This window comes from Malania oleifera, chromosome 2, assembly GCF_029873635.1.
Source record: "Malania oleifera isolate guangnan ecotype guangnan chromosome 2, ASM2987363v1, whole genome shotgun sequence".
Taxonomy (NCBI): Eukaryota; Viridiplantae; Streptophyta; class Magnoliopsida; order Santalales; family Ximeniaceae; genus Malania; species Malania oleifera.
The window spans coordinates 14,836,543-14,908,631 of record NC_080418.1 but is presented as its reverse complement, the minus strand read 5'-3'; the positions used below and the strand labels follow the sequence as shown (position 1 = coordinate 14,908,631).

Sequence of the window (72,089 nt, the reverse complement as noted above, 5' to 3'; positions counted from 1 at the left end):
CGCAATGTCCTCATTGTGAACCCATATTTTCAAACCCAAGTGATGTGAATCTCATCAAACTTTCGGCTGAGTAATCGCTCTGATTCCATTTTGTGACGCTCCAACCTGGGTCTGCCAGGGCGCACTACATCTCTCCTTCGCCACCTGGACCAGACAACAAGGGAACGGGCCTTTATTGGACTAATGACTAGTCTCAAAGACCAACACGTGTCCTTTTCAGTATGTTTTGTCCTCACTCGTACACTTCTTAAGAAAACTTCCCAGAAGGTCACCCATCCCAAGATTACTCCAAGCCAAGCACTCTTAACCGTGAAGTTCTTATGGGTAGGCTCTCGAAAAGAAAGGTTGTTGACCTTATAGGTCATACTCGGTTTTGATTATGACAAATATCCTGGTATTTAATGTCTATCAAGTTTGTATGTAGGTTCATATTAGCAAGATCGTATGATGGCACATGTTATCTTGAAGCAAAAGAAAATCCAGAAGATTCACTTGTTGTAATTTTTATATTGTGTTCATCTCGGGTCTATAATAGTAGAATAGGAAAGGTCCATAATAATTATTGCATATCATGCATGTAAGAATTAATAAGCTCAAAGGCATTAGAATGACCCTAGGTCCCTACACATCACTTGGAAATTGAGAGACCTTAGACAAGACTTCAATCAATTTTCGGTCGATCGACGCCAGATTCTTTAGGCTAAGCTTAAATGCCTAAAACCTTAGAAAAGACCCTAGGTCCTTGCACTTACATGTAAGATAGTCCTCAAAATCACATATTATCATAGGATTTAATTGAAGTAAAAGTAGACTTATAAAGTAAAATCAGTGAGGCTTCGGGCGACCGAACCATTGTGTTCAAAACACTTCGGGCGACCAAATCATTGACCAGTTAGCAAATTGACTTGGTTTCGGGCGACCAAACCAAAATGAATGTACTATCCTCGGTCAACTGAACCATGATTCTGACTTTTCCCACCAACTCAGCAGACCGAATCTCACATTCAAAAATACCTCGGGCTATCGAACTCAGAACCAGGCAACCGAACCGCGAATAGAATGGATATCGCCTTACGTTAGCAAACCAAACCCTGTTTTAGGCAACCAAACTTTAAAATGTAACTTTTTTCATTGTTTCTATTTGGGCAACCGAACTGTGGATCAGGCACTCGAAACTCTCAAGTTGTTTTAATTTTTACCACGGTTAAGAAAGTTAAATGGGGTTAATTTTCTTAAACAGCTTTAAAACAATTTTAATAAATACCCCTATGTCCCCAATTGTAGAGATACAGGAAATAAAATAATAAAAGAAATGAGAAAAATGTATTTTTGGCTAAGGAAGGAGAAAAGCAGTGACGATTTTCTGAAGGAGGCAGAAAATCGGCGACGGTTATCAAATTTACCGCAAAACGGTAACAGGTGAAATAGTAAGTTGGGCCGGTTAAATAGAAAATCGGCAACGGTTTTCTGAGAGCTGGAGAAAATTGTCAACTTTTTTCTGTGCAGAGAGCTTTATAAGGAAGATCCCGCGGGTGATTTTGTTAAACAAAATAAAAACTCACTCTCTCCCCTTCCCAAGCCCACAAACCCCTCTTCCTTGTCTCTTCGATTCCGGCCTCATTTTTTTTTGGATTGACAATCAGGAACCCCCACGGGGTTCCTGGGAAGATTCTTTGCAACATAAGCGAAGTAGATTTCCAGTTTGGAGTTTTGAGGCATTATTCCAAAATCATGGTAAGTAAGAGATTTAAAGATATTATAGGTTGTTTGGAGTATTTGAAATGTAGGTAGTATTATACAAAAATTATTATGGGAAATGAGCTGACTGATTTAGTAAAAATGTGATTTTTAGGCTTTTGAGTTGGGAACGCCAAGGAGCGTCAACATTTGGGTGTTAGTGGACCTCTCAGTAAGTCTGGTATGGGGAATAAATTATAGAAGTCTTTTTATGGAAATTATGGGTTGAGAAATATATTAAAATGGTGTATGGTATTTTTCCTGAAATTTATTATGATACAAATATCATATGAAAACTTGTGTGGCATATGATTTATATTGAAATGTGTACATGGAAATGTGATTACTAAATTGATGAAATGAATTGTGAAAGTTGAAATGAGATTATTGAAAATATAAATGGAGATATGTGATGATATTTGACCTAACTAGGTTGGCCAACCGCAGTTAGGTCCAGCCTTCGAGCCGCACAACCTTGACCATGGGGAAAAGCATGGCATAGAGAATATCCTAAGGGTAGCCATGAGTACAGAAACGGATGTATCAGTTATGGTGATGCTCAAGAGCTTGATATGGAAATGGAAATGATAATGGAAATGGAATGAAAATGGACATAAAATGGGAATGGAAACGAGAAAGAAAATGGGAAATGAAATAGCGTGAGTTAATAAATAATTAAAGCGAAGTAAAACACACAACATGAGGGATTACTAAGTAAGGTGAGTGCTCTAATAAGTATTAGTTGTAGCTGAACCTGAGTTAATCAAACTAGGCAGCAAACGATATCAGGGCAGAGGGAAGTTGCTTGTATGGGCGGGTAAGTTTCCCTACTCTCAATAACTTCATCGGTTAACTTGGGATACAAATAAATGATTTTGGGAATGGAAGAAAAAACTTATGAAAGCTTGTGTTGTATATCAATATGATTATAATTATGGAAATGTTATATTTTCTCAAAAGATACTATCACTAATATGTTTATATGCTATAATATAATGAATCTCATATTGTCACACACTGTAGATAATTTATTCCATCTTACTGAGATGTGTCTCACCCAATCATTTAAATATTTCAAAAAATAGAGATAGACCTGATGATCGAGCTCCGAGATAGAAGGGAGCAGTTACCCTGTGTAGTCAGGGTGAGTATTTTGAGTTAGGGAGGTTTGATTCCCCTAAAGGTTTATGTATTAGACTTATACATATGAATGGTATAGTACTTTATTATGTGTATTCACTGTGGTATGTATATGTTTATGAAATGACTTCCGTTGTTAGGATTATGTATATGAGTATGATTGTATACCTAGTACCCACTTTTGGGTCGGGTTATTTATTGTGGTATCACTAGATGACGTGGCCGATATGTGGTGTATGTATTATTTGTATGGGAAAAAAATGGTATGAAAAATCGGGGCATCACAGTTTGGTATCAGAGCCTAGGTTGCTAGGTTCTACAGACATTAGTAAACAGCAGAATACAATACCAGAGTATAGGAATGGATATTGATGAGATATGAGTTAGATGTTGTTAGAGGATGAGATTAGAATTTAGGGTTTTGTCTTGCAACTTGGAAGCAAGAGTTTCATGGTTCTTTCTGTGTTTTTCTTGAGGTGACGACTCCTAGAAAACCATAGATACTATTGCCGGAACATGTTTTTGAGTGGTAGGATTGGATCTTAAATAGGGATTAAGAGTGTTAGGAGAAATATTTATAGCCAAATATCTTGTGGATTTTAGTATGCTGGGTGTGTTAGTGAGTTATGATAATAGAGTTCTAAAACGGTTTTATGCCCTTTTTAGGATGGATCCAGGGAGTAGTAGTGCACAAGCTGGAGGGGATGATGCAGGACCTTCCAGTATGAGTGGGGGAGACCCTGAGTTGTACTATGTAGTGTCATCTAGAAGGTGATGGCGGAGATGGCCAAGAATTATGGGGAGCAGAGTTGTATGATTGAGTAGTTCACGTGTATGAAACCCCCATATTTTTTTGGAGAGGCTAACTTATTCAGGACTAAGGACTGGATCCAGAAGATTGAGGGAATGTTGGCAGTCCTTCCATGTACTAATGAGCAGAGGATTCTATTTGCTACATTTAAATTGACGAGAGAGGCTAAACACTGGTGGAGATCGGTGAGAATGTTAAAGGAACAAAGGGCAGAATCTCAGGCGATGACATGAAACTATTTCAGGAAGATATTTTTTGGAGCGATACTTTCCTGCTGCTAATAAGAGTGCAAAAGCAGTAGAGTTTTTCAATTTGACAAAGGGACACTTGACGGTGCAACAGTATGTCGTTAGATTTATCAAACTATCTCGCTTTACTCCAAACCCGGTGCCAGATGAGGAAAATAAGGTGAGAAAGTTTGAAGAGGACCTAAGCCAAGGATTATATAAGCAGGTTGTAACTTTTTGGGCTTAGACTTTCTCAGAGATAGTTGATCGAGTTTCAGTGATTGAGAGTGATTTACAAGGCGGCGTTGTGGCATAGAGCTAGGGAAAAAGGCCCGCGCCTCCAGATGTTCAGGTAGGGTCCATCCGAGGGCCTTGGAGGAGGTAGGATAATAGAAGAGGATGGAGATAGGGAGGAGGAGATCGGGCAGTGCAAGGCAAGCAGATGCCCCCTGCTTGCCCCATATGCTACAAGAGAACACCTAGGGAAATGTCGGGTCAGGGAGGTGATATGTTATCAGTGCTATTAGCCTAAGTATATGGCGAGAGACTGCCGAGCATAGCTAGTCATTGCGCCTGCTTATAGACTATTTAGAGGGGGTCTCCAGGTACCACGAGGCAAACAAAAAAGGAATATTGCCCTAACATGAGTCTATGCGCCGACACCGGGGGATGCAGAGGTAGTAGGAGATTTTGTGATAGGTACAGTTTCAATTCTATCAATTACAACTACTCTTTTATTTGATCTAGGGGCAACTCATTCTTTTATCACCGAGGTGTAACGTCCTACCAACAAAATAAAATCTTTTCCCCTATTTTAATATCAAAACATTAACCTAAACAACGGGAAGCCACATAAATTACAATACCAGAGCGTCTAAATATCCCATAAATTATACATAAATCACTGTTCTCCTCAAAACTAATCCCTACTGAAGTTAGGGCACACAAAAATACTACCCAAAAATACCACTCACCTTTAACAGGGCAGACTAACAGCCCTTCTATCTACGAGCCTGATCTGCTCTCTTAGTTGGTTCACCTGAAAAATAATTCAACACTGGGGTGAGACGACGGTCAGTAAGACGAAACATGCTATTACTAGTGTGTGGTTACTAAGTTATATTTCTGTAAAAATAATCCAATTTAAAAATAATATCATGGATAACTGAAATTGTAAATGCTGGTATAACTAACATATATTAAAACCATATAAATTTACTTTTCATAATACTAATACTATTTCTGGAAATCTACTTATACTTACAACATCTAAGAAAATTTCCCTAGATGGTTGTATGTCATGATTTAACCCCTCATGATAGCGTTGCGCGGCCCGAAGGCGGGACCCACCCTGGCTAGCCGACTAGGTTAAGTCAACTAAACTCTAACAGTCTGATCGGCCAGCTCAATCCATATATGATGGAGAGCATGTCCCGACATGGACACGATCGACCTCATACCACTTACTGTCTGAGTAAAGTTGTTGCACTCTGAACTGAATGTCTGTAGCTATAGTACCATGCTCTACTGCATCTGATCCATCAGGGTCTGATACTATATAGGTAGTTGATATCTTTAACATACTGTTTTACCATGGTTTCTGAAATAACCATAACCCCACAGAATTTATCTGAAATTCTAAATTAACTAACTGAAAAATTGATTTCATGTAACTAAACTTTTATCAGTATAACTAAATATCGGGACGTTATGGTACTGAAAAATTGATTATTCTGGAATTACTGAAAAATACATTTTTCTTAGTATACTGTATACTGAAAGTCCGTTATTCTATAAGTATGTAAATATCATGGTATTTCTGTTCATAAACTGTAAACATGGTGTTGGCCTAATAAGGCTTACAATTCTTATTTTGATGATAACAAATCAAATGATATATTTAATATGTTTCAAGTAAAAGTGTTTAGGAAAATAACAGAGCTCAAGTGTATAAGAAAGTTCATGGATGACAAAGAGCATGAAGAATGAAGTCATATTGTGAAAAACTCAAAGGAAAGAATGCAACTACAAAGATGGTGGAAGAACAAGTTTTGAAGACTAGATTATACTTTTAAGGATATTCTCAAATGTAAGTACTTCAAAGTAAATCTTAAGTATAAAGAAATTTGAAGCTCATAAAAATTCAAAAAATATGTTTTTATGTATACACTCTAAAGAATATTTCTTAAATCCATAAAAAGAAAGGGTTTAAGAAAAGAAAATTTTTTTAAATAGTGAAGTTTTTAAACATATTCATTTCAAAATATTTGGAAAATCAAAAATATTTTTTTTAAACATATATACTCTAAAAAGTTTTTTTTTTTTTAATAAATAAAAAGGGCTTAAAAAGAGAAGATTTTTTAAACCATGTTTTTAAACATATTTATTTCAAAATATTTGGAAATGAATTTTAGGAATCTTTGGGAGTAATGGATGATTTCAAAAAACTCTATAAATAGTTCTAATCTCAAACATTTTAGATAAGAGAAAAGAAAGTACAAAGATAGAGAGAAAGAACTTTGATGAAATATTCAAAAGAATTTTGAAATTGAGAAATCCTCTAAAGTTTCCAAATCAAGTGTTTTTCAACAACTTTTCTGATCCAAAGATATTCAAAGGCTTTTAGATCAAAGTAAGTTTTTTTTTAAAGGTTTTAGATTAACTAATCTTCAAGTATTCAAAATTTTGTTTTCAAAGGATCTGAAATTCTTTTAAGATAAACTCACTGATCTGAAATCGATTTACATTCTGAAATTAAGTTTTCCAACGATCAAAATTTTTATCTCCTTTGGAAAATTATTTGATAATCCATACCAAGTAATTGAGCTTGAAAATTCTTATATTTAAATTACTTTGAGGTATAAAGTGAGCTTATTGGTGTATTAATTCACTCTACTGTGAGAGTTCTCTTTTGTACACATATTCCTTCGTTATCTTTCTTAAACGATTCTGAGTTGTTGAATCGTTGAACCAAATAAGGGGTTGTTATTTGGAGAGGCAGGCTTTAGCCTAATTGAAGGAGTGCATTGCAAGTTGATATTGTTCCACCAGGTAAAGGAACTGAGATAGTGAAATCCTTTGGTGTTTTTGCCAAAGGCGAGGACGTAGGCTATGTTGAAGCCGAACCTCGTAAAAACTCTTGTCTCCTTCTCTCTACTTTAATTTACATACTTTATTCGCTTTTGTTATAAAATTTATGAGTGCAGGTTGCAAGATTTAAATTAAGTTCTTGATCAATAGAAAGTACGTTTTGATTAATCTTTTGCGGAAACCCAAAAGGGGAGTACGTTGATTAATTTGCAGAAATCTTAATCAAGTAAAGTAAATAATAAAAGGTTACAGGGAAAGCAACGGAAGCCTAAATGTTATTGATTGATTGATTACATTGATTGAATTATTATTTTAAATTCCAATTTTCTTAAGTGTTGTTATATGTTGTATTTTTCTGGGTTATTAAAATTAGAAAACTTAAAAATCAAATAAAATTAAAAGATTTCCAATTCACCCCCCCTTTTGGGAAGCTATTCTTCATTTGACATGGTATTCATGGTTTGTATAAATACGGTATTGTACTCTAATCAACTTAAGCCACACTAATAAATATTATCATAATTAGGCTCTGAAAACCGTATATATAGTTTGATTAATAATTTGACAACAACCTATATTTTGTACTGAAATCATAATGAAATTTCCTAGCATAGCATGTTTCCTTTACCTGACTATTGGAAAGCCCCTACTTAATATCGGTCCTACACGCGCAGGGTTTCCCACTCAACTCCCTAAAAACAACATTCACCATAACAAAACATCATTATTTCTCTGTCTACTTCATTTCTTACAACTTCTGGAAAGCCTAATTTCGAATAAAAGACCTTACCCTGAACGTGAGGAGAAATTCAACTTGATCCCACCGACGATCCGCCTCGATAAACTTGGAGAGAACTTCACCAGGAGCGTCGTGGTGGCCTCAGATCATCGATTCGGCGATTGATAGGGCCAAAATCGAAGAGAGATGGAGGAGATACCGTAGAGAGAGAAGAGAGAGACTTTCTATTTAAAATCCTGCGTAAAAATCTGAGGTTTACACTATCTATACTGCGGCCTTCATCGAAGAGCCACATCATCTCGTCGACGAGTCTAAGAAGCAATTCATCGATGAACTCTCCCCTTCATCGACGAAATTCAGAATAGCCCAAAACATCCTCTTGATATCTTCTCGTCGACGAAACATGCCCTCGTCGACGAGACCCCTTGTACCCTCATCGACGAATCCCCTGTGTTCGTCGATGAGGTCATAAGAAAATTCCTTGGGTTATTACAGCCAAAGTGCAACACTGTCAACGAACACGAAATCTACTGCCTCCTTCTGTTTCTATTCCCATTTCCTTCCCTCTTTATTATTTAAATACCATTATTCTTCGGGTCGTTATACCAGGAGTTTATTAATTTTATGGGTTAGAAACATAGCAATTGGGTGTCAGTTTTCTAGTTGCTACACTAACGAGGGCTGTGGGGATATGTGATAAAGTTCTTAGCATATGTCTGGTATGAATTCAGGGGAGGATTTTATTAGTTGAGCTAATGGTCTTGGATATGCATGAGTTTGATGTGATACTGGGGATGGACTGGCTAGCTGCTCACTATGCCAGTATAGACTGTCATCAGAGGGAGGTAGTGTTTAGACCTCCAGGGGGTCAAGAGTATAGGTTTATGGGGTCTTGTGTGCGTACCCCACCACAATTGTTATCTGCCATTCAGACGAGGTGATTGCTGCTACAGGGTTGTCTGGGTTATATGGCCTATGTAAAGGTGGTATCAGAAGAAGAATTGAGATTAGAGTATATCCCGATAGTGAGGGATTTTCTTGATGTTTTTATCAAGGATTTGCTGGGAGTACCTCCTGATCGTGAGGTTGAGTTTTCTATTGATTTAGTACTAGGGACTAAACCAATTTTGAAAGAACCATACGGAATGGCACCGGCAAAGCTAAAAGAATTAAAGGAACAATTGAAGGAACTGTTGGACAAGGGATTTATTCAACCCAATGTGTCGCCCTGGGGAGCGTCAGTATTGTTTGTGAGAAAGAAAGATGGGTCGATGAGAATGTGCATCGACTACCGAGAAATTAACAAAGTGACTATCAAGAACAAATACCCGCTTCCTCGCATCAATGATTTTTTTTATCAATTACAGGGGACACAAGTTTTCTCAAAGATATATTTATGGTCTAAGTATCATCAGGTAAAGGTTAGGGTATACTATGTTTCGAAGATGGCATTCAGGAGTCGGTATGGCCACTACGAGTTTTTAGTTATGTTGTTCGGACTGACAAATGCTCCTGTAGTGTTTATGGATTTGATGAACAGGGTATTCCACCAGTATTTAAATCAGTTTGTGGTTATTTTTATCAACGATATACTAGTGTATTCAAAGAGCCCAGAGGAGCAAGAGGAACATCTTAGGATAGTACTTCAGGTACTGAGGGAAAGGAAACTATTTGTGAAATTCAAAAAATGAGAGTTCTGGCTAGAGTAGGTTACCTTCCTTGTACATGTGATCTCCAGGGGTGGTATTTCAGTAGACCCAAGTAAGATTGAGGTAGTAGTAGATTGGGTACGACTGAAGAATGTGTCAAAAATCAAAAGTTTCTTGGGATTTGCTGGATACTACCATAGGTTTGTAGATGGTTTTTCTAAATTGTCGTTTCCGTTGACTAGATTGACCAAGAAAGGGGTGAAATTTAAGGGGTCTGATGATTGTGAACAGAGCTTCCAGGAGTTGAAGCAGCGGCTCATCACTGCACTGGTGTTGATGATTCCTTTAGGTGATGAGGGTTTCGTGATTTACAATGATGCACTGCATAAAGGGCTTGGTTGTGTTTTGATACAGTAGAGGAGAGTGATAGCTTATGCCTCACCACAGTTGAAAAAATATGAGAAGAATTACCCTACCCATGATCTGGAGTTAGCAGCAGTGGTATATGCACTAAAGATTTGGAGACATTATTTTTATGGGGCTAGGTGAAATTTTTACTCATCACAAGAGTTTGAAATACTTTTTCATATAGAAAGAATTGAACATAAGGCAGAGAAGATGGTTGGAGTTGATAAAGGATTACGACTACACCATCAGTTATTATCTGAGAAAGGCTGTTAGAATTTGGGTATTCCCAAGAGGGGGGGTGAATTGGAATTTTAAACTTTTTCTCCTAGGTTAATGTATTCAACAACAGTATATGCACAACCTAAGGCCTGTCTATGCAATTTCCAAATGCGTAGATAAATATAATATGAAAATTAAGTCATACGCATCATTCACCCATAACATACATGTGCGGTAAATGTAAAGTACGGAAATGTAAGCAAACACACGATATGTTATCGGGGTTCGGCCAACTGTGCCTACGTCCCCGCCTCAAGATCGCAAGCTTGAGGATTCCACTAGTAGCTCACTTAAGGGTGGAGCGACACCGTTTACAACCAGGTCAAATTAACATAGGGCTGACCTCAACCTTAACCAAGTAAATTAGCGGGGCTGACCTCAACCTACACGCCTTAACAGGACGATGCACCTAGCTTTCCTAACTGGGTCTAAGCCAATCCGGGACTATTCCAGGGCTAGTCTCCCTCTTCAGGCCCGTGCCTGGAAATACAACTAAAGTGTATTACAATGAAATGGTACAGTGATTGTGCTTTCAAGTAAAGCAAATATGTACCCAAATTCGCGCAATAATATACACCACAAATATGAAATAATTTGTAAGCTCAATGTGGTCTAGATGATTCAACTCTCAAAGGTATTTTCTATAGGTGTAAAGAGTACGTGAGAGTGTCAAACAAACAATCTTTGTATCACAAGATATTCAACAAATAGGTTCACACAAAGACGTCAAGTCTTATGTATTTCAATCATTAAGATATCTCAAGCATGTAAGTATTAAACGATGTATATGCTTGGTTTGCAAAAGACATGTAATCTTTGTATTCAGAAAATAATATATGAGTGAAAGAATATTACAACAAAGATCACAATCACACAAGCAAATATCTGTTCAAAGTATTTTGCAATATAAAAGTACAATAGATATTTGGAAGTGTTTGAAAAGTTTTTGCAAACAAAAACAAATACACTCTTCTCAAGATCTTGCAATGAAAGTGCAAGCTTAGAAGATCTAACAAGGTTTTCTTAGGAAATGCGTATTAGCAAAAGCCTCCTAAGAATCCTTAGGTTTGGCTCTCAAGAAAATCGTGTCAAACAAGTAGCATAAGGAGAGTAAACCTTTGAAACAAAACACTCAATCAACTTACAAAATATGTAGGCAATGATAGAAGGCAAGTATGAGTGGTTTGAGTAATAAAATGAGTATTATAGGGTTTTGGTTTTTCAAAGAATTTTCCCTAATCAAAGTGGCTAATCTCTTCTTAATTTTCTCAAATGAACTCATATATATAGGCAAGGGAGAAAATATGACCGTTGGGGACCTACTGGGTATTATTAGAAAAGTTTAATGACGTTTAAGGCATTTTAACCCTGTTTAGAAAAATATTAACCACGGTAAAAATGGGTGCAACCCGAGAGGTCCGGTCGACCAGAAGTGGTTCGGTCGACCAAGGCTATTTTGAACTGAGTGGTCGGTCGACCGAGGAAGGCGATTTTCCAAAATTCCGAGGTTCGGTCGACCAGGACTATTTTGAACTGAAGGGCTCGGTCGACCAGACCGTTGGGAGTTCTCCCAAGACCCTTCGGTCGACCAGGTCGTTGGAGTACAAAAGTGGTCGGTCGACCGGGAGGTCAAAATGTTGACTCCCAGGGGGTTCGGTCGACCGGGGTCAAATGAACTATGAGGGCTCGGTCGACCGGGCCTTGGTCAAACTATTGACCCAGGGCCGGTTCGGTCGACCAGTACCTTTTGAACTACAAGTCTCGATCGACCGAAGGTGCACCAAGTGTGCATTTCGGTCCCGTATTGAGCCAAACAATTCCTATTCAAGTGCCTAACAAATATATGTGAATGTGTGTGTGTCCTAAGGTCACTTGGAGTCCAATTTTGAAAGCACCGAAAAAATTCAGTGTCGGTCTATTGGTCGACCGAGTGCACCCTAAGGTCCTATCTCATTCTTGGTTCGGTTTGAGCTTACGTAGTTAATCATACATGTGATGTGTGTGAGCTTATTACAAACCAAATGCCCTAATTACTATTACAGACCAATATAGATATATTACAAAGAATATGATTTGGCCTTCAAGCTTTTCTTGCTTTGTGCACATCTTGATCTTATCATTCTTGATTCCTGCACAAAAACTAAAACACTCATTAGATACAATGAGTATTTGTCACAATCAAAACTGGGCGTGACCAATAAGGTCAACAAAGGCTAATGTGGTGGCTGATGCCTTGAGCCGAAAATTAGTGGGTGCATCAGTGTCTGCAGTGGCAATTCAGCATCCGATTCAGATGGATCTAAAGAGATTGGGGATAGCACTTGTAGAGGGTGATCATCGGGTATTTATTGCTAACTTAGTATTGCAATCGACTCTACAGGAAATAATTAAAGCAGCACAGAGGAGTGATGTAGAGCACGTAGAGCTTATACAAAAAGTACAAGATGGTCTGGAGAAGGATTTCAGTATCTCAAATGATGGGGCCTTGAGGTTCCGTACTAGGTTGTGTGTACCTACCGACACTGAGATTAAGAAAGAAATTTTGGAAGAAGCACACCAATCCTTGTATACGGTACATCCTGGTAGCACTAAAATGTACAGGGATCTTCGAAAAAATCTTTTTGGTGGAGTGGAATGAAAAGAGAGATTTTTGAATTTGTAGCACAATGTTTGACATGCTAGCAGATGAAAGTTGAGCATCAAAGACCAGCGGGGTCTTTGCAGCCGCTGCATATTCCTGAGTGGAAGTAGGAGCATAGAGCGATGGATTTTGTCACTGGGTTACTACCGGCACTACATGGATGGGACGCCATCTGGGTAGTTATTGATTGACTTATGAAGACTGCCCACTTCCTTCCTATCAGAGTTAACTACTCCTTAAAATGATTGAAAAAGTTAGATATACAAGAGATAGTGAGGATGCATGGCGTACCAGTGTCCATAGTATCATATCGAGACCCACGGTTCACATCCTGTTTTTAGAGGAGTTTATAGGAGGCCATGGGTCCTCAGTTATCATTCAGCACAGTATTTCATCCTCATACGGATGGACAGATGAAGAGGATGATACAGATATTGGAGGATATGTTGCGTGCATGTGTGCTGGACTTTGGAGGCAGTTGGCTACAATTTATTCCACTGGTAGAGTTTACGTATAATAACAGCTATCAGGCCAACATTGGGATGGCACCATTTGAGGCATTGTATGGTAGGAAATACCGATCCCCATTGTACTGGGATGAGATTGGGGAGAGATAGATATTGGGGCCAGAGCTGATACAACAAACTCAAGATAAAGTCAGGCTTATCAGGGATACAATCAGAATAGCGCAGAGTCGGCAGAAGAGTTATGCACATACTCACCGACGAGAATTAGAGTTTGACACTGGGGATCATGTGTTTCTGCAGGTGGCACCATTGAAGGGAGTTACAAGGTTCGGGAGGAAGGGTAAACTGAGCCATAGGTATATTGGACCATTCCAAATTCTTGAAATAATGGTAAAGTTGCCTACAGATTGGCTTTACCTCCAGTTTTGTCAAGAATTCATGACGTATTTCATGTTTTCATGTTGAAGAGATACATCCCTGATATCTCCCATGTGATCATATATGAGGCATTAGAGCTCAATGATGCTTTGTCTTATAAAGAAGTGCCAATGCAAATTTTGGATTGGAAAGAACAGGAACTGCGTACGAAAAGCATACCATTGGTAAAAATTTAGTGGCGCAACCATGTAGTAGAGCAAGCTTCTTGGGAATCAGAGGAGCAGATGTGCCAGTGATACCCACAATTGTTTGGTGGGAACCAGGGTTAAGGAATGTGTTTTGAATTTGTATAGTATAGGCAGTATTTTGGTTTTTAATGGTTTTGGGGAGAATATTCTTTCAATAGTTGTAATCTCCCAGAACCTATATGTAACCACGGTATTCCTTCGCTATAATAGAGGGTAATGAGCACGGTATTCATTCTAAGTTGTATTGAGCCTCAAGATAAATCATACGAAAATGTAGGTACATAAGTTCTAAATACCCATTCCAAAGACATTCTTGAACTTTGCCGCTTGCATCTTGATTCTCATACTCTTTGAGTTCTATGGTACTTTCTAATATGTATCAGCTTTACTTTATGGCATCCATGACCCATTATCTTTCCGTGCATGCTCAATGTAAGTCCTGTTCACAAACTCAATGCACAGATCAAATATCAAGTGATTTGTCATTATCAAAAACCGGATTGGACTTATAGAGTCAACAATCTCCCCCTTTTTGATGATGACAAATGCACCAGCAAAAATTTATAATGGGTTATGCCTAACAAGGCTCCCCCTTAATTAATGCATCAAATGACAATATGCTCATATTCATATACACAATATTTAGTTCGAATCCAAATGAAATATGAAATATGCTCATGATAAATGTGATATTATTAATTTTTGAATCCATTTTATTATTTTTGCTTCCAAATTCTCTCCCCCTTTTAACATCAACAAAAAGGTGTATAATAACTAAATCAAGAGTAAACGTACCCTTATGTTCTTCTCCCCTTAGAAATTTAACGGTTTTGAAATGTGTCCAATTGTTGATACCAAATATTGAGTAATGCAAATACCAAGTGATGATTATTAAGTGACGTTGCACCCCCTTAATTATATCATCTAACAAGATTCTAAGCAACCTCTCGACAATGCATGAGACCTAATTCACGTCTAATTTGTATAAATCTATCCTCCGCAAGTGGTTTCGTGAATATATCAGCCCATTGTTCATCCGTGCATACAAACTCTAGTCTTACATCCCCTTTTTTGTACATGGTCATGAAGAAAGTGATGTCGTATTTCTATGTGCTTAGTTTGCGAATGTAATATGGGATTCTTTGAGATATTTATTGCACTCGTGTTATCGCATCTTATAGGGATTGTTTCATAATTTAATCCAAAATCCTTCAGTTGTTGCTTCATTTAAGCATTTGAGCACAACAACTACCAGCCGCTATGTATTCAACCTTAGCTGTGGAAAGTGCAACTGAATTTTGCTTCTTGGAAAACCAAGAGACCAAGGAATGTCCTCAGAAATGACAAGTACCGCTAGTACTCTTTCTATCCACTTTGCTACCCGCAAAATCAGCATCTGAATAACAAATAATTTCAAAGGATGTGTACTTAGGATACCATAACCCAATGTCCACAGTTCCTAGCAAATATCTAAGTATCCGTTTAACAGCTAGCAAATGAGACTCTTTTGGAGCAGACTGAAATCTTGCGCACAAACATACGCTAAACATTATATCTGGTCTACTAGCAGTCAGGTATAACAAGCTACCTATCAGTCCACGATATTACTTGACATCTACTGGTCTACCTTATTCATCTTTATCTAATTTCAATGAAGTGCTCATAGGTATACCTAGTATTTTTCCATCTTCCATATTAAATTTTTTAAGTAAATCTCTAATATACTTTGATTGATTTAAGAATATTCCATGATTTGCTTGTTTGATCTAAAGTCCTAGGAAGAAGTTTAGTTCACCCATCATGCTCATCTCAAATTCATTACACAATTCTTTATCTGTAGCGCCAAATATGATGTCATCTACATATACTTGCACTAGGAGAATATCATCTTTCTTAGACTTTATGAACAAGGTTGTATCTATTTTTCCTCTTATAAATCCATTTTCTAAAAGAAAACTGCTTATGATTTTCAAATCCTCGGGGTTGTTCTACATACACTTCTTCAATTATGTAGCCATTTAAAAATGCGCTTTTGATGTCCATTTGCTATAGCTTGAAATCTTTAAAAGCTACATATGCTAATAACATTCGAATGGCTTCCATCTTAGCTACAGGGGCAAATGTTTCTTCAAAATCTATACCTTCTTCTTGATTATATCCCTGAGCTACTAATCTAGCCTTATTTCTCACAACTACTCCATGTTCATCTTTCTTATTCTTATATATCCATTTGGTCCCTATGATTGACTTATCCTCTGGTCTGGGAAATAAAGTCCACACTTTATTTCTTTCAAACTGATTTAATTCTTCTTGCATGGATAGCACCCAAGATTCATCCTCCATAGGTTCACTCACATTCTTAGGTTCTTCTTGAGATAGAAACGCAAAATGACTAACCATGTTCCTAAGAGTGGAGCGAGTGGCTACTCCATGTAATGGTTCTCCTATTATTTGATCTATGGGATGATTCTTTATGTATTTCCATTATCTAGGTGGTGCATTTACCTCAATTGTAGTTTCATCAATTTCAATGGATGGTTCTCTAAGTTTATTTTTCTTTTCTGAATCATTCTCAATTGATAGTTCTTTTAGTTCCTTGTTTAATTCAGGTTCATCTTCATCAATCCTTTTGGAGAAGGGATTTGTCTCATTGAACACTACATGAATAGACTCTATGATCATCAATGTTTGTTTATTATATACTCTATAGACTTTACTATCTAGAGCATATCCTAGAAAGATACCTTCATCAGATTTTACATCGAATTTAGCTAAATGCTCATTGTCTCTAAGCACAAAACACTTACAGCCAAAAACATGAAAATATAATATGTTTGGTCTATAGCCATTCCATAATTCGTAAGGAGTCTTATTAAATGAAGGTCCAATTAGAACTCTATTTAGCACATAGCAGGCGGTATTTACTGCCTCGGCCCAGAAGTATTTAAGTAATTTATGTTCGTTAAGCATAGTTCTGGCCATTTCTTGTATAGATCTATTCTTTCTTTCAACTACACCGTTCTATTCTGGTATTCTAGGAGCTAAAAAATTATGGGCAATTCCTAATGAGTTACAATAGTCTTCCATGCCTTGATTTTTAAATTCTCTACCCCTGTCACTTCGAATTTTAGTAATTGTGTATCCCTTTTCATTTTGTACTTTCTTGCATAGATTTATAAATTTTTCACATGCTTCATCTTTATAACCTAAGAATAGTATCCATGTGTATCATGAGAAATCATCAACTATGACAAATGCATATGTTTTTCCTCCTAAACTCTGAATTTGGTTTGGTCCAAATAAGTCCAAGTGTAGCATTTGAAGTGGCCTAGTAGTGGAGATCTCTTTCTTCTTCTTAAAGCTTGTTCTTGCTTGTTTTCCTAGTTGGCATGCATCACAAATTTTATCTTTCATAAATTTTGTCTTAGGCAGTCCCTTAACTAATTTTTCTTAACGAATTTTGAGATTAAATCCATGTTTGCGTGTCCTAGTCTCCTATGCCAAATCCAACTTAATTCATTCATAGAAGATAAGCATGTTACACTTTGTGAAGTTAAGTTGTCAAAGCTTGTGGTATATACGTTTTCATGACGCTTAGCAATGAACAATGTCTTATTATTAGTTTTGTGTTCAACTATGCACTTGTCATGTTCAAATGATACTTTGTAGCCTTTATCACATAGTTGACTTACGCTTAATAAATTGTGCTTTAAACCTTCAACTAATAATACATCATCAATAATGAGTGAGAAATCATTACCAACTTTACCGACTCCTGTGATCCTTCCCTTAGCATTATCACCAAAAGTAACAAACCCTTCATCCTTGAGTATGATGGAAGTGAATTATGCTTTATCTCCGGTCATGTGGCGTGAGAATCCGCTATCCATATACCATTTGTCTTTTGAGGAAGCTGATCTTAAGCAAATCTGCAAGACACAATTAAACAACTAGCTTTGGTACCCAGATTTTCTTGGGTCCAGGGGGGTTAGTGCTACTTTGACCTTTCACCTTCCATACTCTCTTAATTTTTACATCTTTATTTTTCAAAGGGCAGTCAAATTGTATGTGACCCAACCTTCTACATTTAAAACATGTAGTGTTTCTATAAAAAATCGTAGTTGGAACATATGACTTTGTTTTTTTTGTAAAATACCCCATGTAAAGATGTATATTCTTAATATTTTCTTTACCATTAAAACCGAGCACTTCTTTTTCTAGAGAATTTCTTTGGGATCCTAAGAGCTTTTGAAAATTGTTTTGTCCTTCAGTAAATTTACAAATAATTTCAAATTTATCTTTCAAGTCCTTTTCTAGCTCTTTAATTTTCAAATCTTTATCTTCTATGAAAGATGCATGGGATTCATTTTGGTGTTCAACTAGATTTGAAAGTTCTTTGATTTTACTTCTCAACTCAAAAATTTTCTTTGTTTTCTTCACAAGCATTTTAATAGTGTATAGGTATTCTTGTTTCAGTTCATCAAATGACATCAGTTCAATTTCATTTTCAGATTCACTAGAATAGTACGAAGATGATGAAAGAATTGATTGTACCTCCAAGTCATCATGTGCCATTAGACACAAATTGGCAACCTCGTCGTCACTAGATTCATGTTCTGAACTGCTAGTGTTGTTTGTATCCTAGCCAACTTTCAGCGCCTTCTGCTTTTTCTTTGAAGCTTTTATGAGTTTGGGGCACTCAGGCTTGATGTGTCCAACTTCTCAGCAATTGTAGCAAGTTGGTGGATCCTCCTTCTTTTTCTTCATGCTTTGCTATCCTCTTTCTGATTTAGAGTTCCAGAATATTCTGTTGAACTTTTTGTTCTTCTTCAAAAACTTCCCGAACTTCTTTGTGAGCAAGGCCATGTCATCATCCCTTTTGAAATCACTTCCTTCACTTGAATAACTTGATGATGCCTTAAGTGCAGTGACCTTCTTAGCTTTTCTTTGCTCATTTTTCCTCTCGTTTATCACCAGCTCATAGGTGATGAGTGATCCAATGAGTTCGTCCATTGACATCTCCTTGAGATTTCTCCCTTCAGCTATTGCAATAGCTTTAGCTTCCCACACTGGAGGTAATCCCCTGGGTATTTTCCTGATCAACTCATAAGAAGGGTAAGTTTTTCCAAAAGCATTTAAAGAGTTAATGATGTGTGTGAATCTAGTGTACATGGATTGTATGGATTCATCAACCGTCATTTTAAATGCTTCATATTCACTAGTAAGCATGTCTATCCTGCTATCCTTTACTTCCTTAGTGCCTTCATATGTAACTTCTAATTTTTCCCAAATTTCTTTAACTGAGTTACATGTCATTACCCTATTAAATTCATTAACATCTGTTGACCTTATAGGTCATGCCCTGGTTTTGATAATGACAAATACGATTGTATTTAATAAATATCTAGTTCATATGCAGGTTCATTTTAGCAGATCATTAATGGCATGAAAAAGCTCAAAGCTTGAAGACAAATTAATGCTCTTAATTGTAATATTTTTGTAATGAAATTTGTCTGTAATAGTAATTAGGGTATTTGGTTTATAATAAGCATGCACATCACATGCATGGTTTATTTTGTAAGCTCAAACCGAATACAAACCAAAAATGACCATATCACTTTTTCGGTGTCTTCAAATTGGACCCCAAGTGACCCTAGGACACACATATACACATTTGTTTGTTAGGCACTTGAATAGGGCTTGTATATTTCGAAACGGGACCAAAATGCACACATGGTGCACCTTCGGTCGACCAGCCAAGTTAGTTCAAAAAGCCCTGGTCGACCGAAACCTCCCTGGGTCAAAAGTTTGACCACCTGGTCAACCGAACCAGGTTGTTCAAAGATCCATGGTCGACTGAAACCCTCCTTGGTCAACATTTGACCATCTGGTTGACCGAGCACTTTTGTACTCCAACTACCTGGTCGACCGGAGGGTTCTCAAGAGAATTCCAAATTGTCTGGTCGACCGAGACCTCAGTTCAAAAGTTCCCTAGTCGACCAAACCATATGAGACTTGGTCGAACGAACCTATTCTGGTCGACCAGACCTTTCGGGTTGCCCTGATTTTTTACCGCAGTTAATAATTTTTAAACAGGGTTAAATTGGTTAAAATGTCATTAAACTTTTTCAACAATCCCTAATAGGTCCCCAACGGTCAAAATTTTCAGTATGTCTATATATACTCCTTCATTTGGGAGAATTAAGGGTGGATTAGCAAAAACCAAAATCAAAATTTCTCTCTCAAGCTAAATATTTCCCATTGCTTATACTCTTTCAAAATTCACTCAAGTTTACCTTCTTCATCTATCTACATCATTTGTAAGTGTATTGAGTGTTATTGCTTAGAAGGTTTGCTCTCTCACTTGTTGTGTATTTGAAATGATTTTTCTTTAAGAGAGTAACCTAAGTACTCTTAGGTAGCTTTTCTAATAAGCCTACCCTAAGAAGACTTGTGTTAAACTTCCTTGTGTTGCATTCTCATTGCAATAGCTTATGAGGTTTGTATTTGTTTTTGGCTTGCAAAAATATTTTCAAACCTCTACTCAAATATCTTCTGAAATATTTATTGAACTATTTGAGAAAAGATATTTGTGTTTGTTACATTAATCTTTGTGGTAATATTTATTCAAGTATATATCTTTTGCTGAATACAAAGATTATTCATTTTGCAATCCAAGCATATACATATTCACGAGATTGAGATATTTAACTAATTGATATTCTTGAGGTCAGCTTGATATTATGTGTGAATACATTTGATTGAAATATTTTGAAATACACAGATTTCTTGTTTGACACTCTCATGTACGCATTACACGGATAGAAAATATATTTGAGAGTTGAAATATTTAGACCACATTGAGCTTACATTTTAAATATCTGTGGTGTTCGCATTTGTGTGCATTTGTGGTACAAATCTGCTTTACGTGAAAGCAACCATATATTGTACCTTTTGATTGTATATCTGAGAGATTCCAGGCGTGGCCTGAGGGGGCGGTAATCTAACCCGGTAAGGATTGGTGTGAAGGTTGAGGTCAGCCCTATGCTAATTGACCTGGTTAAGGTTAAGGTCAGCCTTGTGTTAATTTGACCTGGTTTGTATAAGTGCCGCTCCACCCGTTTAAGTGAGCAAGTTAGTGTGATAATCCTTGTGCTGGTTAGCCAAGGCGGGGACGTAGGCAGTTGGCCGAACCTCGATAACATATATGTGTGTCATCTTCTCTTTACTGCTTTCTGGTGCTTGTGTGATTGTTTAAACCGCTTTATTTAATTTCTAGTATATTTATATTATTTGCACTAGATTGACCATAGGCTTGTGAACATACTGCTGTTAGGAGGAATACCTAGGAGATAAACTTTAAAAATACCAATTCACCCCCCCCTCTTGGGATCACGGTAAAGCTAACAACATCTAGTGCACAGAAAAGTATATTCATGGCTGTGGCATTACTTTGAACTAACTTCCAATCCTCTTTAGTATATTCATCTTCAGTTTTAGGTACATTAATCTTATCAATGACTCTCATGGGAATGTGATTTCCTTTAGTCACAATTTTCCAGACCTTCCAATCTACGTTTAGTAGATATATGCTCATCCTACGTTTCCAATAGGTGTAATTTACACCACAGAAAAAGGGTGGTCTAGTGGATGAGTGTCCCTCACCAAATGGAGTTACACCAATGTGTGTCATGTGATCGTTTTACAAATTAACTATCAAGTCTAAGTAAACCCGCTCTGATACCAAATGTTGATTAAGGTCTAATCCCAAAAGGGGGGGTGATTTGGGTATTTTAAAAAATTCCTTGAAACTTATTTACCAGTCAATCCCTCTATCTAAGTTTAACTAGTCACTTATCAAGTTGGTGTGAAATTATTCAACATACACAAGCAAGCTGGAAATTGAAATACGATGCGAAAAATAAAAAAGATAAGGGATGAGAGAATGCAACCACGATTTTACGAGGTTCAGCCTACTTGGCCTACCTCCTTGCCTTGAGCAACCACTCAAAGATTCACTAACCCTGGTCCTTAAAGTGGGACGGAGCTTCCCTTACAATCTGCTACTTACAAGAGCCATAGCTTCCTCCTACTTTGCTGCTTACAAGAGATACAGCTCTCCTCTCACACCGGTTCACACACCGAACCGTGTATACAATAGAATCTGGAAAATACACTAAAAAACAATGCTTCTAACAAAAGCTTGTGAGTACAATTCAAATTCCTTAAACATTGACATATGATATAACTTGAAGCTCATGAATGAATGAAAACGATAAAATCGTTTTATGTATGATATGCCTCAATACACAAATCCCTTTTTAACCAAAACTTTCAAGTAAAGATAAATTCAAAACGTTTTGGAATAATCTAGGGTTCTTGGCTCACTTTGCAAAAATGCACACTTATATAATTGAAGTGAACTTGTTGGCAAAAACTTTGTCTTGAATATACACTCAATCAAAATCACAAAGTTTTATTTCAAGTACTCAACCACAAAACTGAGTATATTAATTTGCAGAAAAATATCCCTCAATTAAAATTATAGTTATAAGTGTCAAGGATATTAATTCAAGTTCTAATGTATCTAAAGATAGATCCTTTTAGAAACCACACACTTGAATCAAACCTTTCAATGAGTCACACACCATAAAACAAATAATGATCTTGTTTAAAATAGCTTGGTATATATAAAGAGACTTTCAAGATCACTCTTTTAATCAAAACTAGGTTTTTTCAATAAGAAACCTTTTGAGAAAATATATGTATATTTATATGCTCTTGAACCAAAATTTAATCTACCAAGTTAGATAAACTTTCTTAAGTAATGATCTCTTAGAAAAATAATTTTTGTACGAAAGGCACACTCAAGATCAATACTTTTCAATACTAGTCAAGAACAAACAATGAGATGATATGTAAAAATCACAAGACTAATAACTTGAAAGATCAAACCTCAATACTAGATTGAAGTATAGTAAAGTAAACAAGTTCCCTTTGAAAATCTGAATTGATTTGCCCAAGCTTGAAGATATGAGATTGATGTATAGGCAAACAAATAGCACTAAGAGTAGATAATCAACAAACTTGCAACAAGGTGTGTTCTTCTCTTTCTTGTGTCTCCCCTCTGTTCTAGGGTTTAGATATTCATAATATATAGTATATTACCCTTAGGATTGATCTCAGCCATTGGATCAATAAGATACCTCGCGCGTCTTTTTAATAAAGAACTGATTTTTATGCTTTCCCGTGAATTCAGACAACCGAACTCGACTTCAGGCTCCTGAAGTGTCAACTTCAAGCGCCTGAGGTTCCAATGTCAGACGACCGAGGTACCTCTGCCAGGTTCTGTCTTTTCCATTTAATTCTTCATGCTAGTGAACTTAATCTTCAGGCTACCGAAGAAATTCTTCAAGCACCTGAGGATAACTTTAGGCTACCGAAGTCCCCTCTTTCACACATATTCATTTCCAGTTTAAAATTCTACTTTAATTCTTTGCTTGGGTCTTTAATAAAACAAGTTTTCCATGATTTTAAACACATTTCTAAGCCCATGTAAGTATTCTAATGATGTACATGAAATGCATGAATCCTAAAATCATTCTAAGTTGTATTGAGCCTCAAGATAAATCATACGAAAATGTAGGTATATGAGTTCTAAATACCCATTCCCAAGACATTCTTGAACTTTGCCGCTTGCATCTTGATTCTCATACTCTTTGAGTTCCATGGTACTTTCTAATATGTATCAGCTTTACTTTATAGCATCCATGACCCATTATCTTTCCGTGCATGCTCAGTGTAAGTCATGTTCACAAACTCAATGCACAGATCAAATATCAAGTGATTTGTCATTATCAAAAACCGGATTGGACTCATAGAGTCAACACAGGAGATTACTGATCTCGCCCATATGTTGACGACTTCTCTTACTAATCTTGGATCATCTAGAACAGAAAATTTTCATGAGGAATTTGACACCACAATTCCTATTGTTGACTAGCCTAATGAGGCCAATTCGACCACTCAACATTTTATTCCTCAAAATCCTACCAATGGTTCTTGGTTCTCTTTTGAAGGATTGCCTCCAATTAAATGGAGAGACCGGATTGGTGAATTTGATGCATGGATTGATCTTCAAATCTCTAAACTTGGGAATACTTTAGAAACAGTTCTTATTGAATTCACATCCAGATTTACAGGAACATGAAGTGACTGGTTTCAAAGTCTTGGTGATTATAGATAGATACAATTAATTAAATACCAGACTCCCTCCTATGCTTTGGGAACTCTTTATCGAGAGTTTATTGGAGACCTTGATGCTCATGCTAACGAGGTTAGACAAGAGTATTTTGAAATAAGATGCTGCTTCTTGAAGAGAAGAGATCTTGATTTCCATTATCAAAAAAAATGTCCAGGCGATACTATCTTCTTTTGTGGTTTTAATGATGAAAATCTCAGACAATTTATATTAATTCTTTACCAGAAGATATCCAGCCAGAACTATAGAGAAAGATTTCATCTCTCTCACGATCACTCAAAGAAACCTCTATTGGATAAATTCACCAGTTAGCCTTTTCTGCTCTTGAAAAACTATGTGATACACATTAGTTTTTCTCAAAGATGTTGAAGCAGAATCATAAGTTTACAAAGCAATGCAAAAAGTCCTACTTGTAGATCAAATGCAAAGAAAAAGATTGCATCTGTAGTCCCAAGAAGAAAAAGCATTTCAAAGAAATCAACTTTGATAAATCCAAAAGGGGTTTGAGAAAAGCAAAGCAATTCAGGTTCTTCAAGAAAAAGTCAAAACAAAGCCATAATAAATCTTCTCGATGTTTTATTTGCAAGAAGAAAGGTCATTATGCAAAACAATGTCCTAAAAATATAGCAAAATCTACAAAATTGGCTCAACAATTGCAATCTGAAGATCTTGAGGCTGATGTTGAATCTATCCTATCAGAAGAAGAAGAAATGACTAAGGAAACTATCCTTATCCTCACTATTCAGAAGAGTCTGATTTTGAAGAATCTTTTTCATAAGAGATTTTTAATGTTCAACCTTTGCTCACTTTTGAACAATCTCAGATAAGTCCTCATGTCAAAATCCAGCTTCTCACCGAAAAATATGGTAAACATTTATCTGCCATTGCATATATTGATACTGGTTCTCATAAGACCTTGGTTTATCCTAAAATCCTACCTTCTAATTATTGGTCTCCCCATACTCAACTTTTCAAAGCTGCAAAAGGTCAGATTTTTGCCACTTCTCTAATTTCCGAAAAGAAAATTAGGATTAAACACCTTCCTAATTGCATCATTTGGACTCGTGTTATTGGTAGCCCATTTCCTCAAAAATATTTTCTTCTCGGATGCGATGTCTACTGTCTTTCAAAATCCCTAAGGATTCTCCCTTCAGGAATCAAATTCGAAAGAGAATACAAACCCTTCACTCCGATAAACAAAATATATTCTCTTTCTTATTCCTCTCTAGATTTTCGACCCATCCAAGAAAATCTTTTGAGATTATGTGCTAAAAGACATGATCAGTTTATCCATGATCATCCTCTCTAGAAAAATCCAGACTTTTTTATTCACATTCCTTTTAAACTGAATGAAGATGTTAGTCCAACTAAGGCCACTCATTCGGGGATGACTCCTTCAGACCTTAAGCTCGCCAGAGAAGAATGTCAATCTTTACTTAAACAAGGATTGATTGAGCCAACTAGCTCATCTTGGGCTTTTCAAGCTTTTTATGTTGAAAAAAGGTCAGAAAAGGTTAGAGGAAAGAAACAATTGGTTACTAATTATAAACCACTTAACACTTTCATTAGGGATGATAAGTCACCTATTCCAAATGCCAGAACACAGTTTGTTCATCTTACTAAAGCAACAATATCCTCCATGTTTGATCTAAAAGGTGCTTTTTGGCAACTTGGGATCCATCTGGACAGCAGATACAAAACTACCTTCTGCATTCCAAATGAACTGTAACAACCCAAAAAATTTTAAATAATTTGAAATAACAAGGAAGATAGAAGGGAAGAAAGAATAATTTAAAAAGGTGGCAGCAATCATTTGTCGATGAACAGACTGGTCTATTCGATGAATGTTCTTCTTAGCTCGTCAAAGAGAACATGTGTCTCGTCAACGAGGAATTACCGAGAGGGGTTCTTCGCATGACTGAAATTCGTCAACGAGTTGGTTGTCTCGTCGACGAACTGTGTACTAGGACTCGTTGACTAATCGACGTGTCTCGTCGACAAACCCTTGAGTATAAATAGTTGATTTTTTTCATTCCAGTGCAAAATTTATGCATGTTTCCTTTCTCTCTCTAAAGCCTTCAACCTTACCACCTTCTCTCTTCGATTTCAGGCCGGATTTAGCTTGGTTCGATGATCATAAGCTACCACAAGACTCTTAGCAAGATTCTCTGCAATATAGGCGGAGTGGATCTTTGATTTAAGTAGTTTGGGAAACATCCCAAAACCAAGGTAAGTGAATTATTTTGGATTCCTTAGCAAATATTGCCATTTGGAGCCTAGGAAGTGTTAGAAGGGTGTTTTTCTAAGATTTGAGGAATTTGGAATTTCTGAATTATAGGGTCTCGTTTTGTTGATTTTGGGTCGAATTTTGAGGAGCATGTAAGGGGAAATATTTTATAATGGTTTTTTAATAATTTTAAACAACTAGTTTCGAGTATAAATTTATATATATATATATATATATATAGGTATAATTTTTCTAAACCTTGATGGTATTGAAATGTTCTTTTTAGATAAATAAATTATATTGGGAAAAATTGTGTGGTTGAAACCATTTTTGATAATTAAATGATTGTGGATAATGTGGGATGAGGAATTGTTGAGAATGTGAATATTGATTGATTGTGAAATTCAGGCTGATTGAATATGCTGATGTTGGGTATATTGTGGTGAAATCTTGGGTATGTTGAACGATTGATTTCTGTTGATTTGGTTGTGGTTCATGTAAATTACGATATAGCATTGGCAGTGGTATGAGGAGGTCATTATATCGTACCTGGTATAACCTTCATGTAATGTTGGCAGTGGTATGAGGAGGTTGTTTACCTATTTACTATGAACGGTGTGTTGTTTTGAGTCCTGTGTGGACATTTCTGTTGTGGTTTAATTAATCCTGTGTGGACCAGTCATGTGTGGACATTTCTGCTGTGGTTTGATTAGTCCTATGTGGACCAGTCATGTGTGGACATTTCTGCTATGGTTTGATTAGTCCTGTGTGGACCAGTCCTGTGTGGACATTTATGCTGTGATTTGATTAGTCCTATGTGGATCAATCCTGTGTGGACATTTATGTTGTGATTTTATTAGTCATGTGTGGACAATTACATGACATGTGGATGTAAAACCTGTGTGGATAAAATTGGAAACTGTATGAATATTTTGTGTGGAATGATTATGATAAAGTTATACGTGACTTTAATTAATTAAGTAATTTGGGCAAAGTAGATTACTCCACCCGAAGGCTTGTTGAGAAAGGCGAGTACTCTGATAATTAATTGTGGATATCAGAGTAGAGGAAAGCCACTTGTATGGGCGGGTGATCTTCCCTATTCTCGGTGACTTTACCTAAATACATAACACGAGAGCTTACTGAGAAAGGTGAGTTCCCTAGTGTTAGTACTAGAGCAGAGGGAAACTACTTGTATGGACAGGTAGATTTCTCTATTCTCAGGAACTACCAATAAAAATATTGATGATTATGGAATGTGATTGGTTGGCAAAGTTGTTGACTTCGTGTGATTATGACCACGATATTTTGGGTTACTTGCAGATTGTTGATGCACTTTCGATAGATATTTTAATGGTATATTAAACACTTCAACCATACACTGAGAGGTGTCTCACCCCGTCTTATGTTAAATCTTTTCAGGTTATCCAGGAGATCAAGCTTAGATAGCTCCAAGGTGGGTAGTTTTGTGAGTGAAACTAGAACGGATATGTATTAGTTTTTATAGATCTTTATATTTCTTTCAGGTTTTGTAATATGGAAAATGTTGTTGTATGATGAGTTTGCTAATGTGTAAATATAGAACTCTGGTATTTAATGTTTAAGGATATTTTTAATATTTTTTCAATGCATAAATGGTATCAGAGACGCGTGTCGTTCTCATAACACTCCAAGCCCCACGTGGTGGGTCCGGGGCGTTACATGAATAGTTTCAATGGACTGCATTACCCTTCGGCTTGAAGATTGCTCCATCACTATTTAAGAAAGCAATGACCAGAATCTTTAACCCTATTCTTCACAGTACTCTGATATACATTGATGATATTTTATTATTCTGAAAGTCCCAGGCTGATCATTATCATCTCCTTCAGCATTTCCAACATATGGCATCACAATATGGTATAATGCTTTCAGAAAAGAAAAGCATGATTGTCCAATGTGAAATTGATTTTCTGGGAATGGAAATATCACACAGCGCCATCCGTCCAGGACCCCACCTTGCCAGAGAATTATTGCAATTTCTTGATGACGGTCTATCAGTAAAGTATATCCAAAAGTTTCTTGGCATAATCAACTATGTCAGAGATTTTATCCCACATGCTAGTCACTTTACCAATACCCTATCAAGGCTTTTTAAGAAAAAGCTGCCCCTATGGAGCCCTGACCTGACAAAGGTTGTCCAACATCTCAAAAAAGCTCCAGATAATCCACCGCCTTTGACTATTCTATCCACGGGGAATCTTATCCTCCAAACTGATGCCAGTGACCATTACTGGGGAGTATTATTTCTTGAAGAAAAAGAAAAAAAGAAGGTCCTATTGTGGACACCCCAGTGGGAAATTCAAGGATTCACGGAAGCACTATCACACAGTCTTCAAAGAAATTCTTGCGATAAAAAATGGGATTCAAAAATTCGACTTTTATGTTAAAACTAAACATTTCACCATTAAAATGTTTGCTATGCCCCACTTCAGATCTTATGCTGATAGGATAAGTCACCACCTCACCTTTCCATCTTATCCTTTTCTCAATCCATACATCATCAAGCTTTCTTCTTTTAATACTAACGCTATATGGTATATATGGTATGTTTCTATTTTACAGGTCCATATTGTATTCATTCCTCTACAGGAAACCTATGCTCATCTCCATAATCCAGCTAATCAAGGCTCTCTGTTATGGACTCTTTTACAATGGTTCAACCCACTTCTCACCTCGAGAAATAAGTTGACCAATCTCATAGGAAATTACAACCTCTAGAAGCTTGAACCACATATTTCTTCCACTGCTCATAGTGTCTTCATCCTACATAGATCGTATTTCTACAATTCTACAAGGAATCTTCTTTGGTCAAAGAACTATGCATAAGAATGGAATACTCTATACGATTTTCCAAATTCATGGCCAAGTTACAACCTCCCACTACTCAAGCATCTTTGTGAGATGAGTGATTTCAAGTTCGGTCCCGAGATCCTCCATGTCATTCCACACATATTACTAGCTCATAGGCTACCACCGTACCCTTTGCAAGATTCTTAGGATCCAATGGAAACACAAGATGACCCCTTCATCATTGTAATAACCCAAGAATATCTATAGGACTCGTCGACAAACACAGGCGTTTTGTCAACGAGGGCTCTTCAGGATCTCATCGACGAAAACTCATCTCGTCGACGAGAAGATACCGAAAGAGGGTTTAAAGCAGACTGAAACTCGTCGACGAGGGTACAGGTTCATCGACGAACTTTCTACAGGACTCGTCGATGAGGTGATGTGTCTCATCAATGAATCCAGCCCTATAAATAGTTGACACTCAGATTTTTAATCAAATTTTAGCGCAGAAACCCTCCTCTCTCTCTCTCTCTCTCTCTCTCTCTCCCACGACCCCCTCCCCTTCTCTCTTCGATCCTAGGCCCATTTCTCGCCGGATTGAAGATATGAGGCCACTATGACGCTCTTGGCGAAGTTCTCTGCAAGTCTACTGGAGCAGATTGTGGGGAAAGTTGGTTCGAAATTCTTTCCAAATCCAGGGTAGGGTATTTTATTCAGATTATGCCTTGTAGTTACAAGAAATGTTGTAGGTAAGAAAATACTAATATTTTGTTCTAAGGAATATTTTTTTCAGGATGTTGAGTTAGGAACCCTGCAGGTATATGGCCAAAATTTAGTAGAGGCTTTTCAGATTTAAGTTAAGGGAAATATACTATGCTAGAAATTTTTAATATGTATACAGAAGATTATGAAAGTGTATTCACAAACATGTAGATCAGATTATTTTTTTCATAGAATTATGAATATTATTTTTATAACTGAATTACAGAAATTGAGCATGAGACTGGGTTTATTCAAATGTGTGGCATGAGTTTATTAAAGTACAATATATATATATATATGGATTTTATAGTATTACAGATATACAGATATTCAGATATTTTAGATTATTAGCAATGAATCATACTTACAGTATTTCCAAAGAAAAACATGATTTCTAAACCATAACATCAGACAGTTTATTCAGACAGATTATACAGAGATAGCATCAAGATGTTACAGCAGATATATAGAGTATACAGATATTATATACAGAGCATACAGATATCATATACAGAGCACACATATATTATATACAAAGCATACAGATATTATATATAGAGTATATAGATATTATATACTGTGATTTTACATAGATATTATAGATAGTACAAACAAAACACAGATATTACATACAAATAATATACATATATATATTTCAGTCAGATATTACAGCTAATACAGCTCAGAATTATAGTGTTATGGTTGTTTTGAAATCATGTTAAAAGCAGCAAGATGAGTATATATTTATATATGTATACATTATTACATGATATCAGATCCCTGTGAAAATTATAGACAGTTATATTTACAGCTGAGCACGGTATCGTTGCTATGTTCAGACACGTGCAATCACATGACTCATATAGCATGTGGATTCTGCCTAACCGTGCTAGGAGAGATTTGCAGTCTCGCCAGCATGCTGGGTTAAGGTAATCGATTAGACGATGACAGAGGTTTGAGTTAGCCCGGAGTGATTACAGTGGGCTAAGATCTACATAGATCATTATAGATTGGCGGAGGATAGAGATTAACTTAACTGGAGGGCCGACCAGAGTAAGTCAAGCCTATAGGCTGCACAACACTATCATAAGGGGATATATCATGATATACAAATCCCAGGGTATAGCAGAAGTTCCCATGTACAGATATATCACACAGCAGCAGTTTATACTATTATATTAGTAGTACCTCCAGATAGCAAACTCAGATACACAGTTATATTTTAAAGATTACATGATAGATATATATTCAGTACAATTTACCAGTTTTCTCATATTATAGTATTATTTAAGTATTTTAAATGATTAACCCAGCTGCCACACACTAGTAATAGCATATTTCCACTTACTGAGCGTTGTCTCATCTCTATGACTTATCATTTTTTAGGAGATCCAGCTAGGCAGGCACATTAGGCTCACAGGTACAGGTTGACTTGTGCTTCCCTTATAGTAAAGGGTAGGTTTTTTAGGTACAAAATTTTTGGGATAGTTTTCAAATTATAGTGACGTCACTGGGTATTTTGTATTATAAATATATTTCAGAGCATTCTAGTTTTCTGGTATATTATATTGTATATAGCAGTTCCCAGTTTTGTGTATCGCTGCTTAGTTATGTGTGACAAACAGAGTTTCCTCAGTGCTCTCTGGGCCTAAGATGTTATTATCAGTGTTCATACAAATGACATTTGGTATATTCAGAAAAAGAAAAAAAAATGTTGAATAAATAGCAGGTCGTTACAGTTTGGTATCAGAGCCTAGGTTGCTAGGTTCTGTAGACTTTAGAATGTAGCGGATACAATACCAAAATATAGGAAAAGAATTTGAGGATTTGTTCTATGGTCTAAATACAAGATTTTCGTGGCGATTTCTGTGTTTTTCCTAGGGTGATGATTTTAGGAAAGTCATAGTAAACTATCGACAAGTCGTATGTTTGGGTCGTAGGATTGGATTTTGGGGTAGGAACAAGGGAAATAGTTGACAGTGAATTTGAGGTTTTAGTTGGATGGAGTAAAGTAGATCTGTATAGGATTTAAAAATAGTGTTTTTTATATTTTCAAGGATGGATCCAGGTAGCAGTAGTACAGATGCTAGAGGTGACAGACCAGGACCCTCCAGTATGGGAGGTGGAGATACAGATATACAACGCAATGTCACTCAGCTGGTGATGGCTGAGATGGTGAAGTGTGGAGGAGAGCGTAGTTGCACGATCGAGCAGTTTATGCGGATAAGGCCTCCTTATTTTGCTGGAGGACCTGACCCAATTGTGGCTGATAATTGGGTTCAAGATTTCGAGGAGATCTTAGCAGTACTGGCATGTACAAACGAGCATAAAGTGGCATTTGCGATGTTTAAACTGATAGGAGAGGCAAAACACTGGTGGAGATCAGCGAGTATGATTGAGGAGCAAAGGCCAGATCCATTTCCAATGTCGTGGAGTCGTTTCAAGGAATTGTTCTTCGAGCAATATTTTCCAGCTATCGTTTGGAGCGCAAAGGCAGAAGAGTTCCGGCATTTTTCTCAGGGGTTGATGACGGTGACACAGTATGCTACACAATTTCTTGAGTTATACCGTTTTGCCCCACATTTAGCACCAAACAAAGAGAAAAAGGCCAGGAAGTTTGAAGAGGGATTGAAGTAGAGTTTATTTGAGCAAGTTATCGGCTTTCGAGCTCAGATGTTTGCAGAGGTCGTGGATGGAGCTGCAGTTATTGAGAGTGGTATGCAGAGGAACGCTGCAGCTCAGGGTCAGAGGAAGAGGTCTTCGCCTCAGGATTTACAGGCGAGTTCTAGCCGAGGGCCATGGAGAGGAGATCGCTATGGAGGTGGTCGGAGACAGATGATGGGCTGTGGTGGTTTTCATGGTGGACGGGCTGCTCCTACCTGTCCTAGATGTGGAGGCAAACATCCAAGTGAATGTAGGATGGGTGAGGATGTCTGCTACAAATGCGGGAGACCCGGGCACTGATTGTGGTCGTGTCAAGGATTTCCAACTCACGCACTAGCTCCCAGACCATACCGGTGCGGTTATTAGGCGCCCCGTGGAGGACAGCAGAGGAACACGGCACTGGCAAGAGTGTATGCGTTCACAGCGGGTGACGCCGATGTAGTTGGACACGTAGTTACAGGTACCTTTGCTGCTTTCTCATTTATAGCTATTGTTTTATTTGATACAGGTGTCACCCACTCTTTTGTATCTGCGGTATATGCTAAATTAACGGGGTATGAGGCACAGTTATTAGATATTGGGTTAGTTGTATCTACGCCGACTGGGTCAATGGTGAGATGTAGAATGGTACTCAAGATATTTTTACTAACTATTCAGGAAAAGATATTGCCAGTTGATTTGGCGATATTAGATATGCAGGGGTTTGACATCATTCTGGGTATGGATTGGTTAGTAGATAATCATGCTAGTATTGACTATCATTTGAAAGCAGTGATTTTCAGACCACCAGGCGAGTTAGAATACAGATTTATTGGTTCGCGGGTACGTTCTTCACCTCAACTTGCGTCATCTGTTCAGGTAAGAAAACTAATCCAAGAAGGCTACCAGGGATTTGTTGCTTGCATTAAGAAATCATCGAAAGAAGAATTGAAACAAGCTGTTGTCCCTGTAGTTAAAGAATTCTCAGATGTATTCCCAGAGGAATTACCTGGTTTGCCACCAGACCGTGAAGTTGAGTTTACTGTGGATCTTCTACCAAAGTCAGCGCCAATATTTAAAGCTCCTTATCTAATGGCCCCAGCCGAGTTAAAAGAATTAAAAGATCAATTGCAAGAATTACTAGATAAGGAATTCATCAGGCCCAGTGTGTCGCCCTAGGGAGCACCAGTCTTATTTGTGAAAAAGAAAGATGGAACCATAGGATGTGTATAGATTATAGGAAAATAAATAAACTAACAGTTAAGAATAAATATCCTCTTCCCAGGATCGATGATTTGTTTTATCAACTCCAGGGGACCCAGGTTTATTCTAAAATCGACTTGCGGTCAGCTTACCATCAGGTAAAAGTGAGGGCAGAGGACGTCTCAAAAATGGCATTTCGTATTAGATATGGGCATTACGAGTTCTTAGTGATGTCATTTAGGTTGACTAATGCACAAGCGATATTTATGGATTTAATGAATCGAGTGTTCCATCCATACCTAGACCAGTTTGTGGTTGCACTTATTGATTATATAATGGTCTACTCGAAGATTATTGAGGAGCACGAGCATCATTTGAGGTTGGTATTGCAGACATTGAGAAAGAGAAAGTAATATGCGAAGTTCAAGAAATGTGAATTCTGGCTGAGGCAAGTTTCTTTTCTCGGCCATGTGATCTCTGAGACAGGTGTATCTGTTGACCCAAGTACGATAGATGTAATGGTTAATTGGGTGAGGCCTGTAAATGTTCAAGAAGTTGGGAGTTTTCTAGGTTTAGTAGGCTATTATCGGCGCTTCATCGATGGGTTCTTTAGTATGTCAGGTCCGTTGACATGACTTACGAGGAAAAATGTAAGGTTTGAATGGACTGATGACTATGAGCGGAGCTTCCAAGAGTTGAAGCAAAGGTTGGTTACAGCCCCAGTATTGGCTATTCCATCAAGAAAGGATGGGTTTGTGATATACAGTGTTGCGTCCCTAAAAGGGCTTAGGTGCGAATTAACGCAACATGGCAGGGTCATTGCATATTCTTCTAGACAACTTAAGGAATATGAAAATAATTACCCTATGCATGATTTGGAGTTAGCTACAGTGGTGTATGCTCTTAAGATTTGGAGGCATTATTTGTATGATGGGAAATGCGAAATCTTCACGGATCACAAGAGTTTGAAATATTTCCTCACCCAGAGAGAGTTGAACATGAGGCAAAGAAGGTGGTTAGAACTTCTCAAAGATTATGACTGTACTATTAGTTATCACTCAAGGAAAGCGAATATAGCGGCAGATGCTCTAAGCAGGAAGTCAGTAAAACCAATACTAGAAGCCATAGAGATTCAGCACCTGATCCTGATGGATTTGGAGAGACTTTGTATAGAGTTGGTAGAGGATAGTCCTCAGGCTTTTGTTGCCAGCCTAAATGTACAGCCTACATTATACAAGAAAATTAAAACAACTCAGGGTGATGATACAAAGTTGGCAGAGGTTATAACTAGAGTGAGGGATGGTCAGGGAGAGGAGTTCAGCATATCAGATGACAGAGCCCTGCGTTTCCGTACTAGGCTATGTGTTCCTACTGATACCGAGATCAGGAGAACTATATTGGAGGAGGCTCATAGATCCTTATACACTGTTCATCCTGGTAGCACTAAAATGTATAGGGATCTGCGAAAGTACTTCTGGTGGAGTGGAATGAAGGAGATAGTCGAGTTTATTCAATAGTGCTTGACGTGTCAGCAGGTTAAGGCTAACCATCAAAGACCAACATGGCAGTTGCAACCGTTGTTTATTCCAGAATGGAAGTGGGACCACGTTTCTATGGATTTTGTTACGAGGTTACCACCAGTGCAACAGGGATTGAATGCAATTTGGGTAGTTGTTGATCGTTTGATGAAAACTGCCCATTTTATCCCTATTAAAGTCGGCTATTCCATGGACAAACTGGCAGAGATATATGTTCAGGTGATAGTTCGTCTCTGTGGTGTACCAATATCCATAGTCTCAGACCGAGATCCTCGGTTTACTTCGCGATTTTGGAAAAGCTATCAGGAGGCTATGGGTACACAGTTAGCATTTAGTACAGCTTTCCATCCCCAGTTAGATGGTCAGACTGAGAGGACAATTCAGACCTTAGAAGATATGCTTCGTGCATGCGTGCTAGATTTTGGGGGTAGCTGGACTCAGTTTTTACCACTAGTTGAATTTGCCTATAATAACAGCTACCAGTCTAGTATCGACATGGCTCCATACGAGGCACTGTATGCCAGGAGATGTCGTTCTCCTCTCTTCTAGGATGAGGTAGGCGAGAGGCAAGTTTTGGGACCAGAGATTGACAGTAGGCTTGTGAAAAGGTCCGACTAATTAAAGAAAGAACCAGTACCGCACAGAGTCAGCAAAAAAGTTATGTAGACACACGCGGCCGAGAGTTAGAGTTTGAAGTGGGAGATTGGGTATTCTTGAAAGTAACTCTTGTGAGATGGATTATGAGATTTGGGAAGAATGGCAAGTTATGCCCTAGGTATATTGGCCCTTTTGAGATACTAAAGAGAATAGGGTCAATTGCCTATAGGCTAGCTTTGCCGCCAATTTTATCCAGAATACACTACGTGTTTCATGTTGCTATGTTAACGAAATACGTCCCAAACCCGTCTCACATAATCAGCTATGCAGAGATAGAGCTTAAGGATTCATTAGCTTATGAATAAGCATTAGTACAGATATTAGATAGAAAGACACAATAATTACGCACAAAAGAAATTCAGTTAGTAAAAGTTTTGTGAAAAAATCATGCTATAGAGGAAGCTTCTTGGGAGCTCGAGGAGCAGATCAGACAGAGATACCTGTAGTTGTTCTAAGAGGTATAGAGGTGATCAGGTGAAGTATAATAGTTAAATAAGTTTCTTTTGCAGGTACATGTATGGATATAGTTAGTGGACAGTTTCAGTTTTATATATGTAATCTACCAGCACATAGTATGTAACCACGGTATTCCTCCGCCATAAGTGAGGGTAAGTAATAAAATAAGTACCATTTTCTTTTATGGGATGATAAAAGGAAAAACAGATAGTAAATTTTGAGGATGAAATTTTATAAGGAGGGGAGAATATAATAACCCAAGAATATCTATAGGACTCGTCGACGAACACAGGGGTTTCATCAACGAGGGCTCCTCAGGATCTCGTCGACGAGAAGATATCGAGAGAGACTTTAAAGCAGGCTAAAACTCGTCGAAGAGGGTACAGGTTCATCGATGAACTTTCTACGGGACTTGTCGACGAGGTGATGTGTCTCATCAACGAATCCAACCCTATAAATAGCTGAAACTCGGATTTTTTAATCAAATTTTAGAGCAAAAACCCTCCTCTCTCTCTCTCTCTCTCTCTCTCTCTCTCCCATGACCCCCTCTCCTTCTCTCTTCGATCTTGACCCCATTTCTCGCCGAATTGAAGATCTGAGGCCACCACGACGCTCTTGGTGAAGCTCTCTACAAGTTTACCGGAGCAGATCGTGGGGAAAGTTGGTTTGAAATTCTTCCCAAATCCAGGGTAGGGTATTTTATTCAGATTATGTCTTCCTTGTAGTTATAAGAAATGTTGTAGGTAAGAAAATACTGATATTTTGTTCTGAGGAATATTGTTTTCAAGATGTTGAGTTAGGAACCATGCGGGTATAGGGCTAGAATTTAGTAGGGGCTTTTCAGATTTAAGGTAAAGGAAATATGCTATGCTAGAAATTTTTAATATGTATATAGAAGATTATAAAAGTGTATTTACAAGCATGTAAATCAAATTATTTTCAGAGAATTATGAATTTTATTTTTATAGCAGAATTACAGAAATTGAGCATGAGACTGTGTTTATTCAAATGTGTAGCATAAGTTTATTACAGTACAATATATATATATATATATATATATATATATATATATATATATATATATAGATTTTACAGTATTACAGATATGCAGATATTCAGATATTTCATATTATTAACAATGAATGAGACTTGCAGTATTTCCAGAGAAAAACATGATTTCTAAACCATAACACTCAAACAGTTTATTCAGACAGATTATACAGAGATAGCATCAAGATGCTACAGCAGATATACAGAGTATACAGATATTATATACAGAACATATAGATATCATGTACAGAGCACACAGATATTATATACAGAGCATACAGATATTATATACAGAGTATACAGATATTATATATAGATATTTTATACAGATATTATAGATAGTACAAACAAAAAATAAAGATATTACAGACAGATAATATACATATATATTTCAGTCAGATATTACAGATAATACAGCTCAGAATTATAGTGTTATGGTTGTTTTGAAATCATGTTAAAAGCAGCAAGATGAGTATATATTTATATATGTATACAATATTACACAATATCATATCCCTGTGGAAATTACTGACAGATATATTTACAGCAAAGCACGATACCGTTGCTAGTTTCAGATACGTGCAACCGCATGACTCAGATAGCATGTGGATTCCATCTAACCGTGCTATGAGAGATTTGCAGTCTCCCCAGCATGCTGGGTTAAGGTATCCGGTTAGACGATGACAAAGGTTTGAGTTAGCCCGGAGTGATTGCAGTGGGTTAGGATCTACATAGATCATTACAGATTGGCGGAGGATAGAGATTAACTTACCTAGAGGGCCGACCAGAGTACGTCTAGCCTACGGGCCGCACAACCCTATCATGAGGGGATATATCATGATATACAGATCCTAGGGTATAGCAGAAGTTCCTATGTACAGATATATCACACAGCAGCAATTTATATTATTATATTAGTAGTACCTCTAGATAGCAAACTCATATATACAGTTATATTTTAAAGATTACATTATAGATATATATTCAGTACAATTTACCAGTTTTCTCATATTACAGTATTATTTCAGTATTTTAAATTATTAACTCAGCCTCCACACACTAGTAATAGCATATTTTCACTTACTAAGCCTTGTCTCATCCCAGTGACCTATCATTTCTCAGGAGATCCAACTAGGCGAGCAGATTAGGATCGTGGGTAGAGGTTGACTTGTGCTGCCCTTACAGAAAAGGGTAGGTTTTTGAGGTACCAGAGTTTTGGAATAGTTTTCAGATTATTGTGACATCACTGGGTATTTTGTATTGTAAATATATTTTAGAGCATTATAGTTTTCTGGTATATTGTATTATATATAGCAGTTCCCAGTTTTATGTACCGCTACTTAGTTATGTACGACAAACAGAGTTTCCTCGGTGCTCTTTGTACCTAAGATGTTATTATCAGTGTTCAGACAGATGACATTTATTATATTCAGAAAAAGAAAAAAAAAATGTTGAATAAATAGCAGGTCGTTACAATCACACCCACGTATCATCATCCCATACATGGAGAAATAACTGATGAAGATTACATCAACCTCAATCTATCTCTATCGCATCACATGTAGCATCATGTTGCTACTTTGTGAAAAGTTGTGTGCCTCTAAGTCAAAAGTTGTTGGCTAATTGTAAGTTGTGTGTCTTTATGTCAAAAGTGTGTGCCTCTAAGTCAAAAGTTATTGGCTGATTGTAAGTTGTGTCAAAAGTGTGTGCCCCTAAGTCAAAGTTGTATGTCTTTTATGCCGAAAGGTGGTGGGAAACCACACAAATGCAGCCGCCCATGTGTTGTCACCTTTTGCATTGTCCTTACTTTATGTCATTAATCTGCTTTTATCTTTTGTTCATTCATAAGAAAGCAAGGGACCTGATGCTTCTCTAAACCTCTATATAAGGGAGACTACCTTCCCGATTTGTAAGGCAGACAAACTTGAAAAGAAATAAAAGTTTTGTGTTTTCTCTTCTGATGGCTTTCTAAAACCTCTCTTTCCCTGACACTATTTTTCCAAAGAGCTTCTAAGTATCATTTTTATGAGCTTGTAATGTTGTTATGGTTTCATGATAGATAACTTTACAGTAGATACCCGTAACCTAGCCTTTAAGGCTTAAACTCAAGTTTAACGAAATTGTAATGGGTACCTCTGGTGATCATGTTATGGCTTCGAGTATGCTCTGTGCTTGCCTCTAAGGACGATCTTGTACGTCAAAAAGATTGTACGGTCCCCATTGATCTTCTTTGGTAAAGCATTGATTGAAGACCCAAGTTCTCCATTTGAAATCCATGGGAAGGATTGTGTTGGAGAAAGGGTCCTAAATTGATTGCTTTAATTGAAGGATCAAGGGGCTCCCGATACAAACGCATGAAGGAGCACGTCCTTTGTATAATTTTTAACATTATTTGGTGTAGATACCACTAATGCGTGACTCATATCATTTTAGTGGGTTCAAGTATTAATTAATATAATATCTTGTGATTTTAGGGTTCCAAATCCAATGCGTAAAGAGTTGCAAGTCTTTTTGAGTGTATGCCATTTAAATTATAATCACGTTGTGTTTTAGATAATTTATTTTTTGAAAAAAAAATCATAAATTTTAAATTTTAATTATTGAAAAAATTATTAGATTACATTGTCGACCTAAAGATTTACAACCTACCGCAGAGTCTCAAGTAATTAGTGCCTTGATTCATTAAAGTGGTAGAGATCTGCACCATTAAATGCCCACGTCAAACTATATCTCTCATTTATTGAAAATGAAATCATTAAATTAGGCTACTAAAACGCATTCATAATTGATATATGGCAATACTGAAGGTGCAGCTAGGTAGCTAGCAGCTCCCCAGATTTTATTTTATTTTTTCGGTTGCGGGAGACGATCCCACCACAAAGGCTCGCTAGCTGGATAGACACTAATAATTTGTTTAATCTCTCTCTCTCTCTCTCCGGATAAATGCAGGAATTGTCACTGCTAGCTTTTGCTTTGAGCACTAAACCACTGTCCACAGCATCAGAGAGGGGAGCTGCTTACAGGCTAAGAAACTTCCCCAGCCCCAGCCCACTCAAAACCCTAATGATATAATAAAACAAAAAGGAGAGAAGGGAATGAGAGAATGAGAGCAAAATAATTAAACTAAAGTCCATCTCCCCCTTTCTTCAATTCCCTTTCCTTCAATTAATTCTCCCATCTTTCTCTTTTCCCCTTTCCTTCCTCGACCATCTCTCTCTCTCTCTCTCACACACACACACACACAGAGATTGTAGCTAGTAGTATTCTCTCCTTAGTGTGATTCTCCATATTTTCCACCCAAAAAAGAGAGATAAGAAAAAAAAAAAAAACCCACCGTGCCTTTATAAAAAGAGAAAAAGATCAAAAACCATGGTTTTCTCATCAATTCCAGTCTATCTAGATCCCCCCAATTGGCAGCAGGTATGGTTTCTTCAATTTCCCTCCACAAACTTCAAATTCATCCTTTTGAGGAAAAAGAAAAAAAGCAAATTCCAAAGCTAAATATTCCAACCATTGCTATCTTTCGTTGAATATCCGACTTGATTTTTGTTTCTTCCTTTTGATTTTTTGACTTTTTCTTCTTTTGATTTAATCTGCAGCACCATCATTCCAGTAATCAACATGGAAGCAACAGCGGCAGCTGCGAAAACCCCCAGCTTCTGCCGCCACAGCATGTGGGCGGCGGAAGCACGGGCTCCATCAGACCGGGATCAATGGCTGATCGTGCCCGTCTGGCGAAGCTACCGCTGCCCGAGGCGGGGCTCAAGTGCCCGCGATGCGAATCAACCAACACCAAGTTCTGCTACTTCAACAACTACAGCCTCACGCAGCCCCGGCACTTCTGCAAGACGTGCCGGCGGTACTGGACCAGAGGCGGCGCCCTACGGAACGTCCCTGTGGGCGGTGGATGCCGAAGGAACAAGAAATCCAAACGCAGCAGCTCCAAATCCCCAGCTTCCGGTGGCGTAAACTCTAGCACATCATCAGCAAGTGCAGTACTTTCCCCAGACATGATGATTGGTCAGCTGCCACGGGAATCATCGCAGTTACCCTTCCTGTCCTCTTTGCAAACCTTAGCAGGAGGTCCGTACGGGTCTGGGAATATAGGGTTGAACCCTAGTTCTGGACTTGGCATCACTCACCCGCCGCCAATCACGGTTGCAGCTAGTGGTTCCGGGGAGACCAGTATGGAGTTTCAGGATATGGGAATAGCTTCTGGTGGCAGCATTTTATCCGGGGGAGGAGGAGAGCAATGGCGTTTGCAGCAAATGCAGCAATTTTTCTTGGGTGGATTCGAGCAGCCTTTATTTCCGAGCTTCCAGAGTGAACAATTTGAAGACGGCTTGGGGATCCGATCGAAGATGACGGGCCATGGGGCGACCCAGATAGATCCTGAAGTGAAAATGGAAGGAAGTCAAGCTGGGCTGAATCTGTCGAGGCAAGTTTTTGATGTTTCAGAAAACACTCACTGCTTCTGGGGTGGAAGCAAGTGGCCAGATCTCTCAGCTGGTCTCTACAGCTCTCCTTCTTCCACTACCCATCTCTTATAAATTCGTCGATGGTCCGGCCTCCGCCTTTGAGTTACTTACTGATCCTGATCGTCAACAAGGATAATTGACAAACCCCGTCTTGTGATCATGATCGATGGACCAACCGACCGACCAGCAAGTTAGAAACCAAGGGATAGAAACTCATGATGATGCTTTTATATGTTATGTTATATATAGTCTTTGTTTATTAAATGTTTGCAGCTTTCGATCTGCAGCATTTTCATGGACTTGTTAATTTTGTGGCGAAGTTATGTTATGTGTGGTTTCTGGTTATGGATTGAGCTTGTTGTCTCTGACATAATGATCATCTTTCTTCTATAGAAGATGTGTTAATTAACTTGTTTTACTCTTCTTCTTCTCCATCTTCTTCTTCGTGATTAGTATTAACATTCATTAATTACTTCCACATGACATTATAATGAATTGCCCCGCGCAGATTTTTCCAAGTCGCTTCGTCTAGAGTAAATCTATGCATTGCATCAAAAGATCTTCTTTTTTTTTTTTTTTTTGCATTATTATTTTTTGTTTTCCAACAATCTAGATGATCATGAAGTAATAAATATGTAAGCAAAATTGAAGTTATTTATTGGGTTCTTACCGTTAACGAATGTGAGTACACGCCATTCCCATTCTTTCTTGTTTTTCTTTTTTTTCTCAATTAAATCTGTGTGTGAAGCTGCATTCAGTATGTAAATTAGAGGCAACATTGATCTAAAAAGAGTTTATTGATCTAAGTTTTCTGCTAGCTAGCTATATGGCAGCCTCTTTAATGGACTTTCAAAACCCGATTCGTCCCTTCATCAAACTTTTGAGGGATGGAAATAATAAATATTATATAATTTCCGAGATTTCCTGTTTTTTTTTTTTTTTAATAATTCGGAGACTCCAGCCATCATCGCGTCACTTTGGACAATATGGTGCATCACCAAACTCGGATAGTGAAAGCAGTCCGCTCATTGACGCACTCCTAATAATTCATTGGGGTAAACTCTCAAAGGATAATCGAACTCGTGACCTTGGGGTCACCAAAGTCACAAGTCGCCCTTACCATTTGAGTCAACTCAGTTAGGCTCCAAGATTTCCTATTGTTTCTCTAGATATGGAAATTTTCAAATTAAAAAAAAAAAAAAAAAAAAGCAAATTCTTCTCTGGCATTATTTATGAAGAGATTTAATTTAAATATTGAGAAGAAAAATTATTAGGCTAACTAATTACATCATATTTAATTTAGACAAATAGCATTTGCATTAATTTTTGCATTGCGGACATGGGATTTAGGTTTTTTTGAAAAAAAGAAGGGTAATGGATTTTAGGTGTTAAAACTATTGTATATATAACTACTTTGAATCTCAAATTTGATTGTTTGTATAAAATCTAGAGAGATTGGGTACTTAACCAAATAATCTCTTTATCTATACCAAAAGAGGTTACTTCCTTAACTCTAATAAGTTTCATCTTAATTAATGTAGCGAATTGATAATTTGCAATCCAAGCAACGGCCAATTCAGTTAGAATTTAAATTTTCATAAGACAAAATACTTCATATATAATATCATTTTGAAGTTGTTGATTAAATGACTAATGAACTAGCCACTAATCAGTTAATAATCAATTTGTTTTGAACTTTCTAATTGATGACACTATGTTAATGAATAACGATAACAAACATTTTTTAAAATATTACAAATTAAGAAAGCTTAGGTCATTAGGGTAAGGACATTAGGATTTATTATTTAACATATTCAACTCCTCATGTGCAAGTGTGCTAGACTAGAAGGCATAGACTAAGTTTAAATTTTCTATCACCTTGTGCTTTATTTTAATTATAAAAATAAAAGTGCACATATAAGATTCGAACTCTTAATTAATTTTTAGATTAATGAGCAAATTTGATGTTGGTGATACTATTGATGAAGAACTAACCAAAATAAAATTTTAGCAATTAGGTGAGGAGAGTTCAATTCCATGAATAGTTTCTTTTATATAATAGCTAATTTCATCCATGGCTAGCTTTGTCTTAAGGTAAAGGAGATCTAGTTCTCGCATCTCCTCAATCTTTTCATATGCCATTAGTTATAGGAGAATCTTTTCATTTTCTTGGAACATTTTGGAGAAGAAGACTAGCTTACTACTCTCTGTTGTGTTTGTCCAATTTTTTACTTTTTTGGGCAAAGTTTTGAGCATAGTAGCAGAGCTTTGGGTGAGTGATCGAACATGGATTTCAACTAGCTTGCCTTGAAGAAGGGCTTTCATCATATATATATAGTAGTAGAATCAGATCAACACTTTGGAAGCTTTCAATTTATTGATGATTGCATAATTTGGGCTCACTCCCTTTTGAAACGTTCTTGAAAATGTCAATTTTTTTTGTTGGATTTATATTTGTGTGAATTTAAAAAATAGTAATAAAATTATATTGAATTTTGTTCAAATTTACCCAAATCTAAATTTAAGACTTGAAATTCATGTTCCTAAACATAACGTGACAGCCTCTTGATAAGGATAGGTCAATCTGTGAACCACTCGGCTAAGCTTGGATTGAACTTTGATAACCAGGCATTTTCTTTGGTTGTCACCGCCCTGATGTTCAGCTGTAGTACTTGGATTTTATCCCTCTCCCTCTTTAATTTCCAACTGATAAGCATGCTTTCCCAAACCTCAATTGATTTCTTTATTTGTTTTAATTCAAAAATATATATGCCTAAGTAATTATTTTTTATTTAGAAATTTTTTTTTTTTTTTGTGCACACACATTACATGTGATTTATTTTTAATTTTATTTTTATCAAAGAAGTGATAATTAATTTAAATTTGAGAGTTATCAAGAGGACACAGGACAATTGATGATAGGGAAGCTAAATTGACCGGATATGGGAAGTTATTAATAAATATAAAAAAATTTATAATTACTAAGTGACTTATATGTTAGATTTTGTTTTATAATAACAGAGGACATTTTGATAATTTACTTGAACATCCAACCACACAAAGAGGTGTTTCTCTTACTAAATACTATAGATTAGATGCTATATATAGAGTGATGAAGTTGGTTGTTTAAAATATATATTATCGTTCGGATTTGGCTAACTAACCTAATTATTTCTCAAAAGCAAATAACAATCATTCAATTTGATTAATTGTCTAAAATGTAACGTAATTAGATAGTATAATTTAATAATTATATTTCTCATTATCTAAAAGCAGAAAGTATCCTATGAAGATAGAAAGTGTGGATGGAGCCTACTCAGAGAGAGAGAGAGAGAGAGAGAGAGAGTTTATTTTTCCTTTCTTAATTTCTTAACCCTCCATTTGAAACTTAGAAAATATTTAAAGAAAGAAAATATAAAAAAAAAAAAACTACATTTTCATGTTTAGTTATTGAGAAAAGTGAGGAAAAAATAAAAAAATAAATATATATACATATATATATATATATATATCAAATCCATAAACAAAATTTTATTTTGCATATCATTAATATTTATTTTTTTCTTTATTTTTAATTATATTAAAACAAAAAAATTATAATATTTAATAGAAAAGGTAAATATAAGGCAAAATGAGTGGTAAATTCATATATTGCTAGAATAGTTATTTCACCTTTTTTTTAAGTGTACATTTTACCGTAGTTTTTAGAGAGAGAGAGAGAGAGAGAGAGAGAGAGAGATCATCATGAATTCACAAATAAGAAGAAGAGGGTAATGATGAGGGAGCTAGGGACGTAGTTCGTATGTTGGGATGGAGGGAGGGAGAGAGAAGAGATAAAAGGGAAGAAAAGGCCAAAATTCCACTCAAAACCATGCAATTCTCAATCATAGCTAAAGCCCCTAACAACTATACACCACGGAATGTTTGGTTCCAAGAAGAATCCCCATGACCGAATATTGGCCATCCACAACTTCGAAACCACCAAATAATAAGAACAAAAAAAACACATACACACACGCGCAAGTAGAAGAACGTCGTCCCAGTTTCAAAAAAGCTTCTATCCCCTCTAGCCGTTCTCCAGTTTCATTATGAGGCCTCCAACTTTTTCACCCCCTCTCTCTCTCTCTCTCTCTCTCTCTCTCTCTGATAACATGTGAGTATATACGTAATTAGCGAACCGACCATAGATGGATATGATGAAATTAATAAAATATAATAAAAAGAGAGAGATGGGATACAATTCTGCCGAGATGATATAGGCTGGCTAGCTTGTTAATTGGAGGTTTAATTTAGTGCTTATATGTTAATGGAATGGTGATCTTTATGCTGATACATATTATTATATTGTATATATATAGTGGGTGCATGGTTTGTCATGAGATTCGTATATACATGGGGGTGGCATCTTCCCAACAGAACAATTTTTTTTTTAAAGGTATAATAGGCAGCAATTAATGGCGTCTGCTACATAATAATTAATGTATATGTTAATATTAATATTGCATATTGCAAAAGAAGGTAGGATTCCCGGCGAGGAGGGATGTGCTTTTTTAATTTTTGCAAGGACCAAGGCTGCCTCCCAACAACGAATAAAGCAATCAAAAGTTCAACCCCCAGCCTAAAAAAGCAATTAAGCTGCAGTATGCATATGCATGCATGGCTCTCTCTCTCTCTCTCTCTCTCTCTCTCTCTCTCTCTCTCTCTCTCTCTCTCTCTCTCTCTCTCTCTCTCGTGGACTAATATTAGACTGATAAGAAGAAGATCAGTGTTGGTACGATTTGAAGAACACAGAACCCAAAGAAGAATGGATGCCGGGCTGGCTGGCTCGGAAAACCAAGCCAAATCGGCAGCTTCACGTACGTATGCATGCTCATACATGTGTTGATGCTGATGCCCACCCCCCACCTCCCCTTTGTACTGTACGCGTGAATAAATTATTTTGTTCCATTCCTCTCTCTCTCCCTCTCTCTCTCTCTCTCTCTCTCTCTCTCTCTCTGTTCTTCGAGCCGGCTTTTACTTTTTTCTTTTCTAAAAATCCTGACCTCTCTCTCCCTTCTCTGCCCTGCTCTTCTAGCGGCTTTCCCTTTTTCTTTGTTCTTTGCTCGTCTCTCACATGCATGTACAGTTGGTGCAGTGCAACAGCAGAGCCCGCGACTAATTAAACATGCATGCATGCACGGCCTTGATCGAATGATCCCTTCCAGACTCTCGAACCTGCAGGAAGAATTTTCCCTAATCTCGATTTCTGCATTTACTCAATTGAATGCTGGTTTAATCTGTACCCTTAAATTTCCACATGCACACCAGCCGTATATATTCATATGTACGCACGCTCGAGGCCTCTGCACAAACACATACTCGACAAGTGCTGTATCAATCGCAGCCTTGTTTTTTTTTTTTTGTTTTTTTTTCTGGAAAGGTAGGGGGGACTGCACAGTTATAAATAAATTTCCCTTCTTTCTTTCTTATTTTCTTGTCTTTCTTTTCCTTTTACTTCTTCTCCTCTTATCTCCTTTCTCTTTCTCCAAAGTAAGACCCATTGGAAGAAAGGCTTTAAGCCCCGCTGCCATTAATAATAAAATATATTGTACGTATATCTTCCTATGAGGAACCCAACGTACTCAAGACCACCCACAAATTTGGAATATATGCTTTGCGATCCAACACACACTACTTTGTCGTAAAATACACACATAATAATATACATAAAATATGTAATGGGTAAATTAAATAAAAAATCCAAAGCATAGGAGGATGGACTAGAAACCTACATGGACTCAGAAGCAGGAAAATCATCACAGAAAGTGCTAGGGTCAGCAAGGGGCCGTGTAATAGTGGGCACGGGGGATGGAGCTAGAGGAAAAGGAATGGAAGTGCATGGCTCTGTTGAAATAGTAAACTTGACGGTGGACGATGGCAGCAATGGTTGACGACGGCTGCCGATCAGCTGTTTATGTTGAACGACGGTCACCAACCTCACCTGCCAGCAGCTTATGTTGATTATTGTGATTTTGTATCTGTTATAAATAGTTGTGTGTGTGTGTAATGTAAAATTGTGGTGTATTAAGAGTGAAAAATCAGTGAGCGAGAGAGTGAGAGCTATCTTTGAAATTTCTCTGCATGTATTTATTTTTCAGATTGAAATACATTGTTGTTGTACTTATTTTCACTGAGTTTTCAGTCACAACCAGTGACTGAGCGTTCCTCTCCACCCATCGATGGTATCAGAGCATCCAGGAATGCTGAAATCTATCAAACAGAGACGAACAGAGAAAAAATTCATTTTTTCTCTCAGATTTGAAGTTGCTCAAAATCCCAAATTAAGCCTACCATTGTGAAAATCGCGTCACAACGATTCCAACAGTGGAAACCACATCTCAAACGGACATCGGGAAGTGCCGCACGCGCTCACACGCGCCTCCGATGTTGTCAGCGCCTTTGCAACGTGCCACACGCACCGACGTACACTCCGGCAGGTGGGGACACGCGCCCCGCACTCGTCTTCCTCGCCCGTTTGGCGAGATCCGACCCGGCCAGCAACCCCCAACCCGGATCCGTACCCGAGACCCGACCCGTTTCCGATCCGCGTCCCAGCCACCGACACGCAGCACGCGCAGACGCTACCACATGGACTAACGGTAAGCAGTAATGCCATTACATGGCCGTTAAGTTAAACCGGCTAGTTTAAAATCCACCAGAATTTCCTATAGTCGATTCAATGATTTTTGGATTGGTTTCTTTGCAACCCAAAACCGGTGCCTAAGGTTTTTCAACCTTCTAAACACATTGGTGGCATCAGATTTGCCAAAATAAGTCTCCATATCTCTGTTTTGATATATTAAATTCGATGGCTAACGGTACTACACAAGCGGTTATTCCAAAGTTGACCCGGGAGAATTATGACAACTGATCGATTCAAATGAGAGCCCTTCTAAGTGCTCAGGATGTCATGGACATCGTTAAAGATGGGTACAGAGAAAGCCCATCAAAAGAAGCCGAAACAGTTATGTCGGATGTTCAAAGAACGACCTTGCGAGTCGAATGAAAGAAGGATTGCAAGGCGAAATCCATAATCTACCAAGGCCTTGATGAGGCCACGTTTGAAATCATCGCCTCCACCAAGACATCTAAAGAACTTTGGGATTCTCTCTAGCGAACACACAAAGGTGCAGATAAAGTAAAGAAGATTCGTCTTCAAACACTGCAAGGTAATTTCGAATCTCTAAAAATGAAATCTACTGAATCTATTGCTGACTACTATACACGAGTTATGGTAGTATCAAATCAATTGAGAAGAAATGGAGAGACTCTCAATAACGAGAAAATTTGTAAGAAAATTTTGCGATCTCTAGAACCAAAATATGATTATATAGCTGTGACCCTAGAAGAAACAAAAGATTTGGAAACAATGTCCATAGAAGAACTTGTGGGCTCACTCCAAGCCCATGAGCAGAAAGTCAACAGAAGGAGTGATGATAAAACACTGGAGCAAGCCCTCCAAACGAAGTTGTCCCATATAGCAGATAGATACGACAAAGGGGGGACGTCACAGCAAGGAAGATGACGAGGCCGAGGATCTCGTGGAAGAAATTATGGAAACTTTTGACTCCAGAAGAGGTGGCAGAGGCAGAAGAGGTCCCACTAGAGAAGGATGCAATCAACAGAACTATGTCCCACGAGGCAGAGGACAAGGAAGAAGAGGAGGATACAATAACCGCCCGAACGTAGACAAAAGAAACATTCAGTGCTACAATTGTCATAAGTACAGACACTATAGCAATGAGTGTTGGGGACAACAATGAGAAAAGGTTAGTGGGGAGGCTAACCTTGTTGAAACTGAACATGCGGATGGAGAGTCGTTAATGCTGATGACACACAATTCAACTCCCTAGGATCAAAGTGTTTGGTACCTTGATTTTGGAGCCAGCAACCATATGACTGGTAGAAAGAACCTATTCTTTGAACTTGATGAGAAAGTTTAGGGGGAGATCTCTTTTGGCAATAATTCTAAAATCCCAGTCCAAGGGAGAGGATATGTTTTGATCAAACAGAAGTCCGGAGATCATGCTTACATCTCCAACGTCTACTATGTGCCAGCCATGAGACTAATATACTTAGTCTCGGACAGCTCGTGGAGAGAGGCTACTGAATTAGCCTTAGTAATAAGCAGATGGTGATAATAGATGCTTGAGGAAAACTTGTTACTCAAGTTCAAATGGCAAAGAATTGAATGTTCCTGCTCACCATCCAACATGATACGCCAAGGTGTTTGAGCACTATCATCAGAGACAAAGACTGGCTATGGCATCTAAGGTATGGACATCTGAATTTTGAAAGTTTGAAACAATTGGGAAGCAAAAAGATGGTGAAAGGCTTACCCAATATCCACCATCCAAATGTAATATGTGAAAATTGTATTCTGAGCAAGCAACATAGAAATAGCTTTGGAAAGCAAGCCGACTGGAGATCAAACATGTCGCTCCAGCTAATACACACAGACGTGTGTAGTCCACTAAGACCATTTTCGAATGGACAGAATCGATACTTCCTCACCTTCATCGACGACTATAGCAGGAAGACCAAGGTCTACTTCCTGAAAAGGAAGTCAGATGTGTTCGACAAGTTCAAAGAGTTCAAAGCTCTTGTGGAGAAACAGAGTGGCTACCACATCAATTCACTCCGGTCAGACTAAGGAGGAGAACACAGAGACGAAGCTTTCCTAGAATTTCTTAGGCATCAAGGGATTCAAACATAGTTCACACCAACCTACACTCCCCAGTTGAATGGTGTAGCCAAAAGGAAGAATTGCACAATCCTTAACATGACCAGAAGCATGTTAAAAGATAAGAATGTGCCCAAGGATTTTTGGGTAGAAGCAGTGTCATGTGCAGTCTATCTGTTCAATCGGTGTCCTACGAAGAGTCTTGATACAGAGACACCACATGAAGCCTGGAGTACTCACAAGCCCAGTGTAAGTCATCTTAGGGTGTTTGGCTCCATAGCTTACGCCAAGATCCCAGAAGCAAGAAGGACAAAGTTGGATGATAAAAGAGAGAAGTGTATCCTTGTTGGATACGGTGATAGCACCATGGGATAACAATTCTATAATCCCGTCAACAAGAAAGTATTTCACAGTCGGGATGTCATTTTTGAAGAAAATGAATCCTAGAAATGGGACCAAGTTGAATGTTCCAAAGATGCGGAATTGACACTTGAAGGAGAAGAACCTACACAGACAAGAGAAGTGGCTATCGAGTCACAAGTTCCCGAGCTGCAAACACCTCCACATGGTTCACCATGGAGGAATGCAGCTTCATCACCAATGAAATGTGAAATCTCAGACATGAGACCTAGAGGAGCTCAAAATCTAGTTGACTTGTATGAAACTACAGAACCAATAGAAGAGTATGTTACTCTATACTGTCTATTGTTGACCAGCAACCTGGTTAGCTTTGAGGAAACTAACAAAGAAGACAAATGGAGAAAAGTGATGGATAAGGAGATTCAATCCATCGAGAAGAACAAGACTTGGGAGTTGACAAGTCTCCCAAAGGACCGCAAAACTATTGGTGTGAAATAGGTCTACAAGACCAAGAAGAACGCTCAAGGAGAAGTTGAGAGATACAAAGCAAGACTTTTCGCCAAAGGCTACAAATAGAAAGAAGGGATTGATTATGGAGAAATATTTGCCTCGTTTGCCAAACTTGAAACCATCAAATTACTAATTTCACTATCAGTACAAAATGGATGGAAGATTTACCAGCTAGATATGAAATCAACATTTCTAAACTATTTTCTGGAATAAGAGATTTATATCGATCAACCACCTGGATATATAAAGAAGGGTAAAGAAGATAAAGTGTACAAGTTGAAGAAAGCACTTTAGGTCTTGAAGCAAGCACCTCGTGCGTGGAACATGAGAATTGATGACTACTTCCAGAAGAATGGATTTGAGAAGTGTCCCTACGAGCATGCGCTATACATGAAGATGGAGACAAATGGAAGCATGCTGATAGCCTGCCTATATGTTGATGATCTGATCTTCACCAGCAACAATCTAAATATGTTTGCCGCTTTCAAGAGGAGCATGGTCAATGAATTTGAAATGACGGATATTGGCCAGATGGCTCACTTCCTTGGCATAGAAGTCGTGCAAAGCAAGAAGGGAATCTTCATCTCCTAGAGCCACTATGCAAAAGAAGTACTGAAGAAGTTTGGGATGAACAAATGCAACCCTGTGATGACTCCGGTTGAAACGGCATTGGAGTTGAGAAAGAATAAGCAAGGAGATGTGGACCCCACATATTTCAAGAGTCTGGTTGGAAGCTTGAGGTATTTGACGTGCACCAGACCAGATATACTCTATGGAGTTGGACTTGTCAGCAGGTACATGGAGACTCCTGACCAGTCCCACTTGAATGCAGTGAAAAGAATACTCTGATATGTCAAGGGTACCATCACTAATGGTATGTTCTATTTATCAAGAGGTGATTGCAAACTTATCGGCTATACAGATAGCAATTGGGGAAGAGATCTTGATGAAAGAAAAAGCACAACGAAATTCACATTTTTCATGGGAGATACAGCGTTTACATGGTCTTCGAAGAAGCAACCCATCGTAACATTGTCATCATGTGAAGTTGAGTATGTTGCTGTCAGCTCAGCAGTTTGTCACTGCATATGGATTACGAATGTACTGAAGTATATAGGATTTCTTCAAGATAACCCCACAAAAGTCTACATCGACAACCAATTAGCGATTGCACTTGCGAAAAATCCAGTTCACCATGAAAGAAGCAAACATATTGATACTCGGTATCATTTTATCAGAGAGCATGTCAAGAATAAAAAAGTGGAATTGATATCTTGCATAACGTATGATCAAATTACTTATATTTTCACAAAGCCACTCAGGCATGATATTTTTGCAAGACTGAAGACAATGCTCGGAATGACAAAGTTAGGAGAGTTAAGTTTAAGGGGGGATGTTGAAATAGTAAACTTGACAGTGGATGGTGGCAACAATGGTTGACGACAGCTGCCGACCAACCACTTTTATTAAATGACGGTCACTAACCTCACCTGCCAGCAGCTTATGTTGATTATTGTGGTTTTGTATCTGCTATAAATAGTTGTGTGTGTGCAATGTAAAATTGTAGTGTATTGAGAGTGAAAAACTAGTGAGCGAGAAAGTGAGAGTTGTCTTTAAAATTTCTCTCTATTTATTTTTCAAATGGAAATACATTGTTGTTGTATTTATTTTCACTGAGTTTTCAGTCACAACCAATGACTGAGCGTTCCTCTCCACCCATTAGGCTCTAAAAAATTAGAGATGATCAGCTCCAAAGGGAGATGTGCACATGAAGATTTTAAAAATGTAAGAATTGGTGTATTCCCAAGAGTGGGGGTGAATTGGAATTCAAAACTTTTCTCCTAAGTTGAGCTAGATGTTGGCACAATATTACAACCTAGGGTCTTTCTATATGGTTCCAAATACGCCAATAAATATAATATAGGGAAATTTAAATCAAGCACATCATCCACATAATAACATACACGTGCGGAGAATATAAAGTGCGGAAATATAAACAAACACACGATATGTCATCGGGGTTCAACCAACTGTGCCTACATCCCCGCCTCTAACTCGCAAGTCTGAGGATTCCACTAATAGCTCACTTAAGGGTGGAGCGACACCGATTACAACCAGGTCAATTAGCACAGGGCTGACCTCAACCTTAATCAGTTCAATTAACGGGGCTGACCTCAACCTACACGCCTTAACAGGATGGCGCACCTAGCTTTCCTAGCCGGATCTAAGCCAATTCGAGACTATTTCAGGGCTAGTCTCCCTCTTCAGGCCCGTTCCTGGAAATACAACAATATTTAAAATACAACCAAATGGTACAATGGATATGCTTTCAAGTAAATCAGATGTGTACCCAGATACGCGTAATCACAAACACCACAGTATGATTTAAAATGTAAGCTCAGTGTGGTCTAGATAGTTCAACTCTCAGATATATTTTCTACTAGTGTAATGCGCGCGTGAGAGTATCAATCAAGCAATCTTTGTATCACAAGATATTCAGGCAAGATGTTCACACAAAGATACTTAGCCAAACAATATATGTGTATATTTCAATGAGCGGGTTTTCTCAATCGTATGATGCTCTAGTAATGTATATGTTTGATTTGCAAAAAGATATTCAATCTTTGTATTCAACAAAGGATAAGTGAGTTAATAAATATTGCAACAAAGACCACTATCTCATAAACAAATATCTCTTCAAATATATTTTTCAATGTAAAGCACAATAGATATTTGAAAGTGATTATGAAAAGATTTTGCAACCAAAATACTATACGATCTTCTCAAGATATTGCAATGAATATACAAACTCAGAAGATCAAATGAAAGTCTTCTTAGGAGAGACTTACTAACAAAGTCCCCTAAGAATACTTAGGTTTAGCTCTCAAAAAAAATCGTTTCAACCAAGCAAAACAAGGAGAGTAAACCTTTCCAAACAAACACTCAATTAACTTACAGAGAGTTTAGGCAATAGTAGAAAGTAAGTATGAATGAATGGGGTGTGAAAATGAGTAGTATAGAATTTGGGATTTTCAGAGAATTTTTTTGATCGAATCTGCTAATCATGCCTTAATTTGCACAAATGATCTCATATATATAGACATGGGAAGAGATATGATCGTTAGGGACCTATTGGGTATAATTAGGAAAGTTTAATGACATTTCAAATACTTTAACCCTGTTTAAAAAATGTTTAACCATGGTAAAAATCAGGACAACCCGAGAGGTCCGGTCGACCAGAAAGGTTTTGGTCGACCATATCTCATATGGTTCGGTCGGTTAGGGCATTTTTGAACTGAATGGTCGGTCAATCGAAAGTGGACAATTTCCCATTTCTCTGAGATTCGATTGACCAGGCCATTTTGAACTGGCTGGTTTGGTCGATCAGACCGTTGGGATTTTTCCCAAGGACCCTCGGTCGACCAGGTAATTGGAGTACAAAATTGGCTCGATCGACCAGATGGTCAAATTGTTGACCAGAGAGGGTTTCGGTCGACTAGGGCCTTGGTCAACTGTTGACCCAGGCCTGTTTCGGTCGACCGGGGCAGAATGAACTGCCTTATCTGGTCGACCGAAAGTGCACAATGTGTGCATTTCGGTCCAGTCTTGAAACACGCAAACCCTATTCAAGTGTCTAACAATCATAAGAGCAATGGTGTGTGTCCTAGGGTCATTTATGTCCAATTAAAGTCACCAAAAAAGTCCGGTTTCGGTCGACCTTCGTTCCCTAAGGTCTGTCTAAGGTCATTTTAATTTTGAGCTTACGTATTAAGCCATGCAGGTGATGCATGCAATTATTACAATCAAAACCCTATTTACTATTACAGACCTTTCCTACTTAAATATTACGGACCCGAATATAAATTACAACAAATAAATTATATCTAGGGTCTTCGTTTTCCTCCGGGCCTCCGAGTGCCATCATAGGATACTACCAATATAAACCTGCACATCAACTCAGCAGTCATTAAATACTTGAGTATTTGTCATAATCAAAACAGGGTATGACCCATACGGTGAACAAAAATGGAAAGAAATACTCATCAAATTGAGCAAGCTGAGTAATGTAAATACGAGAAGTAGCAGGGTCCAAGCAATGAAAGCCCTTATGAGATGGATTGTAACCAATAAAGATGCAAGGCAAAATACATAGAGCAAATTTATTAGAAACATAATCTCGTAAATAAGGATATACCCTGTAGACACCCCATTTTTACCCAAGCCTAATATTATTATTACTATTATTTTTTAATATTATTCTTATTTTTCTATTATTATTATTATTACTATTATTATTTTTTTTATTATTATTATTAGTATTTCATTATTACTTTCTTATAATTATTTTTATTTATTATTATTTATTACCAGTAGTATTATTAGTATTACTTTACTATTATTATTTTGGATATATTTATTATTATTATTATTATTATTATTATTTTTTCCTATATTATGATTAGTACTTTATTATTATTACTATTATTATTATTATTATTATTATTATTATTTTGCTATTATTATTATTATTTTTATAACTATCATTATTACTATTTATTATTATTATTATTATTATTATTATTATTATTATTATTATTGTTATTATTATTATTATTATTTTGTTATCATTATTATTTTTAGTATCTTTATTATTATTATTATTATTATTATTATTATTATTATTGTTTACTATTATTATTGTAAGTAACATTATTATTATTATTATTATTATTATTATTATTATTTTAGTTTTATTATTATATTACTTTTATTATTATCTTACTATTATTATTATAATTATTATTATTATAAATAAAAGAAAAAAAATCAAAAAGGAAAGAATTCTTAGGGTTTTGGGAGTTTTATTTATAAAAGGGGGGGAAGCACAGACCAAAGGGGAGAAAAAAACCTTACCTTGCAGTCTCGTGCTGCAGCAATGGAGTCGTCGGCGTTTGCGCAGTCGACTAGATGAAATCAATCGAGCAGCGATTTCTTATCCGATCAATGAGAAACTTTACGAGGTCTTTTCTAACCCTTTCATCTTAATTGTCACCATTCAGATTCTTCTTTTGAGTTTTTCCCTTTGTATTAATTTCTTGCACAGTCGTATCATCGCCGCAGCAATGGAGCCATCGGCGCCTGTGCATCTAACTGGACGAAGCCAATCGGGCGATGATTTCTTGTCCGATCAATGCGAAATTTTACGAGGTCGTTTCTAACCCTTTCTTCTTAATTTTCACCATTCAGATTCTTCTTTTGAGTTTTCCCCCTTCGTGTTAATTTCTTGCACAGCCATATCACCGCCGCAGCAGTGGAGTCATCGGCGTCTGCGCATTCAATTGGACGAAGCCAATCGAGCGGCGATTTCTTATCTGATCAATGCGAAATTTTACTAAGTTGTTTTTGACCCTTTCGTCTTAATTTTCACCATTCAGATTATTATTTTGAGTTTTTCAACTTCATTTTAATTTATTGTACAGCCGTCTCACCGCCGTAGCAGTGGAATCATCGGCGTGTGCGCATTCAACTAGATGAAGCCAATCGAGCGGCGATTTCTTATCTGATCGATTTGAAACCTTACTCGGTTGTTCCTAACTCTCCCTTGTTAATATTTACTGATTAGATTAATTTCTTTGAGTTTCGTAATTTTATCTTCATCTCTTGGACAGCTTGCCCACACACAGCAAGCATACACTTGCACGTATTCATTGGTATTTTATTTCTTGTATATACTTACTGTGTTGTATTAAATTATTGTGGTAGGTTTTGTTTGTTTTGTTTTAGTATTTAAGGTTTAAATGTGTGTTATATCTGTGTATAAATTAAATGAATAATACTCGTAAGATTTTCAGTGGCTATGTATATTAAATAATTAATAATGTTCTTTTAGGATTTTGAATGTCATAATATTTGTTTTTATAGTTAATATTCATATTTATATTTTTGTTATATTATTATTGTAAAGTTTTTATTATAGAAATTTGTTTAAAGTTCAGATTTTTATTGCATATATAATATTGTTGTAAGATTTCTAATGTTTGTTTAGTTGATATTCATGCTTGTGTTCTGAATGCACATGTTATTTAATGGTGATTGTTATTATTGTAAAATTGTTATGGTTAAAACTTATTATTTAATATTCAATTTTAAATTTTTTTTGTATCCATTGTATTATCAAGGTAGGGTTTTTACATATTTAGTAGTCAGGTAATATTACATATTTAGTAAATTAGGATCTTAAGCTTTGTGTTTTATTGATATTATATGTAAATTAATAATTTTAGTTATATGTATATCACATATTAGCATATTGGTAAATATTACATATTTAGCATTTTTGTATTTTTTTTAATATTATATATTTAGTGATTTAGGGTTTAATGGATATTATATATTTAGTAAATTAGCATTTTAATCACATGTTTAGCATCAATTATTTTTTAGTATATTAATATAGTTAGTATTAATTATTAGTATCTTAGTATTTTTAGTATTAACTATTTTTAGTATATTAATATGTTTAGTATTAATCATTATTAGAATCTTACTATATTTAGTATTAACTATTTTTAGTATATTAATATATTTAGTATCTTAATATATTGAGTAGTAATTATTCTTAGTATATTAATATATCTAGTGCTACCTATTTCTAGTGTCTGAATATATTTAACATTAACTATCTTTAATATATTAATAAACTTAGTATCTTAACATATGTAGTATCAACTATTTTTAGTATATTAATATATCTAGTATTATTATTCATTTTTAAATGTTTAGTATTACGTATATTTAGTATATTAATATTTCATTACTCACTATAGTGTTTTTCAGCATATATATAGAGTCATGTATTCTATTATTAATATTTTTTTTTTTTTAGTATTTTAGCATTACTTATTAGAGTATTAATATTTATCATTATTTTTATCGTGATTATTATTTTTGTTTATATCATATATTGTGTTATTTTTACTATTATATATTTGTATTAATTTAATATTTTTTATTTTTATTATTTATTTTCTTAACTTTACGATTTTTTATCCCTATGATTTTAATGTTAGGGTATGAGCCTTTGGGTTTTTACGTACCTTTTAGTTTTGAGGGAATATGTAAATATTTAGATTTTACATATATTTTTGCATTATTTATTTACTTATTTATTTATTTATTTATTCACTTTGCACGTGTGTTAATAAATTTACTAGAGGAGTAATTTTAAAGACTTTTTAGATTAACTTAGGGATAATTCTAAATTAATTAGGTACCGTTCGTAAGAACGGGCGCGTATTGGGTGTTCGTACCTTCCCCTCGCGTAACCGAACTCCCGAGCCCAACTCTGGTAACATAGACCCATTCTACCCTTAACGGGGTAGTAATCATGTGTTCTAACCACACTAAAAGGTTAGTGGCGACTCCAACATTCCATATTTTTCCATGAAAATTAAAATTGATTTTTATTTCGTCACCCGGGGCACACGCGCTCCCGGGACGTCGCGGCATACCCGACAGCCAAAAGGATGAAGATGTTTATAATTAGAAGACTGACCATACAGAACCTTAAAAGGTGAAATACCACCAAAGATCAGCATAGGCAACCAGTTGATAATGTAAGTGGCAGTGCTAAAAGCATCAACCCAAAAACGAGGGGAAACATAGGAATGAAAGTGAAGAGCAAGACCAGTTTCAGTCACATGACGGTGTTTGCATTTTGCACGTCCATTCTGGGAAGGAGTGTAAGGACATGACATTTGATGCTGAAAGTCATTGTCTTGAAGATGAGATTGAAATCGAATACTAGTGAATTCGACTCCTCCCTCACTTTGAAAAATTTTTGTTTTGCCGAGAGTTGATTTTCCACAAATTGTTGGAAGCGGAGGAAAATATAAAAGAAATCATAATTAAGCTTCATGGGTAAAGCCATGTGAAATGTGCGTGAGTGGTCATCTATAAATAACACATAATAGAGAAAACCTGAACTTGATTTAGTAGAAGATGAACCCCAAATATCACAATGAATTAGGGCAAGCATAGAATTAGATCTACTATCTTTAGAAGAAAAAAGGCAATCGATGACTTTTTGCTAACTGATATGTAGAGCACATATATATGGAGTGGGAGGCAAAGAGGTAAGAGATAAATGGCCTTTTTAAGTCAATAAAGATATTATAGAATGATTGACATGTCCAAGTCTAGCATGCTAAAAATCAAATGAGGCACGTAGAGATTTTTTAGCAAGAACATAAATAAAAGCCTGATTTTCGCGTTCCAGCACATAAAGACCACCTTCTTGTTTACCGGTTGCCACCGCCTTTCCTATTATTCGGTTCTGTACAATAAATTGATCATTAGTAAATATAACAGTGAAAGAAAAATCAGTAGTTAATTTACTAATGGATAAAAGATTTTTGGCAAGGCGAGGGACAACAAGCACATCTAATAGTTGAATATTTTCAAAGGGGTAGACATTACCAATGTGGGTAATTATAAGAGAGACCATGTAGTGCGCCGAACCCACTGGGACCCTGAGTGCTATTTCCTACACATATATCTCTAATACCATGATCATAACTACTCGAACCCAAAAAGGGGGTCCCGGGTGTCTCTGTCCATAACTCAATATAAACATGAAGCGGAAGAGATAATTAAACCTCAAAACATTTTACCAGAGTTCTAATCATCCCAATTAACCATATGTGTCTCCATGTTATATATTTCATCCCAAAATAAAACATAAACTTAGTAACCTAGTGCCTCGCTTACACTTACAATAACTCAAAAATCTAATCCCAGCCCCATAGCACGCTAAGCTCGATTCCTTGTAAGACCTGAAAAAATGAGTTAGATATTGGAGTGAGATGCTTTTCAGTAAGACGGATTAGGTTATCATCAATGTGTGACTAACATGAGCTTTAGTGTGATTATAAAAAATTCATATATTTAACTTTAACTAAAATGGCATTTTAAAACTGAACTCACACCTGTATCATTGAAAATACATATATTTTCCTTCATAACATAGTTTCGGCTCAATATAGCCCATTTTCGTAAATAACATATATGCATAGAGAACCCTCTTGATTGGACTATCATGTAATATCATATAACATCGTGTATAAAGCCCCATGATCGGATTGTGCGGTTCGAAGACTAGACTTAGACTACAAAAAATCAGGGTATTAGTGAAGGATCAAATCCATCACTAATACTTATAAATTCATCACTAATACTATTAGTGACGAATTTATAAGTATTAGTGATGGTTTTAAATTAGTTGTTATATTTGCCGTTACTACTAACTATTAGTGACGAATTTAAAATTTGTCACTAATAATACAGTATTAGTGACGAATTATAATCGTCACTAAAACCCTAATACCGTCACTATAAATTTTACATCGGTTCTGCTCAAATTCGTTACTAATAATTAAAAAGTTAAAAAAAAATTTAATACTAATTTTTTTAATCATCAATTCCTATAAAAATCTGTAATTACATTTTCGCATACATAACCTAAAACCATAATTACTACAAAATTCATAAATTATTCAAAATTTCAAATTCAAATACAAATTCAATTAAAATAAAGAAATAACATCTGATCATATAACAAAAAAAATTTCAAAAAAATCAAAATTAAAATACAAATATATTATACAAATTCAAATTAAAATACAGAAATTTCATTTCTTCAAATAATAATAAAAATTATAAAGAAATAATCAAAAGTTGCATCCGACGACTGTAGTGCATACATGGCATCGTGCTGATGTTAAGACAGTCGTGAACCCTACAAATTAAGAATCATAAAATAAAAAAAAAATAGTATACAAATGGAGAACATAATGGAGAGCTGACGCTCAATATAATTAGGAAGAAAAATATAGAGTGTGCGTCGTACAATAATTTTCAACCCTAAATGAATAACTGAAATGAATGTGAATGGCGTACGTATGAATATATACAGTTGTATGCATCAAACCACGCACATAAATACTTTAACTCGTTCTCAAAATAGAATATCCTTGGTGATGGACAAATGATAATGCTTATCCATAGTTAATAGCAAATGAAATGTCATGTATGTTAATAGATGCAACTTTGGGGCTTAATGAAATGACCTTTCGTTTAACTTTCACTCATCCTTTCAAAAATATTTTAACATTCATTTTATCATAATTATCTTTGTACATGGTTTTTAACGAAATTTCAGCAACATGTCATTTGTAAATTGAACATTTTCCTATAAAACATGTACCTAAAACATGGTTTTTTTCACAAAATAAAACATTTCAAGCATGCAATAACCTAAATCCACTACCAGCATGCAATTCACAATATACTGCATCAATCATGCAGTTGGCGTTCAACACAAGAATATATTCCAGTATTTCAATATACAATTCATATAACATAATACAATTCATATAACCTCTAGATGTTCCATTCTGCTACTCAACTCCACCATCAAAACTTTAAAAATATGAAATGAAGGATATTGCCATAATGCTTACAACTATACTAAGAGACAGGTTCTGATGGAACACTTGAACAAATTAATTGATAATAGACACTTAACCAAGTGCTTGGTTATGGGAATCCAAGCCTAAGAATCCTAAACTTGGGAATAGGACACCTATCCAATGAGAGTCAAAGATTAACAATATCCAATAGGTGGCTTACAGAAGTAGTGGAAATCCCAAACACCTCACATGTAGGATTCCCTATATGAAACAAACTTGGGCACCTAGGATTGTCAAAGCTCAAATTCCAGGTATCTTCACATATGCCTAAAATCAAACAGCTTAGTGAAAGGTGCTTTGACAGTGATTAATAACCTAAAACTGAAAACGTTCAAAATCAATGCCGTTTCCTTTTCTTTTCAATTATGCAAGATTGTAGTATCTGAAATTTTTGAAATGCACATCAATATGAAGATATATGTTGCTCAAGATTCATTGCTTTGTTAGACAAAGCGACACACTTTAGTTTGCAATAATCCCAATATCATCATAAGTATTCCTATCATACAATGGGAAGCGGGAAAATTTAATCCAATGATAATCAATCATTAAAAGTAACATAGCTATTTCATGTTGAAAGAAATGGCAAACCTGGCTTGTAGTATAGTTCCCATGCTTCCAATTTGAGTTGCAATAACCTAAGAATTGTTTTAAACCTCAGAACAATTTCTAAACAAAGCACATGAGCACGCATGCAGAAAAACCCTACAACAACAAAAAAAAAAAAAAAGGGAGGCTATAACTTACAAGAAAATCATCATCATAGCTGCATATGACTACATCTGTTGTAAACCCCTGTAAGAGAAAAAAAAAATAGCAACTGAGCAGAGTTTTAGAACAATATATATATAAGTGATCGTCGAGATTCTAAATTGCTTATACATGCACGCGCACTTGGAGGCCCATTTGGATGCACTTCTAGATGCTTTTCACTTTAAGAAAAGAAAATGTGATTGGTACATGTGAATATTGATAATAAAATGGAAAAAAATAAAAAATAGAAAAACAAAAACACAAAATAAATAAAAAAATAGAAAAAAAAAATTTAAGACAAGAGGCAAATAGTAGATTCCCAAGTTGAGTCTTTTATTTGTTCACCTTTTTGGGTCCAAAGGTAGGCTTAAGCCCAAAACAAGTATGCAAAATTCGACTAGAGTGACGAAACCCCAATAACATCAAAATAGAAAACAAGATTCAGCAGTGGGGGGAGGGAACATCTTAACACTGTTCACGGGAGGGACTTCAGATGACTGAACAACACACAGAACAACCTCAGACGTCTGAAGTTTTTCTGGACAAAAGGTAGTAGCAATTCATACGTCTGAACTCGCGACTTCAAACGTCTGAACACTATTCAACGGGCAAATTTTTAAATTCTAATATTTTAAAATATAGCCGTTTGAGCTCCAAACTTTCTAAAAATTTGGGAAACTCTCAAAGGAAACTTTTGCAACATGGAAACAAGTTTAAAAGCCTATAAATACATGTTTTTTCAAATCAAAATATATCCAAGAATTGAAAAATCTATTTTGAGAAGCTGAAAGTACTCTTGTTCTTCCTAAGTTCTCTTGCTCACTCATTGAAAAATTCTTTTGCTGAGAATTCTGAAGTGCTAATCATTCCTCCTTTGAATTCCTACTGTTAATCATCATCTAAGAAGGATATTGGTGAATTCTACACTTGACCTTCATTCTATTTCATATTGATATTTTACATTGAAGTATATAGCGTTGAACTTGTACTAACTTGCTCTTTCTAAAGAGTGTTTCTTGTACGCATACTATATCTTGTTTCTTTTAGTTCTTTGACATTCCAAGGATTTTTTGGATCGTTGGCTAAGCAAGGGGATATTGCTTAGAGATGCGAGCTCTAGCCGAAAGGAGTGACCGAACGAGGGGACATCGTTTGGAGAGACGAGCTCTAGCCTAGTGAAGGAGTGTTTGAGCGTGGGGTATCGCTTGTAATCAGGTTTTGTTCCACCTGTCAACAGAACAGGTTTAGTAAATCCTTTGGTGGTTTGCCAAAGGCGAGGACGTAGGCTGGGTATAAGCCGAACCTCGTAAAAATCCTCGTCTCACTCTCTCTTTCCCTATTCTTTATTTTCAGTGCATATTTAAATTGTGTGGGGTTTAAATTTGAAAATCATATAAACTACATATATTTGGAAATCAAACAAATTTAAGGTTTAATTTTGATTTAGGTTGCGGAAACCAAAAGGGAGTACGTTACTTGGTTAACATCCCAAAGATAAATTTACCAAGAGTTTATTTGAGTTCTAAATATTTGGAAAGAGTGATTTGATTCATTTATACAGGGCTTTACATCAGCAAGCATAAATTCTCATTCACTACAGCGCTTGGTTCAAATTCATATTAATAACAGGGCTACACACAAGCTGAGAATTCTTATGATTGTTTGGTTTGATCATCATGGTAAATTGATTGGTTTGGTTGAAATTCATATTAACAACAGGGCTACACACAAGCTAAGAATTCTTATGATTGTTTGGTTTCATCATCATGGTAAATTGATTGGTTTGGTTGAAAAGTTAATTACTTGTTTGGTTAAACAATAAGTGTTATGGTTGAAGATTGAATGTTTACTTAATTCTTGTTTGATTGATAAAATAGATAAACAAGTAAAAGAATTGGTTAAATATTAAAAGAAGTTTAAGAATTCTAAAAAGGAATTAAAACAAATTTTTAAAAGCCAATTCACCCCCACCCCCCCCCCCCTCCCTCTTGGGAAGCTATTCCTAATTTCACTTCCTCTATATCATGATTTTTCCACAAAACTTTTACTAACTGAATTTCTTTTGTGTGCAATTTCTGAATCTTATTAGCTAAGATCTGAATTGGCATTTCTTCATAAGCTAAAGATTCTTTAAGCTCTATCTCTGCATAGCTAATTATGTGGGACGGGTCTGGGATGTATTTCCTTAACATAGCTATATAAAAAACGTCATGAATTCTAGCCAAAGCTGCCGGCATAGCTAGCCTATAGGCAACTAACCCTATTCTTTCTAATATCTCAAAAGGGCTATATACCTAGGGCTCAACTTGTCCTTCTTCCCAAACCTCATAACTCCTTTCAAAGGAGCTATTTTCAAAAATACTTGATCTCCCACATCAAATTCTAGTTTTCGGCGATGAGTGTCAGCATAGCTTTTCTGCCGACTCTACGCGGTGCTAATTCTTTCTTTAATTAGTCGAACCTTATCACATGCCTACTATACAATCTCTGGACCCAACACTTTCCTTTCACCTACCTCATCCCAGAAGAGAGGAGAATGACATCTCCTACTATACAATGCCTTGTAAGGTTCCATGCCGATGCTAGCCTGGTAGCGGTTATTATAAGCAAACTCGACTAACGACATAAACTGGGTCCAACTACCCCCGAAATCAAGCACACAAGCACGAAGCATATCTTCTAAATTCTGGATTGTCCTCTCGGTCTACCCATCTATCTGAGGGTGAAACGTAGTACTAAATGCTAACTGTGTACCCATAGTCTCCTGAAAACTTTTTCAAAATCATGAAGTAAACCGAGGATCTCGGTCCGAGACTATGGATACTGGCACACCATGGACACAAACTATCTCCTGAATATAAATTTCCGTCAATCTTTCCATGGAATAACTGACTTTAATCAGAATGAAATAAGCGGTCTTCGTTAAACGATCAACAACCACCCAAATCGCATTCAACCCCTATCATACTAGTGGTAATCCCGTAATGAAATCCATCGAAACGTGATCTCATTTCCACTCTAGAATGAACAATGGCTGCAACTGTCCTACCGGTTTCTGGTGCTCAGTTTTAACCTACTGGCACGTCGAGCACTACTGTACAAATTTGGGTATTTCTCTTTTCATTCCACTCCATCAGAAATACTCTCGCAGATACCGATACATTTTACTGCTACCTGGATGTACGGTGTATAGGTGATTACGCGTCAAAACTACGTAATTGGGTATCTTAACCCGGGCTTTACAGTTTATATTTTTAATTAAATGTCTAAAATTGTCCAATATATTAATAAAGTGCCAAAATCATCATTTTTGAATTTTATTACACTATTTATGAAGTTTTGGTAATTTTTTGTCGCAGGAAAATTCCTAGGAACCAAAACCGACACCTGTTCGTATTTTATGCATAACTTTTTCGTCCAAGCTTTGATTGAGACGATTCAAATTTTTGGAGAAATATAAAAGGATTATCTACAACTTTTGTGTTTTGAGTTTTGTGAGATACGGGCTCTAGAGGAGTCATATTTGCGATGAACATAGAATGAAAAAAATGAAAAAAAAAAAGTACAACAATTCGGGTCAAGTTGCCGGGTCAAGTTGGCTGGATCTGGGTCTAGGGCACCCAATTTCCCCTTTTTATTCCCCTGCTTCTTGTCCCTGTGTAGGCAGCCCCTGTGGGTCCCCATTTTCCTCTTCTCTTCTTCTTCTTCTTCTTCTTCTTCTTTAGTTTGTTTTATTTATTCTTTTTAATTCTGCTTTGCTCCCTGTCTCTTCTCTCTTATTCTTCCCTGCCCTCCTTCTTCTCTTCTCTCCAATTTCTCTGCTTTCTCTTGCCCAACCTCCAGTCTCTCTACTGTACTTGAATCAACAAACCACCCGTGAGCCTCCACGAGCTGCTGCACAGTCCATAGACCCGAGCTGCTCCACAACCCTCCATCCTCTGCAGCACCCTCACTCCAGCAGCAACAGATCCTCCAGCCACTTCTGTTCCATGCTCCAAAGAACAGCAGCTGGCCTTCTTCCCCGTGAAGCAGCCTTGCTTCCATGCTAGCACAGCCTGAGCACAGCAGCACCATCAGCCGAACCCCACACCAGCAGCAGCAATACCAGCAGCCTCCTTCAAGCTCCTCTGCACCAGATAAGCCAACCCCGACCCTCTGCCCAGCAGCTCTGTTTCTGTTTTTCTCTCTCTCTCTCTCTAGCTCTCTCTCTCTCTCTTCTTTTCTTTCATTTTATTCTATGAAGAATAGTTGTAGATTTAATTTTTTTTAGTAGAAAAAATTGGATTCTTGAATGGTTATTTAAAGTTTTATTTTAGTGTTAGTATGTTCCAGTTAATTATTTTACTCAAGTAGTTTAACAAGGAATTTAATTCGTAGTGTTTGATTATTTTAAGGTCTGGGTAATTTTAAAATAAAAAGGAAAAAAAATAAAATATAAAAAATATATTGTTTTGTTTTAAAGTTTTAATTTTTCTTTTGAGGTTCAGTTTAGTTAGGGTCAGTTTCGTCAAAGTTCATATTTTTCAGTTTTGTTAAAGTTCGTATTTTTATTTTTCAGTATCATTCAAAGTTTAGATTTTTGATGTGTTTGCATTTTTGTTCGAGTTCTTGGTTTGAATTATTGATCCATATTAAAGATTTGATTTTTATTGCGCGTGTGTGTGTTTGATTGAGTTTCCTTTGCATGTTTTAATTCCTTATTTGTAGTTGTCATCTTTAATAATGCGTGTTTAGGTATTTTCTTAAGTAGACGTAGGGTTTCTATTCTTGTTTTCTTTTATTTAGTGCATGTTAATTTTAAGGTTTAAATTGCGTGTCATTTAATTTGTCACAAGTGAAATTGAACCATCTTGAAAAACCCGAATCTGAACTGAGTTCAGTGCATTTTTAATTTCGATTGGAAGAACGTAAAATCTGAGATTAAACGCATTCCCTGAGGAGACGATCTAGCCCTTGGGCTTAATATTACACGACAAAACTCCTATACTTGGGATAGCTTTCGAGCTGCTCATTTTTCGAGTGAGTCAATAGGGATCTATGAGCTTCCTCTAATATAGTTCTCCTGAACTCGGTATCTTCAGGAATACAAAGCCTCGTACGGAACCACAAAGCTCCATCATTTGACATGCTGAATTCTTCACCCTGACCATCTCGCACCTTAGCCATTACCTCTGCCAACTCTGTATCATCACCCTGAGTTGCTTTAATTCTCTTGTATAACGTAAGCTGAACCACTAAACTGGCAATGGCTGCCTGAGGAATTTCCTCTATTAATTCAAAGTTAAGCCTCTCCAAATCTATCAAAATTGAATGCGGAATCTCCATGGCTGCTAGTACTGGTCCCATTGATTTCCTACTCAAAGCATCTGCTACCACATTTGCTTTCCCTAGGTGGTAACTAATGGTGCAGTCATAGTCTTTAATAAGCTCTAGCCACATTCTTTGTCTCATATTTAGTTCCTTTTAAGTAAAGAAATACTTCAGACTCTTGTGATCTGTGAAAATCTCGCACTTTCCACCATATAGGTAATGCCTCCAGATCTTGGGAGCATACACCACCACAACAAGCTCTAAATCATGGACAAGATAATTCCTCTCATACTCTTTAAACTGTCTAGACGCATACGCAATAACCCTGTCGTGCTGCATCAACATGCATCCAAGACCCTTCAAAGAGACATCACTGTATATTACAAACTCGTCCTCCCCTGATGGAATAACTAATACCGGAGCTGAAACTAACCACCGCTTTAACTCCTGAAAACTCTGTTCACAGTCGTCGGTCCAATTAAACTTTGCATTTTCCTCGTAAGTCGTGTTAATGGATCTGATAGTTTGGAAAAGTCATCTATGAAGCACCGGTAATAGCCTGCTAATCCCAGAAAACTTCTAACTTCCTGAACGCTGCGTGGCCTTTCCCAACTTACTACCGCCTCTATTTTACTCGGATCAACTGATACACCTGCTTCTGAGATCACATGGTTGAGAAAGGTAACTTGCCTTAACCAGAACTCACATTGCTTGAATTTTGCATACAATTTCCTTTCTCTCAATATCTGCAACACCAACCTTAAATGATGTTCATGCTCCTCAAAAATCCTCGAGTAGACCAGTATATCATCAATGAAGACAACCACAAACTGGTCCAAATATTGATGAAACACCCAATTCATTAAATCCATAAATAATGCTGGTGCATTAGTCAACCAAAATGGCATCACTAAGAATTCGTAATGCCCATATCTGGTTCAAAATGCGGTCTTCGAAATATCCTCTACTCTAACTTTCACCTAATGGTAATCCGACCACAGGTTAATTTTAGAGTAAACCTGGGTCCCCTGAAGCTGATCAAATAAATCATCGATCCTAGGGAGAGGATATTTATTCTTGACTGTTAGTTTGTTTATCTCCCTATAATCGATGCACAATCTCATGGTTCCATCTTTCTTTTTCACAAACAACACTGGTGCTCCCCAAGGAAATACACTAGGCCTAATAAACCCTTTGCCCAGCAATTCCTGTAACTGATCTTTCAATTCTTTCAACTCAACTAGAGTCATACAGTACGGTGCCTTAGATACCGGTGCAGATCTCGGCAACAGATCTACAGTAAAATCAATTTCACAGTCAGGCGGCAAACCAAGCAATTCTTCTAGAAAGACATCTGGGAATTCTCTCACTACTAGTATATCAGGTTGTCTCAATTTTTCTTTTGGCAATTCTTTTATGTATGCATCGTACCCGTGGCAACCAACTTGTAGTAATTTCTACACCTGAATAGCCGACACGAGCTGTGGTGAGGCACGTACACGTGAACCCACGAATTTGTATTCTTACTCATCTGGGAGTCTGAAAATCACTACCTTCTAGTGGCAATCTATACTAGCATGATGAGTAGCTAGTCAGTCTATGCCTAGTATCACATCAAACCCATGCATATCCAAGACCACAAGATCGGCTAACAGCACTCTCTCCTGAATACTTACTAGAAAATTTCGAAGCACCTTCCTGCATTTTACCACAGATACCATCGATGTACCCACAGATAATTCTACATCTAATAGTTATGTCTCTACCCCAGTTATTCTGACATAACCCGGTGATATAAAAGAGTGGGTGACACCTGTATCAAACAAAACAACAATTTTATATGGCAAATCAATCATGGTACCTGTGACCACATCTTTAGCCGTCTCAGCGTCACCCTGCGTCAACGCGTAGACCCTCACCAGCGCAGTATTCCTCTGCTGACCTCCGCGGGGCACCTGGTATCCTCCCAGAAATGGCCTAGGAGACGATGCATAATTCGATGGCATCTGACACGATATAGCCATATGACCGGACTTCCCACAACGATAACAAACATTCTCCCCCAACCAACACTCACCAGGGTGCCTCCGTCCGCATCTAGGACAAATGGCAGGAAGCTGTCCGCCCTGAAATCCCCTGTGCTCTACCATCTGCCTTTGGCCTCCACCAGATCTACCTCCTCTTCAAGGGCCTCGACTAGGACCCGCCTGAAAACTCAAGGGTGCAGTCCTCTTCTTCTGACTCTGCATCTCAGTCTCCCTCAACAAACTTTCCTCAACTATAATAGCCCTGACAACCAACTCTGAGAAATCCTAGATCCTCAGTACTGGCTCTTATCTGTCAATATCTCGCCTCAGGTTCCTCTCAAACATTCTCGCCTTCTTCACTTCATCAAGAAAAATATATGGACAGAAACGCAAGAGCTCGATAAATCTCGCAATATACTACTGGACGGTCATCGACCCCTAAGATAGACTCAAAAACTCCTGTACTCGAGCCTCTCTAACCGAGACAGGATAATATCTATCGAAGAACACGTTCCTGAATCCTGCCTCGATCATCGGCACTGGAATCGCCCTCTGCTCCTCCAACATTATAGTGGCTGACCACCATCTCTCGGCCTCCCTCGCTAGCCTATACGTAGCATATAAGACTCTCTGCTCGTCCGTGCAGTGAAGTACTGTCAGAATCTTTTCCACTTCCTGGATCCAATTCTCTGCAACTGCAGGATCAGCTACTCCAGAAAAGGCTGGCTAATTCATCTTCATGAATTTCTCTATGGTGCATCCTTGAACTAGAGGTGGACCTCCCTGTTCCCTAGAGTTCCGCACTATCTCAGCCATAACTTGCTGAGCCACACTACGTAGCACAGCATCTGAATCTCCACCTCCTGTGCTAGAAGGACTCGCTCCATCATCATCACTGGCGTGAGTGCTACTGCCTCCTGAGTCCATCCTGCAAATATATAGAACACCATTTTAGAATCCTATTTCCCATACAAACCAAACTTATTCAACTAAAACTTTAAATCCTCTATTAATCATCCCTCCTGATCCTAATTCCAAAATCTAATCCTGCAACCCAAACACAAGACTCGTTGATAGTTTACTATGCCTTTCCTGAAATTGTCACCCCAGGAAAAACACAAAAACCACCACAAAAATCATGTATCTAGACCAAAGAACAAAACCTCAAATCATTTTTCCTAAATTATGGTATTGTTTTCTACTGCACTCTAAAGTCTACAGAACCTAGCAACCTAAGCTATGATACCTAAATGTAACATCCTCAAAATTTATACCATTTTATATATATATATATATATATATATATAATCATAACTATGCAGCGTAAACATAAGTCATACAACCACATATACTATACAATACCAGAATTCAGTACATACAGACAATAGTCATAAAACATTTTCCTCCAGTATCATCTAACCCAAAAATACAAAACTCTGTCACAAACTCACCCTACAACTAGGGTAATTAAGAAATCTCTATCCGCGGTCCTAATCTGCTTGCCTAACTGGCTCACCTAAAAAATGTTATAATAATAGGGTGAGTTGACGCTCAGTAAGTGGAAATATGCTATTACTAGTGTATGGCGACTAAGTTATATACATATACTTTAAAAAACATCTGAGTTATAATAAAATGATAAGTCTGTAAAGCATATCTTTCATTTTTTGCAGTTTAAAACATAACCGTATCATCTGAATTTTTCTACTTTTCATACTGCTAGTATCATACTATATTTATCAAATATTGTAACACTGTATACATATACATAACTGTGCTTTTATTCCTAGAACTCTGTATGTCATGATTTGACCCCTCATGATAGGGTTGTGCAGCCCGTAAGCAAGACTTGGCCTAGTTGGGCCTCCAGGAAAGTCACTATACTCTACACTATCTCAGCCTGGCCAAACTACATACTCTTCTAGGCGCGAGATTGGCTGCTACCTGGTCAAACTGG

General features: G+C 36.9%; 1 protein-coding gene across 1 annotated transcript; it reads left to right on the top strand.

Annotated features, from left to right (window-relative positions):
• Positions 1-40,486: 40,486 nt before the first annotated feature.
• Positions 40,487-42,350, top strand: LOC131149541 (dof zinc finger protein DOF5.1-like). The gene is made up of 2 exons (XM_058100085.1): positions 40,487-40,863; positions 41,043-42,350. Exons 1-2 carry the CDS (start codon positions 40,813-40,815, stop codon positions 41,991-41,993), a joined length of 1,002 nt encoding a protein of 333 aa, XP_057956068.1. The 5' UTR covers positions 40,487-40,812; the 3' UTR covers positions 41,994-42,350.
• The last annotated feature ends 29,739 nt before the right edge of the window (positions 42,351-72,089 follow it).

Coding starts and splice junctions, on each gene's coding strand:
- LOC131149541 (XM_058100085.1), top strand. CDS start 40,813: ATGGTTTTCTCATCAATTCCAGTCTATCTAGATCCCCCCAATTGGCAG. Junction 40,864..41,042: donor ATCCCCCCAATTGGCAGCAG/GTATGGTTTCTT, acceptor TTTAATCTGCAG/CACCATCATTCCAGTAATCA.